We start from the raw sequence: 72,089 nt of genomic DNA, 5'->3' as shown, positions 1-72,089 counted from the left end.
GGGATACAAAAATGAATAAGGTATATACAGCCCTGTCTTCATTGAAATTACCCTATATCCTACTATATCCACTAAGGATAGACATGGGGGGTCCCTGCTATATACTTTCATGGTACCCCGTACTTCTCCTCTCCTACACCTCCTCTTATTATTTTGTAATTGCTTATAACTTTTGGTTAACCATCACTAGATTGGAAGATCTGTGGGGACATGAACCATGCCCTAATCTTCATTTCCATTGCTTTGCATATCAAATATCTGAATTAACAGCAAATTACTGTTAGCTCGGCTCTGAAACACTCCCAGAGCACCTACTCTGTGCAAGGCACTGTAGGGAGATAAAGTTCCAGGCCCATCATGCCACCAAGATCTCTGATTCTTAGGTCTGCATTCCCACTTGCAGAGCTAACAAAGCCCATGCTGATACTGTCTTGATTCTGCTGGTAGTTGTAACTCATTGTTGCTCTTTCCACCAACTCAGCTTATGCTGGAAAAGAGTTTCTTCTTTTTCGGTGTTTTTAAGAGTTCCTTCAGCTTTAGAGACCCTACTTATGTCCCCAGGAACCACACCAAGTTGTGAACAGCACCAACTGTACACACAAAAGAGTGCCTTGTGTCAGTGAATGATCAGACTTCACAGGAGGTACTTTCTGGCTTCCTCCTAGACCTCTGGGAGTTTCCTGCTTCCCTTGGGTGCTATCTCTCTAGCTTCACCTTCTTCCCCCAATTAATACTACGAAAGCCTAGTTGAATTTCCTGTCTCCAAATGAACAAAACAACTGGAAACTCAGCTTTATTTAGCTTTGCTTAAGAAATTAGATTGGCTTGAAGCAGTGAGAGTCATTATTTGAAGCACTGAGAAAGTCATTTTCATGTACTGATGATGAGCATCAAAATTGGTACAACCTGGGGCGGGGGGGCAACCAGGCAGTATGTGTCAAGAGTTCTTTAAGAACTTACATCCTTTGACACAATAACCCTGTTCCTAGAAATCCTTCCTAAGGACAACTAAAAATGCATCAAAAATTTGGTTGTAGTTCCCCAAAATGTAAGCAGGAGAAATTGCTCAGGAGAAATTTGTCTCTATCAGACTTGCTTAAAAGTTGTTTATAATTTTCAGATGAGAGTTATTATTACAAGATATTTAGGTCTAAAATTTAGCCATTTGGAGGATTTGAGAGGGAGAGAAAAGCTCTCAATTCTCTAAACGTGGAAGAGTATTGAAAGATGTGAACAAAATTTCAAAGACTAAGCTCTACCTGTGACTTGCAAGATCACTTAATCTCCCTTTCTTCATCTACAAAATGGAGTACTATCTGCCCTATCACACTGGACAGACACATAAGGAAGGGATCCAACTTTCCTTTTTGTCTGTACTAGTGAGCGCTCCATACTAAAAGGAATTATCTTTACTGGCTTCCCTTTGCCTTTAGAATGACAAAATCCTTACCACAGCCACAAAGGTCCCAATAGTCTAGCCCAGCCTACCTCTCTAGCCTCATCTTGGGCACAACCTCCTTATTGGTCATTGTTCCAGCCACACTTTTTCCCAGGGTTTTCACATAAGCCCTTCCTTCTGGCTAAAATCCCATACTCCTTTTCCCTACTGAACTGTAGAATCAGAGCTTAAATGTCACTTTCATCAGGTCATCTTCCCAGACTACCCCCCAGCATGAATAGGTTCTCCCCATTAATTAAATCCTCTTGCAGTGCCCTCTGCAGATCCTTTGTAAGGCTTATCACAATGGTCCTTAAATACATGTTTACCCCATTACTTATTTGGTTGCCTCTCCCTTTCAAAACCCCATGAGTGCAGTTCTGTTTCTGACTTGTTCGTGACTATATTTTCAGGGCTTAGCAGAGTGCCCAGAATAGAGATCCGAAATAATTTGTTAAATGAGCAAACCCTTATTATCTTAGAGCGCCAGGAACAGAGATCTAATGCCTTCATTTTACAGCTGACAAAACTAAGGCCCAGAGAAGATAAGACTTTTCAAGGATCACATGGCCAGTAGGGAGACAAGGTACTTTCAGAGTTCACCAATAAATATTATCATTTATATTCAGAGTTCATTCAATAAATATTATTATTATTTAAAGATTTTATTTATTTGACAAGGAGAGAAAGAGAGCAAGAGAGTGCACAAGTAGGAGAAGAGGCAGGCAGAGGGAGAGGGAGAAGCAGATTCCCCACTGAGCAGGAGCCCAATGTGGGGCTTGATCCCAGGACCCCGGGATCATGACCTGAGCCAAAGGCAGACGCTTAACCAACTGAGCCATCCATGCACCCCAATAAATATTATTTTTAAAGATTTATTTACTTCTTTGAGAGAGAGAGAGTGCACATACACAAGGGGTCAGGCAGAGGGAAGGAGGAAAAAAAAAAAAAAAAAACTCAAGCCGACCCCCTGCTGAGCATGGAGACAGAGCAGGGCTTGATCCCACCACCAAGATCACCACTCCAAGATCATAACCTGAACCAAAACCAAGAGTTGAATGCTTAACCAACTGCGCCACCCTGGTGCCCCTCAATAAATATTTTCTAAGAACCTACTATGTTCTAGGCACTGTCCTAGGTGCTGGAGTTAGAATGATGACCAAGACAGCCCCTGACTTACTGAAATTTACATTGTGGTAGAAGAGATGGCCAATAAGCAGATAAACAAATAGCACTTATCACCATCTCAGACACTATAAATCTACAGAGAAAGAGGTGCTCTGAAGACAAAATCACATAACCAGTGAGGACTCAAACCCATGTTTTCTGCTTCAAAGTGCAAGGCTCTTTCCACTACACCACGCTGCTTGCCCTGAGTAAACAAACAAAACCATAATTTATGAGGCTCCCTCAGATGCCTGTGTGTGTGCTTGGTGGGGTGAAATCCTGATGCTGTCCATGAAAAAGGGCCAACAACATCAGAAGCAGCAGCTGACTGGCTTGCCTGCGAAAGCAGGTGTCACAGCATTAGCCAGCCTGGCCTCTGCTGCCTTGAAACTTCACATCTGGCACCCAAAGAGAGGGAGTGTGTTTAAATAAGACAGCTATTGACCAAGTGGCTAGAGGAGGTTTGGAGTTGGCTGGTCTCTGGGAATGATGCAAACCACAAGGGGACAGTACTCAGGAGGTGAACAGAGAAAACAGATGGGCTCAAACTCCAAGCGTGACTACTGCCTGAGCACCCCATACATCATTGGCGGAGGCAGAGGGAGGCCTCTTTCCTGCTGGAGATCTGTTTATTTTTTCATTTATAAAGGCGCCCTCTGATGTCTGTACTTGGGGAAATAGAATACACACTCTGACCACTGGCTTTCCTCTAAACTGTCTCAAGTAGAAATGTGGTTGAAATGAAGAGTCCAGGATGTACAGCATGACACGGCAGCCCACCTGAAAGGTAGGGGTACTGGAGATCACAAGGAAACTTGGGACAGGTGAGCAGAATCATGGGGAAGCCCACCAAAACACTGGGTTCATTAGCACCTCCTCCTTGCTTTGTCATTAGTTTTGATAGTTCAAATGTGTTGACTATAACATAAAGTGGACATGCTAATAAAAGACAACTTAAAATAAATGATGACAACTCATTTTTCTCACGTAGGTTAAAGCCCAAAGCACTGCTTTGAAAAAAATCATCATTATCATTTATTTACTGACCAAACACTGTAAACTGGGTACTTCATTACAATCTCTACTCCTCACAACAATCTTGAGGTAACGATTACCTTCATCTTCCAGACGAGCAAAGTGAGGCTCAGAGAAGTTAAGTGACTTTGTAGATGTCACACAAGTCATCAACAGGAACTGAGCTCCAGTCTGTTCAACTTTATTTTTATGTATGTATGTACGTATGTATGTATGTATGCATGCTCGCTCACTCTATGCCCAGCATGGAGCCCAGTGAGGGGCCTGAACTCACAATCCTGAAATCAAGACCTGAGATCAACAGTTGGATGCTTAACAGACTGAGCCACCCAGGTGCCCCTAGTATGTCCAATTTTAAAGTCCAAGTACTTCCTACAAAACCAGTAAGTCGGGGCGCCTGGGTGGCTCAGTGGGTTAAGGCCTCTGCCTTTGGCTCGGGTCATGATCCCGGGGTCCTGGGGTCGAGCCCCGCGTCGGGCTCTCTGCTCCGTGGAGAGACTGCTTCCTCCTCTCTCTCTGCCTGCCTCTCTGCCTACTTGTGATCTCTGTCTGTCAAATAAATAAATAAAATGTTTAAAAAAAAAAAAAAAACAGTAAGTGATAACCACTTGCCTGATAGCAAAAAGCAAATGTCTCCAGCTACCCCGCTGCTTCTATAAGCTGGGAAGCCATATAACTCATATTGTGAGCTATGCACAGTTCTAAATAAGGGTAAGGGGGCTTCATGTAGCTGCATTCAGGATAGCTGTTCCCTTACTTTAGGGGTGAGCTTTGGGGTTTGCAGCAAAAAACTCACTGCTAGAAGTAAAAGCATATTACTGACCAGTCCCAAGTATAATGGCTGTTCAGTGAATGACTGATATGCACTCTAATTGTGATATGTAATACTGCTTACTGTGCTCTAAACCACTGGAAAAGAACTCAGGTCAAGAATGGACAGTGATAGGCCACCAGTCTGATCCTGGGGTAGACCCAGTTCTACCATGCGCTAGCTGGGCAGCCTCTCTGCCACTCCATTTCCTAATTCACAAAATGGGCTGCTATCTACATCTCATAAAATTATCAGCATTAAATAACATAAAGTATTGGAAGCACTTGGCATGGAATAAATGTATAGTAAATATGACTTGGGATGAATTTAGCTGACCATTCTGGAACTATGGGTCATTTTTGCCCAAAGAATTCCAGGGAGATGCAGTAAGTTCCAGGTCTAAATCAGAGTTTGTGTTTGTGCGTCAGAGAATGGCCTACATGTATCCTTAGTGGAACCGTGGAACCAATCCCATCTCCATGGTTTAACCAGGACCATGGCTCAGGCAAGAGCCAGAGGATTTCCAAGCATGAGATGACCCAGCAAAAGGCTAATCATTCCAATATGAAGCTACTCCCGATTCCTGTCCTGAGTTTCCATGGAAATTAAGAAGTCATTTGCCTAGGGGCACCTGGGTGGCTCCATGGGTTAAAGCCTCTGCCTTCAGCTCAGGTCATGATCCCAGGGTCCTGGGATCGAGCCCCGCATCGGGCTTTCTGCTCGGTGGGGTGCCTGCTTCCTCCTCTCTCTCTGACTGCCTCTCTGCCTACTCGTGATCTGGGTCTGCCAAACCAATCAATCAATCAATCAATCAATCTTAAAAAAAAAAAAGTCATTTGCCTAAAAGTGAACTAAATCCAACTCCCTATTATTTTCTTCTGCTTGCTTTATTTCAAGATGCAGGTGCAACTTGGCTCTGACTTATGACCTCCTCCATACAGGTAATTCTCTCTTCAAGCTACAAAAGGTGATTTTTCTAATGTACAATTCAGAAAAGTTAAAATTCTTCAATGGCTTCCTATTGTCTATAGAGTGACCCTGAACTATTTAGCAAGGACCTCTGTGATCTGGCCTCCGCTCACTAATTTGACCTCATAGCCTACTATACCACCTCTCCTTAAGCCACTTATAATCTCTAAACACTCCATGCTTTCCTTATGCCTGTGTGCCTACATGTCCTGTTCCTTCTGCCTGGGATGCGCTTTACTTCCCATATGGCAAACTCCTATTCTCAAAAACCTGAGTTTAAGCACTTTGTCCTCTGAATCCTTAATCCCTAAGGCAGTCACAAACAGCCCACACCAAGTCGTGGGCACATACCCCCTTTACACAGAGGACGGACAGGCTGCAAGTCAAAAAGCCCAAGCATTCAAATTCTGGCTCTCCAGACCAACCAGAGGAGAGAGAGCCTGTCTCTAGCCTAATGTATAGTCCACAGGCGTGGTATTCCTAATATAAGGATAGAACCAGGATATCATAGCCAAGAGTCAGTGTGGCAAAATCATCCCTATCTAGGATCAATGATTTTCAAGGTGCAATTCATTTTATTCCTTTTGTCCACTCCCACACCTCTATGACCAGGAGTCAGCTTCCCAGACAGGTTTGCTAATCACAGTCATTCAAGTATTTCAGTTCCTCTAATTTTTCGTTATAAATTTATTACTAATGGCCCATCGTGGGGTACCTGGCTGGTTTAGTTGGTGGAGCATTCAACTCCTCATCTGAGCGTTGTAAGCTTGAGCCCCATGTTAGGTGTAGAGATTACTTTAAAATAAAATCTTTAAAAGAAGAAAAAAGAGGGGCACCTCAGCTCAGCTGACTAAGGCGTCTGACTCAATTTCATCTCAGGTCATGATCTCAGGGTTGTGGGACTGAGTCTCACACTGGGCCTTGTGCTCAGCGCAGTCTACTGGAAATTGTCTCTCCCTCTGCCCATTCCCAGGCTCATGGGCATAGTCTCTCTCTCTAAATGAATACATAAAATCTTTAAAAAAGAAGAAAGACACTTCTCACCTCTGCCACTTATTGGGCAAATCATGTAACTAAGACTCCCTAACTTCATTTGTAAATGAAAGTGTTGTAAGGATTAGAGAAAGTGGATTTAGATACCTTGCACAAATTTTGCCCCTTGGTAAGCACTCTTAAGTATATTAGTATTATTCTTATTATATTAGTATTATTAGTAGTATTAATAATTATCAAGTATTATATTAGTATCATAGCACATTATAATTACTTGTCTACATCTCTCCCTCCACTACACAGTAAATTCCTTGAGGGCAAAAAATTTACCTTTGTATCCCTAGCATCTAGCACAACAGTGCTGGGCACATAGTAAACTTTTAACAAAAGTCTATGAAATGCACAAACATGCACATGTTTGCCTTTCCAATGATGGTCTGTCCCAGGAAGGCAAAGAACTTGTCATGGGCTTCTCTTCTTTCACAGCAGCCATCATGGTTGTTGTGCAAATCCGTAAGCATTTTCAAAGTACACTATGAGTGGGCCAATACATTCTTCTTATTGGGGTAGAAAAGTCACACAATGTGAAGTCTGAAGACCTAGGTTCTAGCCCCCCTTGACTCCCTTGCTGAGAGATGCTGGGCATATTAGCTAAGCAAACTAGGCTTGTTTTCTGCAAAATGAGGAAGAGAAAAACTGCAGGTTATCATAAGGATGAAACAAGATAGAGTCTCCATATATAGGTAGAATATAACTAAGAGATATAATGGAAACACACTCATAACAGGCTTTATGGTTTGCAGGAAAATGGTTCAGCTTCCTGTACATCCCACTCCCGGAGAGAACAAAACAATACCATGATTATGCTGTTTTTATATGTTCTTCACAAATCTTTTGGAAAAACCTGTTTGTTTGTCTGTTTGTTTTTAAGTAATCTCTACACCCAATGTGGGGCTTGAACTGACTACTCCAAGATCAAGAGTCCCATGCTCTTCCAACTTAGCCAGCCAGGGGCCCCAAACCTGGTTTTGATATTCAAAATGGAAAACACTGCCTTGTCCTACCCCAGTGCAATCAGTGAGCAACAAATGTTCAGGGGCTACTTCCCTACCTGTGAACCTGCAGCATGGCTTCACTAGGATAAAAAGTGCCAAATTTCCTCTTGATTTTCTTACAAGATTAAGTCAAAGACAAGGCCACAAATTGGACAATCTTTTTTCAAAGGAAAACAGTGTTCTTAATTTAAACCAAGACCAACTAAATGCATTGCTTAGAGAACTATGTTCTATTTAGAAGAGTTTCCTGGTGATCTTAAATTAATCAGAAAACTTTATTCTAGCCTCTCTTTAAATTCTTCAACATTTATTAGTCTACTTATCTAACTTGGTAATTTACTAAGCATGATATACTGAGCATAATGGAATCTTTGTTTATAGATTCAAGACCACTTGGCAGCGATACTGGAGAGAGGACTCGAGCAGCAGATGAGTGATTGAGTTAGATAAACATTAAGATCGCCTTCACATCTCACAATCTGGGAAGTGAACAGCTAGTTGTACTTTCACTTATGAAAGCGAACATCAATCATTACTGGCCAGTATCAAAGTGTGAACTAATATAGAGCCAAGAGCAAGAGAGAATATTGGTTAAGACTAGAGGCACTGAAGCCAAATTGTCAAGATTTATATCTTATCTCTGTGTCACTTGCTAACTCTGTGACTGAACAAGCTGCTTAACTTTTCTGCCTCAGTTTCCTCATGTATAAAAGTGGAATAAAAGTACCTATTTCATAGGGTTGTATGAGCATTAAGAGTTAATACTTCTTGGGGTGCCTGGGTGGCTCAGTGGGTTAAGTCTCTGCCTTTGGTTCAGGTCATGATCTCAGGATCCTGAGATCGAGCCCCATATTGGGCTCTCTGCTCAGCGGGGAGCCTGCTTCCCCCCCTTCTCTCTCTGCCTGCCTCTCTGCCTACTTATGGTCTCTGTCTATCAAATAAATAAATAAAATCTTTAAAAAAAAAGTTAGTACTAGTACTTCTTAACACACTTGAACAGTGCCTGACACATAGTAGGTACTCAAAAGTGTGAGTTATTCTGTATGTTTAATATATGTCCAAATACTGGGAGCTGCCTGTGGAGTATTGCATTAAAGACTTAAAACCTTTTAAGGTAGGTCGTAGCTCACTGTAAAGGAGTAGGGGCACCTGGGTGGTTCAGTCAGTTGAATGTCCAACTCTTGATTTCAGTTCAGGTCATGATCTCAGGGTCATGAGATCGAGTCCCACATTGGGATCCATACCCAATATGGAGTCCGTTTGAGAGTCTTTCTCTCCCTCTTCCCCGGGCCCCACTTCCCACCCCTGAAGTGCTCCCTCTAAAATAAGTAATAAAATCTTCCTAAAAATAAATAAAGATGAGGGGCACCTGGGTGGCTCAGAGGGTTATGCCTCTGCCTTCAGCTCAGGTCATGTCCTTGGGGTCCTGAGATCAAGCCCATCAGGCTCTCTGCTCAGCAAGGAGCCTGCTTCCCCCTCTCTCTGCCTGCCTCTCTGCCTACTTGTGATCTCTCTCTGTGTGTTAAATAAATGAAAATCTTAAAAAAAAAAAAAAAGTAAAAAATAAAGATGAGAAAACAAGTTCTTGGAGGATGAGTACCTTACCTAAAGTCAGTGCCTTAGAGTTTGAATCCAGACTCCTCTGCCTCCCAACTTGTTTGGCTTCCATCAAAGAACTCTGCTTCCTCCATATGCCAAAATTGAGCACACACAAAACTGAGGTGAATTTACACTAATCCAAAATATATCCCATAAACTGCCTTTGGGAACAATCCTTGATACCTGCTCCCTTCTCATTCTTGGGGCATCTGGGTAGCTCAGTCAGTGAAGCATCTACCTTCAGCTCAGGTCATGATCCCAGAGTCCCAGGATCGAGCCCCATGTTGGGCTCCCTGCTCAGCAAGGAGTCTGCTTCTCCCTCTCCCTCTGCCCCTACCCCTGGCTCCTTCTCTCTCTTGCTCACTCTCTCTGCCAAATAAATAAATACAATCTTTACAAAAAAAAAATCCTCATTCTTTTTTTTTTTAAACTTATTTATTTGGCAGACAGATCACAAGTAGGCAGAGAGGCAGGCAGAGAGAGAGGGGAGGAAGCAGGCTCCCTGCTGAGTAGAGAGTCCGATGCGGGGCTCGATCCCAGGACCCCGGGATCATGACTTGAGCCAAAGGCAGAGGCTTTAACCCACTGAGCCACCCAGGCACCCCAAAAATCCTCATTCTTAAGATAGGACAGAAATAACTCCACTAAATGTTCATTTAATTATGGATTACTTATACCATGACCATGAAAATGATGAGTGACATTCAAACAACTAAATAAAATCCGCTAAAATGGTGAACCTTCCTTAGCCTGTGTCTTGAGTTAAATCCTGCTGTTCTTACAAAGGACTATGAAATGTTGCCCATTATGATTATCCTGGTTCTTTCCTGAGTTATTAAGCTCCTTGTCTACCACTCCTCTAAGTGTCATCTCCACTACTACACAATGCTACTTAGTGTGCATGTCTTGCCATTCCAAAACAGTAACCTCTGAGCTCCTACAATCTCAAAAGTATCTTATCCAGGAGTAAACATAATTAGCATTCAACAGCTGTTTAACACTTTGGGTTTGAATGATCCAAAGCAGCTATTAAACAACGTCGTTTTTCCATTCTTCAAGAGCAGTCCAGTAAAAGATGTGAAAGAACATGAAGGAAGCCTGAAAGACCAAAAGAAGGAAGTCAAAGAAGGACTAGCTATGAGGAACTGTTGAGTATTAAAGAAAAAAAAAAAAAAAAAAGAGGGGGAGAAGCCAAAGTGAAGCCTTAAGAAACAAGGAGTCTGGCAAGAGCAAATCAGAATTAAGAGGGAATGGTGTGGGGGAGCCAGACAATATTTAGAGTTTGAAATGAAAGGGCAATTCTAGAATTAAGGTGGGTTTGGATCCGAAGTCTTACCAAGTTTCTCTGGCTAAAGAGCCTGGGTGGCAATTTGTGGGTGGCCCACACTTAAGAACACATACACACACACAAAACTGGACACAGATACAAGTGGTGAGAAGTGTCATGCAGCAGGGAGTGGCAAGAGTCAATCCTAAATGCAGTCATTTGGGTACAATGTGCCCTTCAGAGAGGGCATGGTGACAGCATGGGCTAATTTGTAGAGCCGCCAGGGCAATAACTCAGAAAGCAATACTGTCTTCTCACAACAAAACGAGGCAGCCCCAGAATGTTTCATGGTGGTAAAAAGCTGCATTACAGCACACTGAGATCCCGGAACCAATGAAAGGAGACCAGTTTACCAAAACGAGTCTTGACAGAGTACGTTTCTGGCAAATACATTATTATGCACTCATTCTACTCTTGTCCTGGAGAAACTATTTAGTTTCCTTATATGGCCCTTCTCTTCAGCACTCTCCTGTAAAATAACTAATGTCTTCTTAGAGAAACAAAGATAGAAAAGAAATAGAACTGTTCCACTCGCCCCCCACCCCACCCCTCCCTTTTCAGGGAGCTGCATAGAGGCAGAGATCCTTGAGAGTGTCAGAGAACTACCCAGTTTTTGAAATCAGTTTTTAAAAAACTGAAATTATTTCTGCCAGAGAAATCTGTGTTGATGGAGGAAGAGAAGGGAAATACTGCAATTGTCTACACTGGCTGCCAGAATGAAGCAGCCTCGTTTTAACGGTGACATTTTTCTCTAATCCCACTAAAACTTTAATTTTAATAGTACCAGAACTAAGATACAATATGCATGCATGGGTAGAAAGACTCACTATATGACATACCAACTCAAAGAAAATGCCAGCTGCCCTCTTAGATGACGATCAACTTCTAATGTTACTCCTCTTCTTAAAATTCTTCAGTTGGCCCTTAGTCTTCAAATAAAATCCCAACTCCTCAGCAGGACCCCAACCTCATTTCTCAATACATTTCCCTCTTACTCCCAAAGTCTGCCATCCATTTCCACCCAAAGTCATGCTCCTCTGCCTAGAAAATCTTTTTCATTCCTTTTTGCTTGGTCAAATCCTACTTACCCTTCAAATATCTGCTTAGCTTTCTCTCTTCTAGAAAGAATGTCCACCCTCCTGAGGTCTCAGAGAAGCCTGTGCTTATTTGTCACTGCATTCTACCACAGGACATTATAATGTCATTTTACTGGCTTGTCTCTTCCACTAGATCCTGTGGACAAGCATAGGACTCTACTATACCACTGTGCCCAGCTCAGAGGCCTGACATATAGTAGACACACATAAATGTTTTCATGAATAGTATATATAGCTAAGGAATCTCACTTTCTTTCAAAAGAAAGGTATCTACTCTGGAAACTGTTTCATAAAATAGGGCAATTATCGGGGCGCCTGGGTGGCTCAGTGGGTTAAGCCGCTGCCTTCAGCTCAGGTCAGAATCTCAGGGTCCTGGGATCGAGCCCCACATCAGGCTCTCTGCTCAGCAGGGAGCCTGCTTCCTCCTCTCTCTCTCTCTGCCTGCCTGTCTGCCTACTTGTGATCTTTCTCTGTCAAAAAAATAAATCTTTAAAAAAATAAAATAAAATAGGGCAATTATCACCATCTCCCTTTGATCACATTTACAGCCAGAATGATGACCCTGAAAGAGTCTAACCTCTGGTTCATATCCTTGACAACATTTCAGAAAGCTGGTAGCTGCTGCCATCATTTCTCACATCAGGAAGGAAGCCACCATTTGGAAAGCACCTATGTGTTACCACATTTTTTTTTTAAGATTTTATTTATTTATTTGACACAGAGAGAGAGACAGCAAGAGAGGGAACACAAGCAGGGGTAGTGGGAGAGGAAGAAGCAGGCTTCCTGCTGAGCAGGGAGCCCCATGCGGGACTCGACGCAGGACTCGATCCCAAGACCCTGCGATCATGACCTGAGCTGAAGGCAGACGCTGAACAACTAAGCCACCCAGGTGTCCCGTGCTACCTACCACCTGTATACCAAATTTATGCTACTTAAATACGTATTTTTTCAGTATTGACAAATCCAGAGTTCCTCATTTTAGCTCTATTTTGACAAAGAACCTGAGGCTTAGAAATGTGCCCAAGGTCACATGGCTAGCAAGTGATGAAGCCAAACAAATATAGTGTGCAAGATCAGGACTACATTTTCTCCGAAACGAACTAAAAATTGAGTCTGGCTGAAACTAAGAGTTCCCATGGGGCTGAAAAAATGATGAAGGCAGCAAATAACTTGTTCATCTCAGACTACGGGGTGTGCAATTTTAACAATATAAACTGGAAACCAGCCTTGTCTCCATTCAGAGTTGAGGTGACTGCACACTGCGGCTGTCCTGTTGAATAACCGCCCCAGCAGACATTCAGTTTGAAGCACTGTTTTAACACAGCTTCTCAAATTTATTTAACTCCTGTGGAGAGCACAGTAGAGTTTTGCATAAAAAGGAAAAACAAAGGCCACCACTTCACTCCTTCCTAAGCCTTGTAGACAGGTCAGAGGTTAGGCAGCAGACTGGATATGGTGATCACAGGATTTGCATCATCATTTCAAAGGGGGAACTCCGACCACCACCAAGAATTTTCCAATTCAAAATTCAGTTTTATGAGAGATCCCAGCATTAAAAAAAAACAAAAACAAAAACAAAAAAAGCTAGACTGTTTTTTCTTTAATTTTCCATTCTTATTTAGAAAAAGGACTAGAGGCAATGACAAAAATAACCACCTAAAAGAGACCACTCTCCAGAGGTTTTTTTGGTAAAGATAAGTTGAGGCTTTCCATCCTTTTACATTTTAAAAAGAAAGGGCTATGGAATATGTCAAGCTTTACTCTGCTTGCTACACAAAGCCTCTGCCTTCTCAAGTCCTAGACGCAATGCCAGGACTCATCTCCCAAACTTCTGGTCTCAATCAAGTCCACACGGTGCCTGGCCGGGAAGCCCCGGGTGACGGCTGCTAAAGACGTTCACGTTAATCCAAGGTCAGTCGAAGTCCTAACCTTAAACAGCAGACGGCTGACTGCATCACGACATACGCAGGCTAAGTCAGACATCCCTCGTCTGTCAGTCGTGAGCCACGCCAGCAGCCGAGCCTGCGTTCCTTTGCCAGGAACTCACTGTGCAGGATTCACTACACCACCACCTCCATCCACCGAGCTCACTATCCAGCCATAATGGAAAGTGCTCAAAAGTTATCACAGGATTAGATGATTTTCCATAAGTAACAAATGAAAATGTTTTACTTGCTGTTTAGTCCTAACAACTCAGTTTCTCCATCTTTTCTTGGCTAGCTTGTATTTTTAGGCAAATGGGAGGGTTAAAAATACAGATGAGCAACATCTGTATAAAAATGTGTGCTTTATCTCTTCCTCATTACATTCCTGGAAAATTGCTGTTTCTGAACATTCAGGTTCCTCGAGAAGGAGAAATTTTTCTTGACTATTGTACCCTGCACGTGGAAAGGGATTTCTCTTTTCAGCCTCCATTTCATTGGCTGGCATTCACTCTCCAGGTACTGAGATTGGGAGCGGGGAGGAGACAAAGCTCAAAAGCAGTGTAAAGCGCGCCGTGTGTCAGCAACATGGCGAGGCCTCCACTGCCATCAGGGCGGACACTAAGTCATTTCTGGCGGAGTCGAATACATCATTATATTTTTATTTGTGCTCTGCCTCAGGCTTTTCCCTACCTACTAATTGCGAGTGAAGGTCCAGAGAGCTTTTGTGAAAGGGGGAGAACACAAGCAATGTGCTGGTCTGTAGCCAGGAGTCCGTGTACTTTCTAACAGAGGAAGAGAGGATTAGAGGATTACAGGGAGATTTTTGTTTCAGCCTTTAGTCCAACCAAGATTTAAAGACTTACAGAAAATGGCTTCACACAGAAGTACAGTAGTGGGGAAGGGATTATAGAGGGAGTGGTAAACACGTCCTGTAAAATTCAGGGATAAATGAAGACCCACACAAGTCCACTGAATGCAAAGGAACACGGAGGAATATTTCCTGAGCCGTAAGTGCTCAGGGCACAGGGTGTGTAGGGCCCAATGAATTAGCAACTAAATGGCTTCAGTGATAATTCCGAAACCTGTTCCAATTTATTTTTGGAGTGGATTCTTCTCCAGAACAGGTCAAAAATTGTGCTTAAGAAAATGTCCTTAGAACATAACAGCTTCTTAAATATTCTTTTGCCTCTTGCTTCCAGGTGCTTTCCCTTTGGTTAAAAACCAGAAACAGTATAAACCTCACAGGATGGAAGAAGTCTTTTGATATAGCCAAGGTCAGGCACAGGATGAACTTACACAGTAAGTGAGAGTCTCTCTGTCTTGGTCTTCTCCTCTGACCACTCCACGTCTCTGACTTAACAGAGATGGCAGTTCACTTCCTCTGGAAGAAGCCAGTAATGGATACTTGTCTGTTGGCTTTGCCCAGAGCAGCAGTCCCTTTCTTTGGGCCCTTTCGTTCTTCTTTGGGTTCTTTTTTCACAGTCATAGTGGAGGGTCTGTGTACGGAGGAGGTCTTCATCTTAAGCTCCTCTTCACTATCTGTGCAGGATTCACTCTCGTAGACTTTTTCAGTCACTGGCAGAATAAGGAAAAAATGGGATAGGAATGGGTCGAGTCATTTAAAACACTACAATTAAGAGAATGAGATGTTGGGTGCCTGGGTGGCTCAGTGGGTTGGGCCTCTGCCTTCAGCTCGGATCGTGGTCTCAGGGTCCTGGGATCGAGCCCCACATTGGGCTCTCTGCTCAGCGGGGAGCCTGCTTCCCTCTCTGCCTGCCTCTGCCTACTTGTAATCTCTGTCAAATAAATAAATTAATCTTTAAAAAAAAAAAAGAAAGAGGGAATGAGATGTCTTGTTCCCTCTGGTTCCCTCAGATCTTCTGATCAAGGCAGGTGTGCTCACCTAGTCCTGAAGCTTTCTTCCACTGGGAGATCACATCTGGCCACAGGTGGGAAGTCTGTATCCTGAGCTCACACAGACTCTAGCTGGGGCTCAGAATCAACATTCAACATTACTGTGTCATGCTACGTCCTATGCCTTTTAATGGGCCCTTATCATTTGATTACCCGAATTCTGCATTTGGGTCCTTAGTCTATGCTAGCTAACTTCCTAAACTCTGCACTGGAACTGTCTGTATCTCAAACACCTACTTCTACCTCCGTGCTTTGACTAACTTCTTCATCCTCACTTCCCTGACCCAACAGTGCCTACCTATTTCCATTGTTGGTTTCCCTAGCCCTAATCTCTGCTCTATTTGCCAGTCCCCATCCTGTCCAACAAGGCTCACAGTTAGACCCTCCTGGCTAGCTCTATCCTGGTATCATTCACTCTGCATATCCTAAGTACAAAGAAATGTAGATTATTGAGCTGTTCAGTTCTTAGTTCCGAATGACTCAAGACTTAGTAGTGGTCTCCATCATGACGATAACTGCCTCAAGTGACAAACTTTATCGTTTTAAGTAAGGACAGTGATAAAATGAGAAACAAAGTTACCAATTCTCTTAACTTCCTATCAGCCGAAGGCATATTTTGCCTTCTCTTATACCAATAATATTCACTGATCTCTTCCCAATGGAAACTTTGAAAAGTGAGCAGTCAGTACAAAGCAGCTGAAGAAAGCACAGGCACAGGCACTAACTTCTGACAACGATGTCACAGAGCTGATGAGCGTCTCTTCAGTATTACTGAGGCGCACAAACCAAACACGAGAAACAGCACAATGCCACCCTCCTGTGACTAGAGAGAGCTGCAGCAGCTGTATAACCAGCTGTATGACTGTCTAAATTCTTTCTCAGCCTTCCTGGTTGCAGCAGGAGGATGAAGAGAAATAGTAAAGGAAAACCTCTCCTCTTCGCTGAACACAGTAACCTAATACGATAATAAATGTACAAGCGATTGAAGTGAAAGGTATTTTTCCCAATAAAGAACAATAATAGTTTTTATTTTTTAAAGATTTAATTTATTTATTTGACAACAGAGATCACAAGTAGGCAGAGAGGCAGGTGGGGGTGGGGTGCGGGGGGAAGCAGGCTCCCCGCTAAGCAGAGAGCCTGATGTGGGCCTTGATCCCAGGACCCTGAGATCATAACCTAAGCCGAAGGCAGAGGCTTAACCCACTGAGCCACCCAGGTGCACCAAGAACAATAATAGTTTTAAGCACTTAATTACTGATTGTTCTTTCTAATAAAATATATTAGTCAAACTGTTCCAGAGGCAGTGGCTTTGGAATCAAACAGATCTGCATTCTACCATCTAGTCTGCCACTGACATGTTCTCAAACTTTTGGTGTGCATCAGGATCCCCTGCAGGGCTTGTTCAAACAGATTGCTGGGCTCAATTTCCAGTTTCAGATTCAGTAAATCAGGAATAGACCTGAGAATTTGCTTTTCTAACATGTTCCCAGGGAATGCTAGTCTCCTGACCACACTCTGACAATCAGTGCTCTTTCCTCCCCTGTAAAATGGGGACAACACCACCTCACAGAAGGTACAGATGCATCTAGTAATCTCAGGCAAGTACCCGCCCATGCTATTTTTCTCCCCTTACGATGGGAAAGCCATGCTGGAGGTCAACTGGCTGTGGCCAGTGGAGCATCCCTTCTCCACAGCCATTTAATGCCATTGAGGTTGCATAATTAATGGTTCCTCCTCAAGAACTCCTAGGATTTGTCATTACTTTCAAGAGCCTAGAATTCACTTTGCTGATTCCTGTCAACTTAAAGCCTAAAAACACTGATAAGCTTTAAACATATATATTAAGTGTTCTCAAAGGCCTTACTACTCAATTGCGCTCCACAGACGAGTGCATGAGACTCTCCCATGAGTTTACTAGAAATGCAGAATGTCAGGTCCTGCCTGAGGGCTTAATGAATCACAATTTGATTTTTAGCAAGGTCCTCAGGTAATGCATATACTCAGTCAAGTTTGAGAAAATGTTACTCTAAGATACTTAGGGAATTCCCATGGCATACCTATTAGTTCAGCAATTATGATCCCTGAATACCACCACCATCTCATAGGCAAATTGAAAAGCATTATGTAACTGGATTATTGGAACAAACTTATGAGCTCCTATTTACTCAATATCTCAAATTAGGAAAGTCTTAAGAGTCACATGCAGATCTAAAAAAGAAACAACTTACTATTAGTTGGTGGTATAAGACTTGCTCCTTCATAAGCTATATTTTGTATTCAAATGGCAGGTCTATAATATTGAACTCCAACATCAATTAGCTCATTATTTCATTACTTATTACTGAAACCACTGGTTGTCTCATTGCCAATTCTGTGCAATGCACTGCTTGAGGGAGTTAAAAACCAGTCAGGGCAACACCAACAAAATTTCTTAAGCAGCACACTTGGTATACCTCAAGAGCTGTAAGAAGGATTTCTATATTCAAAGCTGTTATTTCAAATTACAGGACAAAGGAGATTTCAATATAAAAAATACAGAACCTTTATTTTAACTGAGTAACATGCAACTGTTCTGACCCACCAAGTTTACATGGGCAACATCAGAATTATTATTCTCTACTCAAATAATGTTTTGCTCTTAGAAATCCACCTCATCTAGAAGTCTACCCCAAACTTATCTCAGGGGCTCAACTCCCCAGTTTCTGCAGCAAAGTCAAAGAAAGAGAAAGACCAGTTTTTAAAACCCCCATACCAACTCTGATCCAGCACAGGATTGGGCAAACCCCCTGTGCTGGTACACTGGAAGAGTCCAAAAAGAGAAAGGAAAACACAACTCCTTTGTTGGTAACAAGAGCCAAGATTCATTAGGTTGAGCTTGGACTAAAAACCTTAAAAAAAAAAAAAAAAGTGCTATGAGAGCAGTTTTCACTGCTGCATCCAAGGCTCTTAATAGTCCTGTCTGGAGACAGGAGTACAAAAAACCCACATCCCATACCTGGCCCAAACGTGAGTGCTGTGTTTTGAACAAAGCAATAGGTAATTAGCCACAAACTCCCAGTGAATGCTCACAATGATATATCTGACATTTTCTTTTGGGGTAGAAGGAGGAAAAAACTAGTGGTAATGCTTTTGTCCTCTTGAATTTAAAAGAAAAAAAAAAAGAATAAGAACTTCAACAGTAAATATATATATCATCAATAGTCAAACCAAAATGCTTTACAGTACACTATTAAAAGACTGAAAGCAAACAAAACAAAACAGAACAAAAAACAAAAAACCAACCCTTCTCAATGTCTGAAATTCATAGGCTCACAAAAAATTCTGGCACTGAAAAGACAAATTTCCACATGTAAGGAATTTTATTCCCCGATCATATGCTACAATTAAAATGGCACAGGCCTTTTCAGAAGAGTGGGAGGTGAGGAACAATGAGATGGAGTTCACACTAGTTCTAACAACCACATATCATAGAAAAAGTGGATTCTTCATAGATGATCAATCTTTTTTTTTTTTTTTTAGATTTTTTTTTTTTAATTTATTTATTTGACAGACAGAGATCACAGGTAGGCAGAGAGGCAAGGCAGAGAGATGAAGGGAAGCAGGCTCCCTGCCGAGCAGAGAGCCCGATGCAGGGCTCGATCCCAGGACCCTGGGATCATGACCTGAGCTGAAGGCAGAGGCTTTAACCCACTGAGCCACCCAGGCGCCCGATGATCAATCTTTTTAAGATCAAAGTTTGAACCAGAAAAGGAAAATCAAGAAAGGGAAAAAAATACTTCTTTAAGAGAGCAAGTGCCAGGGGCGCCTGGGTGGCTCAGTGGGTTAAGCCGCTGCCTTCGGCTCAGGTCATGATCTCAGGGTCCTTGGATCGATCGAGTCCTGCATGGGGCTCTCTGCTCAGCAGGGAGCTTGCTTCCCTCTCTCTGCCTGCCTCTCTGCCTACTTGTGATCTCTCTCTGTCAAATAAATAAATAAAATCTTAAAAAAAAAAAAGAGAGAGAGAGCAAGTGCCGCAGGAAGGGAGAAACTACAATTACAGGCTATCCAACTAACAAGGGGTTTACAAATCTAAGCCCACAACTCTTTCTAAACACAAAAGGGCAGCACCAGGACTACAGCATCCCCTCCGGCTTCAAGCGTGAAAGCCCCACAGAAGCGTGGGTCAACTGTGGAAGGGGAGGGCAAGGTTAAACAATGGCTGAAGGAATCAACCTATAACTCAAAACCTAAATTCTCATTCCCCTCTAGGTCACCATAGAAAGCACGTGCTTTTATCTAACATGACTTACCAACAGGCAACATAAAGGAAGTGATGTGGATTAGTCAAACCCCTCTGTAGAACAAATGGGACAAAATACCAAGAAGATTCTTACACTCTCTTCAGAGTCTAAGCATCTGTGGGGGCTTCTTTTCCACTGTTTAAATGTATAAAACAACCCCTATAAAAAACTAAAAGTTTCTCAATGTCTGAAACATTTTAAGTTAGTATTATGGTTTCCACCTTGAAAGTGTGTTGTTGTTGTTGTTGTTTTTAAGATTTATTTATTTATTTGAGAGAAACACAGACATGGAGAGTGAGCAAGTGCAAGCAGGGGAAAGGGCAGAAGGGAAAGAATCTCAAGCAGACTCTCCACTAAACAGGGAACCTGAAGCCAGGCTTGATCTTATGACCCTGAGATCATGACCTGAGCCAAAATCAAGAGTCAGATGCTCAACCAACTGAGCCACCCAGGTACCCCGAAAGTGTTTTTAAATATTACCTCATCCTGTATCTTAACAAAGCCACATACAGGCAAAAATGGGTATTTTACATCCATTCCATAGATCAAGAAACTCCCCACCAGAGGTGATGTGACTTTCATCCAAGATCTCAAAGCACGTTCCTACAGCATATGGCCCAAACAAGCACCCATGATCTGACTTTTATTGTACTCTCCTCTACACTCTCCTCTACACTCTGCTACTCCAAGTGTGTGCCAGACAAGCAGCCCAGTCTCACTTGGGGGTAAGTCACGTGCACACTCAAGTGTGAGGTGCCCTGCTCTGTAAGTGATTATGAAGCCTCTCTATGGTAATAATTGCAATTCTAGATTTGGAGCCAAAAATGCTTCTTACCTATGCAGCCTTCCTCATCTACAAAGGTTTTCGATTTTAGCACCCGCTTTCGTTTTCTTTTTTCTCCACTTGAGCTCTAAAAGATCAAGAAAGATTAGAGGTTACAACAATGAATCTACAGAGAAAAGTAACAAAAATTTCTATAACAATCGCCCTCCAATATTCCTAATGACAAAAGGTTGAAGGAGGAACTCTACCCGTTTCCTTTTAGGGACCAGTCCTACCACACAGACAAGTTATGTTCTTGTATATGCAAGCTGTTTATGAGATAAAAAGCACATTCAGCCAAGAACTGTGTTCATTCAGTCAACAAACTTTTGTGGAGTAGTGCGGGCACCATGGTTAAAAAGACCAATAGGACAAGGACCTTAGTCAAGATGAGAGACAAGGAAAACAGACCACTGCAATCCAATGTGGTAATAAGGCCTTTAACGAGGGGCTGTGGCAGACATTGTGGGAGCACAAAGGGAAGGCCCCTAAACCAGATGAGAAGTTTCCATGGCATCCCCACTTGCTGGGGATACTTGCTATTTTATATTTTAAAGGTTTACTTATTTATTTGAGAGAGAGAGAGAGAGAGAGCAAAAGAGCATGAGATGGAGGGAAGGGCAGAGGGAGAGGGAGAAGCAGATTCCCTGCTGAGCAGGGAGCCTGATGTTGGGCTCAAGCCCAGGACCCTGGACCCAGATGCTCAACCAACTGAGCCATCCCGGTGCCCCAATACTTGTTTTTTTTAGACTTGACACTGCAACACTGCTCCCATCTAATTTAGTCTCACACAGGTATTACTAATACCAATGTCCTTTTATCTCCACTGGTCTTTCAACCATTTTCTCCTTAGCTAATGAAAAAATTAGTGCAAAATTTAAATGACAGTCTTAATATAATGAATTAAGGAAAACTAAAGTCATAAAAGGAAAAAAAACTTGTTAGCACCCTTCTCCTCAACTCTTCATTATTTACACAGATAGATGTAGACAAGGTGCAGCTGAAGATCATTCAAAACTGTATTTCCCCATTTGTTGCCAGCTTTTCTCACCTTGCCCTTTTCCAGAAGAGTTTCTGAAGAGCAACAAATGTGTATAATTGTTTGTTCTACTCTATTTTTCCACAGTTTGCTCTGATGCAGGCAACACCTTATTTTGTGCAATTCCAACAGAAGTTGGGTAGCACAGCAGCCTTGATGCCAGAGGTCAGAAAAACAAAACTACTCCCAGGCCTGACCTCTGCAACCTTCCTAAGACTTTGCACCTATCACTGAACTCTCGCTTCAGGTGAGGAGAGGGAATGCCCAGTCTGTAGTAACTACAGGAGAGCAGAATGAGACAAAAGCCATCTACTAGTATCTGTGAACTGTACAGCAGCAACCGATTCAGCACAGGAGTTTCAGGTCCTTGGGAGATAGAGGACAGATGGAAAGGCAACCCTCCCAGTAAAGCTTTACCTTGACAGGAGGTGGTTCTGGTTCAGTCTTCTGCACTGGTTCAGGAGGTGGAGAAGGAGGAGGAGGAGGTGGGGATGGTGACTCAGCTTCATAATCCCCAGGAGAGTCTAGTATGACTGAAATAATGAAACAAGCTTAGATAAAAGAATTGTGGCACTATCTCGTACAACGCCCTCTTCAGTGGCTTTTTAAACTTTCGTGTCCAACACAGGACATTTTGCAAGCAGTAATTCATGACAACCACAGGCTCTGCAGTTAAATATCTTTAAAATATATATTTTCTTGGGGTGCCTAGGTGGCTCAGTTGGTTGAGTGTCCAACTCTTGGTTTCAGTTCAGGTCCTGATCTGAGGGTTGTGGGATCAAGCCCTGTATCAGGCTCTGTGCTCAGTGGGGAGTCTGCTTACAGATCTCTCTCCCTCTGCCCCTTCCCCTGATCACTCTCTGCCACCTTCTCTCTCTGGAATAGATAGATAAATCTTTTAAAAAATACACATTTTCTTAATTTTATACAAAGAAAAAGCAAAGAATTTTTTAAAAGATTTTATTTATTTATTTGACAGAGAGAGACAGTGAGAGAAGGAACACAAGAAGGGGGAGTAGGAGAGGGAGAAGCAGGCTTCCCACTGAGCAGGGAGCCAATGCGGGGCTTGATCTCAGGACCCTGGGATCATGACCTGAGCTGAAGGCAGACACTTAATGACGGAGCCACCCAGCTGCCCCAAGAATTAAGAATTATTAAAGCTGGAATATACCTTAGAGATCATCTTAGCTAAACTTTTTATTTGACAGGAAAGTCAGGATATAAAGTTGTTTTATAAATATCTACTGATCAGGGATGCCTGGGTGGCTCAGTGGGTTAAAGCCTCTGCCTTCAGCTCAGGTCATGATCCCAGAGTCCTGGGATCGAGCCCTGCATCGGGCTCCCTGCTCAGCGGGGAGCCTGCTTCCCCCGCCCCCTCTGCCTGCCTCTCTCTCTACTTGTGATCTCTCTGTGTCAAAATAAATAAATTAAAAATCTTTAAAAAAAAATCTACTGCTCATCCACCACGTGTCACGTATTCATTCCACTTATAATTGTTTCCTTTATCCTCACAACAACGCTAAGAGACAAATATTATTTTTTTGGACAAATATTATTATTCACGCATTACAGTTGAGTAAAAAGAGACTCATGGAGGTTAATGAGCTTGCCAAGGTCATGGAGCTCACAACTGAAACAGGAAGCTTTCAACCCCAGTCAGTCTGATGCCATAGCCTTACGATTCCAACTATCCTGTGTTGCCTCAGCATTCAGGGCAGACATTTTCTTTTAAGATTAAGTGGATATAATTCTCAGATTATAGCAAATGTTCCATGCCAGAATTTTTGTGACTGTGATGTAAGCATTATTTGCAGTCACCTATAGATGTTTGTTAGACTGAAATTTTCCAGCTGACCTTAAGAGCATAAACTTTGAAGGAAAAACTACCTTGAAACAGTCACAATTATAGCTCTAACAACTAAGACTTGCTCAGTATTGTACAGGGCCGCTATTTCTAGTGATTGCCCATTGATGAGGTTTGTTTCACTACAGTGAGATTAGCAGGAAAGAACACTTTTGGGAAAGCAATATTGCTCTGGAAGTGGAATCACCCAAGAAGAGAGCATCACCAGAGGGATCTCATCATTCCTGAACAGTCCCAGAAACAATGGTCTTGTATAAGGCTCATGAGGGAGGAAGTGAAAATCCTCAGCTGACCTATTGCTTAATCATCACAAAGAAATTGCTGGTAAAAAGACTGGATAGCTGCTTAGCCTCACCTGCTCCCTGAACCTCCTGGCTGTATTCAAATTCTTAGCACAAGTCTTGGAACTGAAATTCTCCCAACTGATTAGGTCAGTGTTAAAAATTATGACAGTGGAGGGTTGAAGGCCAAATGACCTAAAGAGGTGAAGCAAAACGAGAGCCAGAATGAAACAATAAATTACACACTTCAGTATGAAATGGGCCCCAAAACTTTATAAGTCTGGGAAACAAGAGTCAGAAACATGAGGAAAGTAGTCCAGCCAGTAACCCAGCTCTGGGAGGCTAGAACGTAACAGGAGCTCAAGTAAGCAAAAAAACCACAGAACCAGGCTCCCATTTTTCTGAAGGTATAGCAACTAAGAAAGCTGTGTCACGTGTTTTTCACAGGCAGGGGGAAACTTTACACAGCAAGAAAGCCAAACAAAAGGAATTTTGAGTACTCACAGTAATAAATTTAGGAGTTTTAATCCTATTTCCACTTCGGCAACCATGAAAACATTTAATCCTAGTGCCATCCTCTAAGACCCCTCTCATTGCACTGTATGGTTGTTTACCTAGATCCCCCCCACCCCACACCCCGACTCTAACCTCCAGAGAGGCAGAGACATCACAATTTCCCTGGCACTGAACACAAATAACAGTATTTTTTTTTTAATTTATTTATTTGACAGAGAGAGATCACAGTAGACAGAGAGGCAGGCAGAGAGAGAGGAGGAAGCAGGCTCCCTGCTGAGCAGAGAGCCCGATGCCGGGTTCGATCCCAGGACCCTGAGATCATGACCTGACCAAAGGCAGAGGCTTTAACCCACTGAGCCACCCAGGTGCCCCAACAGTATTTTTTTTAATAAAGGAAAACAATCATTTTCTGAACTACATTTGGGCTGAGCGGCTTCTAGGTCAAGGAAGAGTGAGCATATGCCTCCCTCTCCCTTCCACATTCCCCCAAAGAGAATGATCACAATGATGACAAAGGAATGAAATGCTGTAAACCTGCCCCTCCACCCCCACCATACCAGGGAAGAGAAAAGAAAAGGGAGCAAGCCAAGAACTTGTAATGAATAAGAATTTTCAACAAATCCCCCAAAGATGGAAGGCAGATGGGAGAAAGTTGACAAGAGAAGCATCAGTCAAGTAGATGAGTCAGACAGGAGAGGTTACTATCTATTACAAAACTTCTATTTTATCTGGTTTTTCAAATTGTGTATCACTTTACTTAAAAAAATGTTTTAAGGAAAATATTTTAAGAAAGGAAGGATAGAGAAAACAACTAGAATTTTCTGGACTTTATAAACATTAATCATTCATTCTTATAATAATCCCACAAAATCCCTATTCCTATTATTTGTTTTATTATTATTTTTTAAAGATTTTATTTATTTATTTGACAGACAGAGATCACAAGTAGGCAGAGAGGCAGAGGGGGGGCGGAGCAGGCTCCCTGCTGAGCAGAGAGCCTGATGCGGGGCTCGATCCCAGGACTCTGGGATCATGACCTGAGCCGAAGGCAGAGGCTTTAACCCACTGAGCCAACCAGGCGCCCTTCCTATTATTTGTTTTAAAAAAATCTGCCCACATTCATATGCTAGAATCCATGTCTGCCTACTTTAGTCTTTACTATCAAGGCAAGCATTCTCCCTTGATTTATTTTTAGTGACATAAGCATAAGCAACATTTCATACATTGGTGTATTTTATTTTCTAAAATTATTTTTATTTATTTATTTGACAGAGAGAGACACAGGTAGAGAAGGAACATAGCAGAGGGAGTGAGAGAAGGAGAAGCAGGCTCCCCGCGGAGCAGGGAGCCCAATGCAGGGCTTGATCCCAGGACTCTGGGATCATGACATGAGCCGAAGGCAGATGCTTAACAACTGAGCCACCCAGGTGCCCTTTACACTGGTATATTTTAAATCTATCTGTAATGACTTTGCAGGTCTTCAGATAAAAGACACTCAAACAGTGAAATGTAACACTTATCCCAGGAAAACAACCTTTGTTGGTGCAGAATAAGAACTGTGGTAAAACTAATTTCAGGGATCCAGCGATGTAACCACTGTTTAATCACAGAGTTCTATGGCAGAGACAGGTAATTAGAAATTCTGGAAATCATTCATAGCTTCCTAGGAAACTTTTTAAACTACCTATCTTAATCTAAAAAGAGGAGGGTGTCATTTGCTTAACATTCTCCATTCCATAAGCAATTTGCAAAAACTGAAAATGTTAGCAAAAACTCAAACATATCAATTAAAACTATTTCTTCCTAGCAATGTAGACATTACTCTTAATGTGATATCTTTCTGGGTCTGGCCTTTTCTTGCTTTACAGAGTATGCAGAACTGCTGAATGTGCTCAAGACTCTGCCAGGAAGAGAAACAAAGGAACAGTCCCTTGAGTAGAGATTTAAAGATATGAAGTTGAACAGAATTTTCTGAGAAGAGACTTACTACTGTTAAACACTTATTGAACACCTCTATAAAAAAATGTAGGGTGAATAGTAAGAAAAGCTGCTATGTTAAGCACTGTCCTGGCACTATTGATATGTCTTATTTGATGTTCATAAAAAACCTACACAGTGTGTGATAACATCCCCAATTTAGAGATGGAGAAACAAAGAAGTGGAGAAATTAAATAATCTGCCTAAAGTCACACAGTAAGTGGCAGAGGTAAGATTTATATTCATATCTGTTTGACTCCAAAGTCCCTGCCATTTCCTCCACTCCTGTTGCTCATCTGCTAATTTCCAGCAAAAGGCAGCATCCTGAATAACCTATATTGGTAATAAAATGGTAATAGGTTAGAGATGCTGTGAAGGTTTAAATTAAAGCTCACTGGCTTTGAGACAAAGAAAACATTCAGGAATAAAAAGGAAAAGGTTTATAAATTTAGTCAGATGCTAAAAATTATTTTTACTAGGTAAAAAATCTGAGAGCCTCTCATCTATATTATCCATTACTATAGGTTGTCCTCTTTTCACATTTCTTCTCACTTCTTTCCAACTAATAACCCCACTCATATTTCTAATCACCCGCAAGTATTGTTTTTGTGGGATAAGGATCAGAACTAGAGAATATTTCAAAAGTATGTAACGTGCTCCATCAACCACAGTAATTCCTTGACTTAGAGCGGACTCCTTCACTAGACTATCGAGTTTACCTTTTCAAAGTACACTAGGCTAATGGCTTGAAAGCCTCTTTCAGAATCTTCCCCAAGTCCTTTCCTGGTTGGAAATACTGAAGACTATTCCAATTAGCACATATTCCTGTCATATCCCAATTATTTTCCCAAGTGTCTGCATGGAGTTGCCTCTATTTCTCAATTCTTTACTGGTCAGAATGTTCCTTAATGGTTCTTGTTTCATCTACATGCTTGGGTATCCTCCTTTCAGTAGTCTTGGTCAAAACATTTTGATAAATGACATGGAATGAGGATACAGCAACTACTCCTCTAGGATGCTCACAATGCCCTATCCCTACCCACTCCAGAGTCATTAAAAAAACCACAGCTCTGGTGGGCACTATACCTCTCATGGGGTATCAGAGGCCACAAATTCCAACGTAAGCCTAGCTGTTAGGATCTAAATCCATGGAAGAGTCAAAGATGTGCCTCTACCATAGACAGGTTTAATTTCCTTCTACAATTTCCTGGGTCTGTTCATTTATTTTACATTACAATCATCTGTTTACATAATTTGCTTTTTCACTCAATTGTACATGTACAGTTGCTGAGTTGTTTTGGGGGAACCTCTGTTGTCATTTTTCAGTTCTTCTTATAGCAGTTTCAGGTAAGAGTCTACCAAGTTTGTTTTGTCCTTCAACAGCAGAATAGATTCCTTTTTCTTTGTTATTCTCCTTTAATCTCTTCTAGCATCAGTCTGTCTTTATATCTTCACTTGATGCTGAATTCCTTTGGACTATATCTCCCTAGCCCCCTCAAAATGTTTTTTACTCAGTATGGCAAAAATTCATGGAGAACTGATTTAGAAAATTTAAGCTTTTCACCACTATTCTCAAAACAGGGTAGAAGTCATCTGGTATATGAGTTCAACCAAGGCGTCTTTCTCTTTAACAGCCTCCTCTTTTCTCTACACCTTCATTTACACATTTACACTCTTTGGGAAGAGATTTTGCCTCTTAGAGTATCTGATATTTTTGAAGAGGCACATTAAATTTTGCCCTTGGAGCGCCTGGATGGCCCAGTGGGTTAAAAAAAAAAAAAAGAATCTTGCCCTTATTCTGTTGATCTCACAACAGTGCCCACAGCCTAAAACTGAAAGGGTCTATGGCATCATTCCCTTTCAACAATGACACTATAGATTCTTAATCTTGGCATGGCTTTATTTACGTGGTGTGGAATACCACCATGCCACCAACAGCCTTGATGCCTACAATATTACCCGTTTTAAAAGAGTCACATGAAGGTAGCCAAAGGAATATCACCACTTATAAAAAGAGAAGCTCTTTGATAATATATATAATAATAACCCTTATTCTTTTTCTTTTATGTTTATTTTGGCACATTACCAGAAAATGATGGTTCTCGTCAAAAGGTTAAAGCAGATTTTAGTGGTGCTATGTCTCTTAACACTAGGATTGCTATTGTCATTGTGACCTGTAATAAATTACTTTTTAATTCCTTAAGCATAGTAAGAATTGGCCCATGTTACTGTCAAATATCTGTGTTCCCCCAAAATTCATATGCTGAAGCTCTAATCCCTAATGTGATGGTATCTGGAGGTGAGGCCTCTGGGAGGTAGTTAATGGAATGAGATTATTGTCCTTATACAAAACACAAGAGAGACGATTTCTCTCTCTACCACGCGAGGATAAGAAGGTATCCTACAAATTAGGAAGAGAGCTCCCACCAGGAACCACGCACATCAGGCAGTGCCTTAATTTTGGACTTCTCAGTCTTCACAACTGTGAGAAACAAATCTGTCTTGTTTAAGCCATCGAGTGTATGATATTTTTGTTACAGCAGCCTGAGACAATCCCACTAGCCAAAAATTAACAGCAATGCCCACCTTCATCTTCACTGCTATCAGACTCAGGAAGTTTGATTCGTCTCCTCTTTTTCTTCATATTTTCAGTTTCTTTTGTCTCATCATCAGATAACTCTACTCGCTTCCCCCTGTTGGCATCCAGGAATAATTTAAGCATGTTACACAAAATAAAAATGAAAGTATTTATATGCTACTATCAGTCTTGTTTCATAACTCATGATCTTAATTCCAGAGGATAGAAGAGTCAAAGTAGACCAGTAAAGGTTCTTTTTTAAGGATACTCTGCTAACTAACCACAACTAAGTCACTCCATGGGGTGACTAGAATTAAACATTTTTCTAGCTCTCTATATTGATCATTGGAAGCTACTTACCAGCTCATCAAGAATCATTACAAATTCCTACAAATTCCTTCTTACTTTTCCTATTGGCTTTTCAATGATTCAACGAGCACTGAATGAGCAGCTACTAAGTAGAGGCTCTTTGCTAAACACTGAGGATGAAAGGTGAAAAAAAAATACTATTTTCAAGAAGCTCTGGCAGGAGAAATAGATATAAACACCACCAAATACAAGATAATATGACAGGTATGACTGCACAATTAAAATGTTATGGGACAAGACTCTTACTTGAAAACTGAAAGCTAAGTGGAAGTTTATCAGATAAAAAAAGGCAGACAAAGATATTAAAGACAATAAAACAAATATTTCAAAGAGGAAATATGGGCAAAGGCACAGACATAAGACCTTAATGTGATTCTAATGACATAATAAAAAAACCTAGACTCCATATCTTGTCATTAGTTAGCTCCTCTGGATACTCTACCACACTACTCAAATATGTATGAGATATAGTTTTTAATCTTCATTAACTTATTTCTTATATAACTTTAAATATCAACTTATTTTTCTACCTCAAGCTAAAAAAAAAATTAAACCCCAAATGAGTAGAGAAAATTAATAAAGAGCAGAAATCAATGAAATAAAATAGAAAAAATTAACAAAGCCAAAGGTTATTATTTTGGGGCAAAAGATTAATAAAATTAATAAACTCTTTTATAAGCCTGATTTAAAAAAGGACAAAACTACATACTACCAATATTAGGAATGAAAGAATAAATGAATCTGTAGTGATAAGTATAGATTCTATAGATACTCAAAGAATAAGACTATTATCAGGAATTTTATGCCAATAAACTCAACAACTTAGATGAAATAAATTCCTTTAAAAATATAACCAAAACTGGGGCACCTGCAGAGCTCTGTCAGTTAAGTGTCTGCCTTTGACTTGATCCTGGGATCAAGTCCTGCATCAGGGAGTCTGCTTCTCCCTCTGCCTGGCCCCACTTCTGTCAAATGAATAACATCTTTAAAAAAAAAATTTTTTTTTAATATATATTATATATATAAAACAAAAACTGACCCAACGAGAACAAGAAAATTTAAATAGCTCTATTTAAAGAAACCAAATTAATAAAATAAACCTTTCCACAAAGAAAACTCTGGGTTTGGATTTGCTGGTGAATTTTATCAAACCTCTAAGGAAAAAAAAAATAATAATACATGTATTACACAAACTCTCTGAGAAAACAGAAGGAAACAACTCCTGACTAATTTTATGAAGTTAGCATAACTCAGATACTAAAATCTGAAAAAGACGTTAACAGAAAAGAAAATGGCTGATCTACAGCCCTCACAGATGCAGCAGCAAAAAAATCCTTATAATACTAGCCAACAGAATCTAACAATTTATAAAAAGGATAACATCTTATGACCAAAGTGAGGTTCATCCCAAGAATACAAGGTTAGTTTAACATTTAAAAACCAAGGTAAATTCACCATATTAACAGAAACATCAAATGATCATCTCAATAAATGCAGAAAAAGCATCTGTCAAAATTCAGCACACATTCATAAAAAACCTCCAGAAACTAGGAACAGAAGAAGATTGCCTCCATCTAGTAAAGGGCATCTACTAAAAACATACAGTTAATATCATACTTGGTAATGAAATATTGAATGCATTCCTGGCTATAACCATCAACAATGAGTATCTTACGGGTGGGCTAGGGACATTTTAACCCACACACATCACATATTCTTGGGGATAAGGCCCACTGGACAGAGCCCTGACCCTCTGAAACTTCAGCATTTTGTTGATGTTTTCTACTAGAGTAGCCCCAGCCTTGCCACAAAAGTCAAGTATTTCTGGGCCTATCAGTGCTGACAGTGTCTTTAGAATTTCTTTCAACAGACTAATACCTACCAACTATGAGGTAGTGTCTCAAATTCCTGGATCCATTTTTAACAGCTTGTATGCTTTTTATTTTCTTTTCTAATTACATTTTACCACTTGAAAAATAAACTCATTGATATAAAAAGAAAACAAAGAACTTTTTCTCTTAAATTTGACTGGAAACAGCAACCCCACACTTGGCAATCTGAAGTGAAAACAGACACACAGACACAATCAGGCACACTTATGCCATGTCCACAAACTTCAAATGAAGTAAAGAATGAAGTAAAGAAAAAGATAATCAATTTAGATCGATGGGGCCCAAAAAACTGGCTTTGGGCTCTAAATCATCTAAACTGGCTGACTGCACAGTTCTCTTTCACTAGATAAGCTACTGAACTTCTCTCTCTCTTCATTTCGGTTATACAGCTGTATCCCTAAGGCATTAAGTAGGATTTAGTACTCAACTAAAAACTGCCTGCTGTCAATAAGCCCAAACAGACCTTCTCACCCCCAGCAGAGACACTCTTCCCCCACAGGCAACAAAATTTTCCTACCTTTTTTTTTCCTTCTGCTGCATCTTAACAGGCTCTGCTTTTTTGCTGGATTTCTTCAGGCCTGTAGGGGCTGCCAGCTTTGGTTCAGTGACAGACACTGGAGGTTGCTCCACTATTTTTTCTTCTTTCACTGCTTGTTCTGAATCCAAATTGACTTTAAGTTTATCTACAAATACAGCATAGCAGATGATATATAACCTCATCATACAATATTCATCTATCATTCCTCTGACAGTCTACTAAGTGCCAAATAATTTATTAGGAGCAGGGGCTAAAGGGATAAAAAAAAAAACAGTCCCTGTCCTAACAGAACTCAGGGTCTAGTCAGAGAACACGTCTCCTTTCCAACTACCACTCTAGCTCTGTTTTCATTTCTGCCTCTTGCTAATCCCTCATGATATCACAGCCCACAGGCCAAATAATAGTAAAAGCATGGCTTACAAAAAGCAAATACAACTCTATGAGCTAATATCTTTCTCATTTATTAGATGGGAAAATTAAGAGTCTGAGGGATAAAAGATATTTCCCAAGAGTACACAGCTTACAAACAGTGACAACAGAAATTTGTACCAAGATCCTATTTTCTATTATATTCTATCTACTTAAATATGGATACTCTTATCATCTCACTACTACTATCTTAATGATATAATTAAAGGGTTTTTAAAATTTAATTATTTTTGTAATCTTTACACCAAATGTGGGGCTCGAACTCACAATCCCAAGATCAAGAGTCGCATGCCCTTCCCACTGAGCCAGCCAGATGCCCCTTAATGATATAATTAAAAGACTACTTTGGAATCAGAAAAGTTTGAGTCATACTGTTTTACTCTGGGTAAGTTACCTAAAAGTCAGTCTTCTCTAGGAAAACTGAAGTAATATTTATGAGACTATTGAAAGGACTAAAAGGGATTAGTATGTGAGATTTTATGACTTACCCAAGGTAACATTGATAGCAAAAGTTAAGAGTCAAGATATGAACCCAAGTCAGTTTGTTTAACTCCTCAAAATCCTTACCTCTTTCCTTATACCAATTTGAAAAACACAAAAACTACTATGCTGTGCAAAGAACTAAGAAATGCAAGCAAGATGGGCCAAGCCATCTGATAAATTATAGAAGAATATCCTTCGTGCTATATATAGTAATTTTTTTTTTTTTTTTTTTCAAGAGAAGTCACAAAATACTCTCAGAAAGCTGTAAACAGCCTGAGGCTCTTCAATAAGTGGCTTTGGTTACATGCTGTAAAACAGCTCAAGCCAGCTATAATGTAGAAAAAAACAACTGATATCTTAGCCTTGGCCATTACACACAGCTTAGGATAAGAATTTGTAAGTAAAGTATATTATGTGAAAGAACAGATGACAGATAAAAGTATAATATGCAATCCGTTTATGTTTCATTTTCTGAAGACTTCACTGAGAATTCTGAATGGTGGAATCCACTAGAGAATTGCGGCGCTCTCTCCTGCCTTTTTAAACTGTTCTCAAGTATCAGTACTGCTCAAACTTTTCCACCGAATTGTATAGGAGAGTAAACATGCTTCTCCAGGGGGTCTGGAGTCAGTAACTGACCCTCAAAAAGTGAGATCTCTGAAGTTGCATGTATATCCTTAAAGCTTATGCAAATCTTGCATTTTGTTACAGAATTTATATCATATTGACAGCAACTGTTTTATAATTATTAAAAAGAAAAAGTATTTCCTACCTCCCTCCTGGGGTAAGAAAAGAGAGGCTATTGCATAGAGTCTACCAATTTCAGGAAACTGAACTTAATTAAAATACCAGTGACCAAACAGACTTCAGCATCCAGAGTTTTTTACTCTGTCTTGATTTCACAGTATTTGAGGAACTCCTAATTCATTTACATGTGCAGCTACAATTGGCCAATTACCTGGTAAAGAGGCAGTTCACTGCAACATTTTCAGACTACTGTTAAGGAAAATTTAATCACATTTTTTTCCTTTTTATCTGAATGATCAAGTCATTTGTATCATTGACTATTAAAAACATCTCCTGTTTTTTTTTTAAAGATTTTATTTATTTATTTGACAGAGATCACAAGTAGGCAGAGAAGTAGGCAGAGAGAGAGGAGGAAGCAGGCTCCCCGCTGAGCAGAGAGCCTGATGCAGGGCTAGATCCCAGGACCCTGGAATCATGACCTGAGCTGAAGGCAGAGGCTTTAACCCACTGAGCCACCCAGGTGCCCCCAAAGCATCTCCTTTTTATACTCAAGAAAATATGAAACACCTTAATAGGATACAGATGACTTCTTAATTCTGTCACCAATGCTGTAATTTTTTTTCACATATAAAGCATTAAGGTTCTTGTTAAGGAGGTAATTCACATACCAGAAAATTCACCCATTTAAAGTGTAAAATTCGGGGAGCCTGGGTGGCTCAGTGGGTTAAAGCCTCTGCTTTCAGCTCAGGTCATGATCCCAGGGTCCTGGGATCGAGCCCCACATCGGGCTCTCTGCTCAGCAGGGAGTCTGTTTCCCCCACCACCTCTTCCTGCCTCTCTGCCTACTTGTGATCTCTGTCAAATAAATAAATAAAATCTTTAAAGTGTAAAATTCCTTGGTTTTTATCTGTGCAAACATCACCGCTACCTAATTTTAGAACATTTTCATCACCCCAAAAAAGGAACCCTGTACCCGTTAGCAGTCACTCCCCAATCCCAACCCAGCCCACAACACTAATCTACTAATATTCTACATTCTGTCTTGATAGATTTGCCTATTCTGGACATCTTGCATAAACAGAATTACATAATATGTGGCCTTTCCGGTCTAACTTCTTTCATTTCCCATGTTTCAAGTTTCATCCATGTTATAGTATAGGTTGACTCCTTTTTTATGGCTCAATAATATTCTATTGTGGGACGCCTGGGTGGCTCAGTCAATTGAGTATCTGACTTCAGCTCAGGTTGTCATCTTGGGATCCTGAGATCAAACCCTGCATTGGCCTCCCTGCTCAGCAGGGAGTCTGCTTCTCCCTTTCCCTTGGCCTCTCCCTGACTTGTGGTCTATCTCTCTCCTTCTAATAAATAAATAAAATCTTTAAAAAAAATGATAGTAAATTCCATTGTATGGTTATACCACACTTTGTTTATCCATTCATCAGATGATGGACCTTTGGGTTGTTTCCACTTTTTGACTATTATGAATAATGCTACTATGAACATTTGTGTACAAGTTTTTTTGTGGACATATAGTTTTAATTCACTTGAGTAGATATGTAGGAGTAGATAGAAGTGTTGGATAATTGTTTAACTTTTTGAAATACTGCCATACTGTCTCTAGAACAAGCACATCATTTTCTATTCTCCACAGCAATGTATGAGGGTAATTGTTACACTTGCTATGTTCAGCATTAGGTTTTGTTTTTTTTTTAAGATTTCATTTATTTATTTGACAGACAGAGATCACAAGTAGGCAGAGAGGCAGACAGAGAGAAAGGAGGGGAAGCAGGCTCCCTGCTGAGCAGAGAGTCCAATGTGGGGCTCAATCCCAGGACCCTGAGATCATGACCTGAGCCGAAGGCAGAGGCTTTAACCCACTGAGCCACCCAGGCGCCCCCAGCATTAAGTTTTAAATGCTTCAAGTCTCCACAACTCTTTTCATCCAACACTCTTCATTTTCATTGCAATGATCTTGTCATGTGTCAAATACAATAAAAATATTCATCATTTTACTCTAAACATTCTTCTTTAAAAAAACATCTGTTAAATAAATCAACTTTAGAAGCCATTCTTTTTATTAGGTAAATATTTAATTCTTTTATTTTATCCAGTTTCCCCACTCCCTATCTGCCTTCTGTCTGCCTAGCAATTATAATTAACTATTTTATTCTTTATTTGTCTGTCTCTCCTGGTAGTATGTAAGGACCATGAGGGCAGTGATCTCACTTGTCTACATTTTCTCCATTGTATCACCATGCATAATAGTTCCAAGTACACAGTAGTTGCTCAATAACTATTTCCTAAATAAACACATCAATAAATAAGTGTATACTTCTGTATAGCTTGATTTTTTTTTGACTAACAAATATTCATAGTTTATGTATTTTAGAAATAATAAAAATGCTTAAATTCACTGGTTACAAATGCACCAAAACCAACAAATAAAACAAAACAAATAAAAATGTGGACCCAAAAGTCACCAAGAAACCACACAACCTGATTTGGTTCAGTGGACCAGTACCAGCCATGCAAGCCAGTGACATTAGCACCATCTATTTTCACAGAAGTAGGGAGCCCTCCCTGTGCACTCTGCCCGCAACAACACAACGTGCTTCCCAATAATGTGAAAGTATCAAATTTTCCATCTATTTTCAGAACACAAAAACTTTTTGTGATAGCTTTTTGGCAAATAAACACTATCACCCCAAAGCCTCCTCCAACCACTAATTTGACCATCATGGGAAAGCAGAATTCTGACTAATTTTGCTTGCATAGGCATGTAACAAAATGCCTTCCCACAAGATCTTTGTAAAACTGATGCTCCAAGAAAGTGTGCCATAATTATCCTGCGGCTCCTAAATTCTTTCTGGTATTATGCCACATACCCTCAGGGGATGTGTACTTGGTATGAGAAGTATGAAAATATGTGACTACTGACTCTTTCCATATGAAAGAATTCTTATTTTAAAAAATTTTTTAAATAAAGGCGATTCTATTTTCTCAAAAAGTATTATTTTTAAGTGGCCACTACCCTGGGTCCTTCTAATTCATACTGAGGTCTAGTTCATTATCATGAGTAATCTGTAAAAAATAACTACAGAAGGTCAAAGATTTGTTTTTGCAACCCCCTGGGAGACAGGGGTAATAATTAATAATGGTCACATGAGACAAACCTGACCCCAGCACCTAGGATATTAAGCTCAACACTGTACTGTATAACCAAGCAGCCTCCTTCTATTTTGTCACCCATTTTCAAGAGTCCTGTGAAACAAATAATAAATTCTCTTTCCAAGGCAGGAAGTAAAAACAGGAGTAGTAAACTATCCCACAAAAGATCTAAACTGAACCCAGCTCACCCATAAAATCCACTGGTCCAGTTGGGTTACTTCCATTCAATATTTGGTCAGTAGACTGAAAATTTGTGTTAGGATGCAGGAAGGCTGCACAATATACCAGATGGGTAAAAACTGAAAAAGGTGGCTTTCACCTCAAATATGTTATTATATGAACATTCATGTATTAATCAAAGGAAGGTAAAAACATGCTTACTCATTGCAGCTTTTCCAAAAAAATTGCTCATCACATTCCCTTTCCCTGATGCCTTGTTGCCTGCAGAAGATACCTAAAAGCAAAAAACACACATGATTTTTTTTCTAGTGTCTAAGGCTGTTCTTCGAGTAGCAGTCTTAATCTCTTCAATAGCAGGGCACACCGCTGTGATGGCACAGTCTCTATATAATCATGCCAAAATGTGTCGGCATTAGATACAAGAACAAATCCAGACCAGAGTACCTCATGTTTATCTCCAAAGCTTACTTGCTCATAGTTCTTATAGACATACTATCCATGAATGTGTTTAAACTTCAGAGAATATTTAAAAACTACTTAGTTTAATAGAATTAAAACAGATCAGAGGCAGTATGGTACACAAGAAGTGGAGGGAGAACCTTCAAACTGTTACATTTATAATAATCAGAAGTGGATTTGAACACTGGTTGCACCACTGAATAGCAATCTGATATCCAGGCAAATCCGTCAATAAGTCTAGCACTCAGCTTCACCACATGCAAAATGGAGATCTCTCCCTCACTGAACTGTTAGGAGGATTTAAGCAGAGATCAAACTATTGGCACACAGTAGTTCCATAATGTTAGTGTTTTCCTTCTAATCCCCTCTCCTTTCCCAAAGTGGAAGTTGTAAAATCACAATGAAGGTAATAACAATAAAAACAATAATTGTGCCTTTTGGAGTATTTTTAAATACTGTTTTAATGAGACTTTTCTCAAATCAATGCACTTAAGTTACTTCAGATGAGTGAATAACAAAAAACTAAGGGAAGCAGCTAAAGAAAAAAACAAAAATTCATAAGACAGAACGAGAATGTTAAATATACTAAGAAGAAAGGCATAGAAGGCAAGGGTCAGAATATAAGATATTCCCAAAATGACGTATTGCTAATATAAAATTCCTTAAACTTTGTAATTTTCAGGTGTTCTCACATGCATTATTTGGCTTGCACAACCATCTTGTAATGTGTACAGGGCCATTTTACAGAAGAATCCAAGGCTTGGTGAGAAGCATTATCGAAAGAAAAAGGACTATTTTAGATGAGAATATCAAGAATTAAAGGATTCAAACTAAAGGAGAAAAACTAGAACATATTATATACATCAGAACCTTATGTGATTAAACTGCTACCACTGGAACTATAATGCTTTTCCAGTTACCCATTCTGAGCTATAAAGACATATCTTTATTTTTTTTTTTTAAAGATTTTGTTTATTTATTTGACAGAGATCACAAGTAGGCAGAGAGGCAGGCAGAGAGAGAGGAGGAAGCAGGCTCCCTGCTGAGCAGAGAGCCCGATGCAGGGCTCCATCCCAGGACCCTAGGATCATGACCTGAGCTGAAGGCAGAGGCTTTAACCCACTGAGCCACCCAGGCGCCCCAATAAAGACATATCTTTAAAGACTTACATTTGTTACCTCTTTAGTCTCTGTTTTGGTTTCCTTGTTGGCATCTTGAGTTTTAGAAGCAGCTTTAGAGGCAAACATACCCATTATCCCTTTGGGCTGCTGGAAAATCTGTTTGGAGGTAGGTGGACTGTGACCATTGGTTGTTAACTCATTATTGGCTGGTGTCTCACTTGATACTTGAAGATTGGACTGCTCAAACTTTTCAGAGGACGAGGATTCAACAGCAGCTCTGGGGACTGCAGCTGCACATTGTATGGCACTAAACCTGAGGTCACAAATATTACATTAATTTCAAAGTCTTGCTCCTTCCATACATTACATTCTAAGTCTAATAGTATTAAATTAGAACATTTTACAACTAACATAGATATTAGAAATTATATTGTGCAAAACTCTCATTTAGATACAAAACAACTATTGGAGAGACACCGAGGGACTTGCCCTAGATTATATATATAGTCAGTAATAGAACTGGGACTGGAATCTGATGTCTTCCTCCATACCATATTGAATATCTTTACTTTTTTGAATAAAGCTTTTAAATTCAAAACAATAAGAATACACCAGAAAATAACAAAAGATTAGTAATTTCACCATCCTTGGGAAATCAAAGGGTTATCTCTTGTTTTTAAAGACCTTCAACTTATAGGACTACATATGCAATGAATATTGACTGAACCAAAATTATGAGCTTTAAATATTAACAAATTTCCTGGCAACTCTCCTGGCCAGAGTGGATCATGCTTTGAAACAAGGAAGAAGCTGGGAACAGAGCCACTGGCTCCTATGACTGGTGGTCCTTCACTGTCATTTGTTCATAATTTCTAATAATACCAACTAACAGCACCAGACAAGTATGCCCCAAACCAAGTGAAGAAACTTGGCACAGTAAGCATGGCATATCAAAGGGAACATTCATCTCTTTTTCTTTCTTTTTTTTTTTTTTTTAAGATTTATTTATTCATTTGACAGAGATCACAAGTAGGCAGAGAGGCAGGCAGAGAGAGAGAGAGAGAGAGAGAGGAGGAAACAGGTTCTCTGCTGAGCAGAGAGCAAGATGTGGGGCTCGATCACAGGACCCTGAAATCATGACCCAAGCCGAAGGCAGAGGCTTTAACCCACTGAGCCAGCGAGGCGCCCCCATCTCTTTTTCCATAATCATCATAGATGCGCCTGTTTCACACAAATCACAGTTGTGCTTATAGCAAAGTTCCCCCACTTTTCTAAAAAAGAACACCATTTGATTTCCCCCAGTCTTTAGCTTACTGGGGGTTGGTGAGAGCTCCTTGGATGTAGGGAAGGGCATTACTGATCTTTTGTATTTTAGGTACGCAGTACAAGACCTGGCACACAGAAATACTAGTGAAAGAATGATAACTGAAGTCCCTGGAAATGAGACTTCTGGTTTCTCTCTCTTCTTCAATGTATCACCTCAACTTGGGGTGGGAGAAGATGGAGGTTAAGAAAGAAACAATGTGGTGAGAGTAATCACCTAGGAGATCGACCAGGCACAACTTCAAGATTAACTGCTAGAGTAACTAGCGTAAGAAAAAAGTCTCTGATAAATTATTTAATTTCAGAAGTAACTTTAGACTGAACAGTCCCAAAGGTAGAGTGTATAGCTTCAAAAATCTTCGACTGATTTACTATGGTCCACTTCAGAAAACCCCACACTACCACAAATATTTTGTGCATCAGAGTTAATAACAGACGGAAATCATTTCCTTTCACCCACTGGTCTTCCTCTCTAGCCTTGCAGTGCTTCTATGTACAAGGAAAAGAGCAATGTCTTCTTTCATTGTCAACATCTAAAGTTGGCCCTGAGACAACTCTTTCTCCATTTGGTCTACATTCCACACCTTAGGGTCAGGACCAGAAATTGGCAATAAGGAAGAGACCAAGTTAGGCTGGGAACATGTCCGAAGAGAGAAGAATCTGCTCAGTCCTAAAATTTCAACTTTCTTCCTGTCATAGCACTTCTTAAAACACACGAAACAATGAGTCAGATCTCAGTTGGCCCATAATTCTCAGGACCAAATACAAACTTTTTTATTGGAGTAAATTCTTCACATTTCTACCCAAGATACTTTAAGTATTTAAGTAAAGTTTCATTAAAGTGCTTCCTATTGCCACATTTCTACTTGCCATGTTTACTTTAGCAGTCTCTGAGCAAATTTCATTTTGAACTTTTGAGTCACCTTTATTCCTGTTTGCTTATTAGATACAACAGAAGAACTGATTTTTAGAGCTTCACATGCCATAACTATATTTTAATACAGGTTATTTTTGGAATTTAAAATATAATTTACATAAACACATCTGGGTATTCATCTTTTCTTGTGATCCTTCCCTAAAAACACCACTTATAAATATAAATGATTACTCTTTAGCTATGTAATTACATTTATTTATTTAATAAATATTTGTATGCTTATTATACTTAAGGTTTTGAGCTGTAGAATAAAAGAACTATTATCTACCATTAATTCACTCCACAATTACTTATTGAATGCTTACCATTTGCTAGGTACCATTTTGGTACAAAATAGACACAATCCCTATTCTCATGGAACTTCCAGAAACTACTGGCAAGTCTATATCTATTTCTCCTCAAGGACCTGGTTCTATCAGTTATCCCATCTTCCCCAGTAGCCTCAACCATTTCTTCTTTCATGGCTCTTTCCTAACAGTATAAGTTCAAGGCACTCTCAACTTTAAAAATGTGTAGATCCTCCCTTAGTCTCAATTCCTCCTTAGCTACCTCTCTTTTTCCTCCATTTTACAGTCAAATTTCCTGGAAGGAGTTGTTCATATTTGCTGTCTCACTTTCTCATGCTCCCATTTCCTCAGCTGACCAGAATCTAGTCAATCCACTGAAAACTCTCTTACTAAGGTCATCACTAAATCCAATGGACACTTTTCAGTTCCTGTTTTACTCAGCTTCTCAGCAAGGTATGACATTGTCAATCTGTCCCTCCTTGAAACTCTTTCCTTAGCTTTTAGAACCCCATATACTCGTGATTTTCCTCTCATCCCTGGTTGCTCCGATTTAGGCTCTGCTTCTCTTGCCCATCCCTTGAAAAATGGCTATCATTTAAATAGTGCTTACTATGTGCCAAGCACCATTTGAAGTGTTTTATATATATTCATTCATTTATTCCTTGACAAACCTTTGAGGTTAGAACCATTGTCAGCGTTGTTCTACCGAGGAGGAAACTGAGACACGGAGGTTAAGTAATTTGCTCAAGGATATACAGCTAGTAATTGTGGCCTAGAGTTTGACTTTCTGCCCTCTTTCATTCTATACATTCTCTCTGCATGACTGTATCTACTGCTGTGGTTCAGTTAATTAGCTATTTTCTCTGACGCCAAAATTTCTAATTTCAAGCCAGATTTCTCTCCTTGACTCTACACTACTGCATGGACATCTCCACTTGGGGCTCCCCATAGTTTTCACAAACTCAACATGTCCAAACCCAATTTAACATTTTTCATTCTCTCCCCAAGTCTACGCCTTCCCATATATTCCCTTTCTTAGTGAAGACATCACCCATCCAGACACATGGCCATCATCCTTAACACCATGAACACTGCCCCCATACACACACACACACACACCTGGTCCTCAAGCATTACAAAATCCAGGTTTTGAGAGCATGACTCTTTTAACTCTCATACTGCTTCACCTCCAACACCAGTACTATACTTCAGGTAACTCTTCTCCACCCTGAATCACTACATTTCTTCTCACTGATGGCTTTGTCTCCCAATTATTCATTCCCTTCTGATCTATGTTCATCATTGCAGCCAAGGGATCTTTTTTTTTTTTTTAAGATTTTATTTATTCACTCATTTAAAGAGCGAGAGCACATGCACATGCACGAACACAGTGAGGTGGAGAGGGAGCGAGAATCTCAAGCAGACTCCCTGCTGAGCACAGTGGCCAACACAGGGTTTAATCCCATGACCCTGAGGTCACGACCTGAGCCAAGAGTCAGATGCTTAACCAACTGAGCCACCCCGGTGCCCCCAAGTCATATTTCTGTAATGCAATTTTGATCATTTCACCCATCTGCTTCAACATCTTCAGTAGCTCCCTAGTGCCCTCAGAATAAAGTCTAAACTCCTTAACCTAGTGGTCAAAGCATATAATCTGACACTGACTTCTGTCTTATATCTCATAATATTACCTCTCACTCTAAGTTCCTGCCATAGAAAACGACTAGGTCTCACAGCACCAGGTTTTCTCGCAGCTCTGTCTTTACTTTCCTACTTCTCCTTTGATTGGCTACTACAACTCAAGTCTTCAGGCCTCAGCTTAGCTGCCACACCTCCAGGAAGCCTTCTTTCTTTTGCCTCCTCACTCACAAGTTGGGAATGAGTGCTTCCCCATACATTCTCCCACAGTATTACTCCTATTAGAGCACTGTCACACTATATTATAATTCTTCCCTTAGGAGTATCAATTCCATAAGCAGGGCCATATTCTGGGCCATATTCACTCCCTAGTGTATGGCATAGCATCTTTGTGGAATGAATTAAAATTATCTCACTTTGTACCTGTCAAAGTAGTCAGTGCTTAATATGTATGGGGAACTGACTTGAACCTTCAATACAACCCCACAAAGTGGGCATTATTACATCTAATTTAAAAATGAAAAAGCCAAAGCTCAAAAGAATTTAAATGATTTGTCCAAAACCAACAGGCTATTAAGCAGCAAAGCCACAACACAAACCTGTGCATTAGTCCACGACCTCACTGAAGATGATATAAAGGATACAAAAGATGAATAAGATCTGAGCCTGGCTGTGGAAGATCAAATGCTTTTGGATGGAAGAGAGAGGGATAACAAATCAGAAATAGTTCTTGAAGGACATCTGAACTGGTTCTTGAAAAATGGGTAGGATTTAGACAAGCAGAGACTGGGGTAAGGGAGTAATGAGGGGGCACAACAAACATTTCGGGTGGTGGTGACAGGATAAATACATGAGAAATAAATTTATGGGGAGTCCACTGGGATTTTCAATATGGGTTGTGGCTGCTATTTTTCACCTTATGATGTACTAATAAAACCAGGCATGTGTCTTACTGCAAGATAAATGGGGTTTTACTAGACTTGGCATTCACTCTTAAGAGGCAGCCACTGTGTAAACATCTTACAAAATCAATTCGTAAAGAAGCCCACAAGGAACATTAAGGAGCTCACTTGCTGCAGTTCTGCAAGTTGCTTTTAAGGATGTCATAGTCCGTATTGAACAGAGGCCCACTGTCCTTTAGCATGGCTTTCTGGATGCTGTACACATGGATGCTGGCAGTCACCGCTAGCTTGGACTTCACTGCTACAAGTCAACAGGAAAAGCAGTCTGTTAATACACAAACTTCATAGCATGTAGGGACTTTAACAAGAAACCTTTCTGCATTAAAACCATTTGCAATCTGTGGTGGTTCAAAAGCTCTAAAAGGCCAAAGAGTCACATACACAGTATAACATCAACTCTTCTGTAACTGGAACATCATGACAAGGTAGGTGGTGGTGAGTCAGTTCTAAGTTCAACACCTGTGAGGGTATCACTCATCCAGTGGACTTTAAGTAAACATTAATGAAAGATTGATGATGACTATGACGTTCCTTTTTTTTTCTTCAGTCACGGAAGAATCTTACACTCTAGCATATAATTAAAGTAATTTCTATCTGAGAAGACTCAATTATGCAATTCAATTTTTGTGTAGAGAAAGCAACTCTATAACAAAAATATTAAAAATTACTAACCAGGTAAGTCTGCAGCAAAAAACCATAAAACAACATCACAAGAACAAATGTTAGGTTCCACCAAGAACGGGACTATGACTGAGTCTCCAGCACCTAGCACAAAGCTTGATAGAGTAAATATTCATTATGTATCTACTGAATGGCTAAATCTCACTTTGGCCAAAACTATGGGAAATTCAGAAAGACAAAAGTGGACATCTCCTCCATCCTGAATATCTCGGAGTTATTTTGTAAGAAAATGACACCACTGGCAGGAGTCTTTGTATACAAAGTACAACAGTACAGGTTTTGTCTTGAGACATATGTCCAGATCATGTGGACCCTGTTATAAAATTCCTCTGAACTGGATTTTTAAATAATAGAACCAGAGCATTAATAGTCTTGAAATGGAAAGATAAATTTAATTTATAAGTTATATTAAGTCTTTCTGACTTTAGAAAAGCATTCTTTAATTTTCTTCCTAAAAACTGTTATGGAACACAACACAGTATTTAGAGACTATTGTCTCTTCCAGTTGATAAGGTGTTCCATATGGTATTCATGATAGCTTTTTGCATGAATGACATGAGTCTTGAAATCCTGTAATAAAAGTGTGTTGTAAATGACAGCAGCTATAGGTCTTAAAAATGGGAAGTTAGTTAGAGGTAGTATCCTATTTTAACATGTTTCAGAAACTACTAATAAAAAAATATTCAGCTTTTCAGTTAAATAGCTAAATATATTGCATGCAGATGCTAGGGGCAGATTTTTTACTGTACCTACACTGACGGCGTAAGAGGAAAATCTTGGTGAGTTGCTAAAACACTTACCTTCCAATTTATCTTCTCTCACTACTGCAACCTTGTGGCACTGCAAGGAAATAACACGTCATTAGTGTTTAAAGTAGTAATACAACTTGCAATTTTACAGTTTCTTTGCTGATAATTCAATTACACTTGAATGTGAAATTAGGAACATCAGATAACCCTAAAACTCTGTGTACAAGGGTGTCTGGGTGGCTCAGTAGGTTGAGTATCTAACTTGGTTTCAGCTCAGGACATAATCTCAAAGTCATGGGATCCAGCAGGGCCTCAGAATCTGCTTGCTCCTCTCCCTCTCCTTCTGCTTCTCCCCCCCCCAAATAAACAAAACAAACAAATAAATAAATAAAATCTTTTAAAAAAATTTATGTACAGGGCTGCCTGGGTAACTCAATAGGTTAAGTGTCTGCCTTCAGGTCAGTTCATGATCCCAAAGTCCCAGGATAGAGCCCGGTGCTGGGTTCCCTGCTCAAGGAAGAATCTGCTTCTTTCTCTCCCTCTATTCCTCCACCCCACTCATGCTCTCTCTCTCTCTCTCTCTCAAATAAATAAATAAAATCTTTTTAAGAAAATCTGTATACAGTTTAATAAAGTCAGACTCATTTTAACTTGTTTATTTTTTTTTTAATTTATTTTTTTTTTAAAGATTTTATTTATTTATTTGACAGAGATCACAAGTAGACAGAGAGGCAGGCAGAGAGAGAGAGAGAGAGGGAAGCAGGCTCCCTGCTGAGCAGAGAGCCCGATGCGGGACTCGATCCCAGGACCCTGAGATCATGACCTGAGCCGAAGGCAGCGGCTTAACCCACTGAGCCACCCAGGCGCCCCTTAACTTGTTTATTTTAAAATTTCTCCTTCTGGGTAAGAAAGTGATAGAATATACATATCAATACAATCAAAAACCGAACAAAAGGCAGCCCCCAGCTCACAGAGGAGAGTGAGTGCGCAGCCAGGCCAAAGCCCCACTATCTGTGGGGCCCATGCAGTGATCATGGTGGCGTGGGCAAGGTGTGGCATTCATTGCACACTACCAATACTTCGAGCTGAAACCCCTCTCCAGTAAGGACCCAGTCTCAAACAGGCTTGGGGCACAGAAATTGGCGGGTTAGCCAAGACTTTCACTGAACAAGGGAAGCTCATTTTGGACAATGTCATGACTCAGCTTGGCCCCTCATGAGCTGAAAAATCTCACCCATTATAGCTGGCTATTGGAAAGTTTTCCAAGGTACTTTCACAGGCAGAAGCCCTGGATAGTTTATCAGATAGAGTGATTAATCTCAACATGACCTTTGAGGTCATGAAGCAACATCCATTGCTTCCTCAATTCATCCATCTAGTCACCAAGTCTACAACATCAAATTCGACTCTCCCAATACTATGGGCCTTGGTGATCTGACTGGAGAGCCTCTCATCCAGTGTGAGAGTAACAGACGAGAGAGATGGTCCTCAAGAGATCAAAGGCTTACAAAGCCCAAACAGAGCTGGTCCTGGAATATTATCTACCAGACAAGAGGGGTGTTAGAAACATTCTCCAGAACAGAAACCAACAAGATCTGGCCCTATGTGTATGCCTTCCTACAAACAAAAAGTTCAACAAATAAACCAGAAAATATCAGTTACTTCATGAGGAAAACTGCATTTACCTAATCAGATGAGCAGAAGCTCCTCATCCATGCATTTAGAAGCTCCTTGTCCTAAGACCGGAATCTAGGAGTTCTTTGAACATTACATTAGTTTCATTTCTACTGATTTTATCTGGAAATTAAGTATATGCCAAATGAGTCAGATATGAAGACTCATCTTTTGAAATCACCTAGTGTGTTTTATAGTTATCTTCTACTATAGTGCAACTGAAAAACATCAGAAATGTCTAAACTTTAAAAAAAAAAATCTATTTGAGCATAATTAAAAGAGCAATTGGTAGTAACCTAATATTTGCTCAGAAGAATAAGTGGCTGATAAAGTTTCCTTATTTTCTGGAAAAGAAACAAATTCCATGTCAGTTGGGGGAAAGTATCTCATCAGAGGCTTTTGCGTAGATTGATGTCAAAAAAGACATCTTTAGCACTACCGTATATGGCTCTGTGAGATACTATGTCTATAAAATTCCAGGAAAAAAACCAACTGGATTTACGGATTAGTTGCATGATGCAAATTCACTACTGCCTTTACCTAAGACACTTATTTCTTTCTTAAAGACTTTTTTTTTTCTTTTGAGAGAGAGAGAGAGAGAGTGTGTGTGTGTGTGTGTGTGTGTGTGTGCAAGTAAGCAATAGAGCAGAGAGGCAGGGCAAAGGGAGAAAATCCCCAAGCAGACTCCCTGCTAAGCAGAGCCCAGATCAGGGCTTGACCTCACAAACCATGAGATCACGACCTGAGACCAAGAGTCAGACACTTAACTAAGCCACCCAGCACCCCTACACTAAGACATTTATAAACTAGCCATGTAAGCTGAATTTATTTTGTTGTTAAACATACCTTCAGTTTACTCAGAATTTTCAATTTGTTATAAAAGTGTATTAATTAGCTCATAGGAAAATTTATTTCCCCAAGATTTTTCTTTTGAGAATACACATGCACTGAGGGATATGATTTATGTTAGAAATTGACATAAGTTCTTGCAGAAACACCCAAGTCGAATTTTCAACAGAATATGTAATTAAAGTCTTAATGTTTTCATATGTTATTCAGCTTAGAAACATGTGCTTTAAGATCTAGTTAGTTTTGTTTTTTTTAAAATATTATTTATTTATTTATTTGATAGAGGCATAGCAAGAGAGGGAGAGTGGGAGAGGGAGAAGCAGGCTTCCCATTGAGCAGGGAGCCCAATGCAGGGCTCGATCCCAGGACTGTAGACAGGCGCTTAACAACTGAGCCACCAAAGCACCTCAGGATCTGGTTAGTTTTGTTTTTTAATCAAAATGTAAGCTCTGCCTTGATGAGTAACAAATTAAAGTCCAAAAAAAAAAAAAAAAAGAAAAGAAAAGAAAAGAAAAGAAACCCATAACACTAGTAAAGCAAGCATACTTTATCATCAGGAAATAGAAAAAGATCAGGTATCCTTGGGGAAAATTACCTTGATATATATAACAATCATAATTAGTAAAAAAAAAAATTAAAAGTATTTATACGCCAAGTTAAAAAAGGCCAGGAAAATAACTGAGTTTGCTGAATGAGCTCTTTATTCCTAATCAAAGTTAACACCTCTAATGATGACCGCCATAGTTATGTTCACTTATCTGACAGGAAAAACCTTTATTGGCAAGTATAATCTGAATAGCCATATTAAAACAAAAATATTTAATTCCTCAGTGGGCAACAAGGATGCTTGCTGATGTCCTGTGGCCTGGTAGAAAGAATGGAGCAACATGAGAGCTAGAGGAGAAACATAATTCTTCAATGGCATACTTACTTTACTTGGTGCTAAATCAAATGAAAGAAGTCCTTGTAAAAGCTGTTATTAACTGCCTTTGAAAATTTAGCCCATTTTACTCAGGGCACTTAAAATATGAATGCCTAGCATGTGGTTCTTCTGTATTTTGTGTGTGGGCAGGGAGGACTTCTTTTCCTTTCTTTTGATTTTTTAAAAATTCAAGGTTGATCTTTCAAAATGGACCAAGGTTTTTAAGAAGGATTATAGTAAACATTTCATTCTTTACAAAATTTTCTATAAATGTTTATTACATGCTTCCTAAAAATGTGTGCACTAGTAAACATGAATTATCAATAGGTTATCTGGCATACATTAGTATTATTGTATTAAAATAAAACTAAATTTTATAACTGTGAAAACAAACAAAAAAGCAAACACAGCATCTCAAATAGTGTGAGTAAAAGCGAACTTATTAGTGATATAATAAGAATTAATATATAATCATATGGAACCAAATAAAAATTGGATCTGTCGCTCAGATCTGGAATACCTTCTAAATCAAGCAAAGATTTAAATGTAAAGAATGAAACCATACATATACCATAAGAAAATATGGATGAATTCTTCTATAAATGGATAAACATAAACTGATACAATCTGAGAATAAGGAAAGGTTTCCTAACTATGAACAGTAAGAGTTCACTTAAATTATCCATAAAACTAACAAATATACAACTTCAAATGACAAAAATAAACTTTACGCACAAAGTACAAAGACAAAAATATCTGCAACTCACATCACAAAGAGTATTAGTATATAGCTTCCAAAATGGAGAAAGACACTTCTTTAGAAAAACAGGAAAGGAAAAGAAATGCAACTGACCCTGAAACAGATGACAACACGCATTGCATGGAGAAGGGGTCTCTCACACATCACTCATGGGAATGAAAAATGGAGAGGTATTGGCAATTACCCAATGTAGTACATATACACCTTAGGAATCCTAGGAAAATGTAACCCTAAATGTGGCAAACTATACAAACCATATATTCACTACAACACTATCTGTAATGGTGAAATACTGTAAATGACTCAAAAAACTATCAAAAAGGGACTGCTGGGACATTGGGGACAGTATGTGCTATGGTGAGTGCTGTGAAGTATGTAAACCTGGCAATTCACAGACCTATACCCCTGGGTCTAATAATACATTATATGTTAATAAAAAAATAAAAAATTTATTAAAAAAAAAAAAGGGACTGCTGAAAAAACTAAAGTAGATCGATGTAGGATCAGGTGAGGGGTGCCTGGGTGGCTCAGTGGGTTAAAGCCTCTGCCTTTGGCTCAGGTCATGATCCCAGGGTCCTGGGATGGAGCCCTGCATCGGGCTCTCTGCTCAGCAGGGAGCCTGCTTCCTCCTCTTTCCCTACCTGCCTCTCTGTCTACTTGTGATCTCTGCCAAATAAATAAATAAATAAAATCTTAAAAAAAAAATGTAGGATCAGGTGGCTGTAATAAGGAATGAAGAATATTTCTGTAACTGTTACGGAGTAATGTTGAGGATCTACAGCTAAGTGAAAGAGCAAAATGTAAAAGGGTATGAAAACTTTTGTCTAAAAAAAGGGGGTAATATGAATATATATTTGAATATATAAAAAATACATTCAAACAATGGAAAGAGAAGCAAAATCTTTTAAAATAGTTACCTGTAAGGAAAAGCGGGGAACCTAAAAATTGAAAGTGGGTAAAGATTTTAATTTAACGAGATACTGAGCTGGTGGTTTAACCACAGAGAAGAGTTATTGCAAGTAACTAAAATACAGGCTGATTGTGCATCCCTAGTAGGATATATCCTACAGACAAAAGGAACTACAAAGAAATCTTAAACTGTTTTCAGTAATCATATTACTAATAAAAATAGTAATTTTGCTTTTCTAAATCTTATGTTTGACTAAAGCAAATATTTATTTATGAAAAATGTTAAGAACTACCAAAATTTACAACGTAAGAGAAAAAAGCAGTATAAAATCAACCAAGTTAAAAAGAAAAAACATAGCTGTAAATTAGAACTAGGAATATTAGTATGTTTTCATAATGCATTTTCTCTTTTAAAAAAACAAGTCATTCCAAAAAAATGTCATATTCTGTAAAACTACACAATAAAAATTACAGAGTTAATGAGAAAAGGAACAGTAGGAATTATTCACTCAAACTTGTGCAACTTTGTAAGTAAGGCCCTAAAAACAAAAATTGGTAGCTTCAGGAGAAAATTGGAACAGCCCACACAGCTCAGTGTGGCTAAATGTTGCCTCAAGGGATATTGAAAATGCATAAAAATGACACAGTTGAAATGCCACCTTGCTGATGCTGAACAACATAGACCAGGGTAGAGCTCTGCTTCAGTGGGTTCCTTTTAAGATGGACACAGAAGTAAGTTCGGTATCCACAAACTCAGAGCTTGGCTGGGGTAAGCCCTCTGAACTTTATAGCAGTTAAAGAAAAAAAATGAAAATATGGCTATTTAATGAGAGAAAGTCGTTCTTTATAGAAAAATTCAAGCCAACACATGCAGAAAGAATGACAGAACATAACCATTTTGTAACACCTAGTGAATTAATAATCTAGGCAACAATAAAAATCAATCTCGGCAACAATCATTAGATGTACAGCTAATGGGGAACTTCATAAAGCATGGACTAGGCTGTCAACCTTCAAAACCACAAAAAGAAAATTAACAAAACACTCCCTTGAAATTTTCAAATAATTCTCTGGGTTGAGATTAGGAGGAGGCTTTCACTTTGTTTTTGTTTTTTTTTTAATAATATTTTGTACAATAATGATCACTAAAAAAAAATTTATATTTTTAAAAATCCATCAAAACCAGTGTTTTTTTCTTTCTAAAAACACTTAAAACTTTAAAAAGATATCAGAAGAAATAATAACAAAACCTGACATTATGCTTAATCATCAGCCTTTCCTTAGGAGGGCTTTCTTTAAGGAAGAAAGCATGGGTAAGCACCCACATTTGATCTGTAATTCCACAGGGTTCTGCAAAGCTGCCCTGTGAGGCTGTTTAGAGGGTGAGCACAAGGCTCCAAAATTCTCAAAACCACTTCAGCAACAGCAACTCTACTCTTAATATATTTTATATGTTAGGATTCTAAAATTTCATTTGAAAAATCATTCTGCTGCTTAACAAAAGCAGGATTCAAATGCCCACTTAAATTGAGAAACAGAATGCCTTCTACAAGCAAGCCACAGCATAGAAGTTCTTTAACTCATTATGAGTTACACATCATTTTGAAAGATTGGTTTCAAAAAAATGGCCCGAGGAACACTATTTATTTATTTATAGATTTTATTTATTTACTTGACAGAGAGATGGAGAGAGAGCACAAGTAGGCAAAGTGGCAGGCAGAGGGAGAGGGAGAAGCAGGCTCCCCACTGAACAGGAAGCTTGATGCGGGGCTCGATCCCAGGACCCTGGGATCATGACCTGAGCTGAAGGCAGCTGCTTAACCAACTGAGCTACCCAGGTGCCCTTGAGGAACACAATTTAAATGTACTTTTGGGGATTCATCCCCAAACCCCCCAAACCCTGAAGACCACCCGAGGATTTGAAATTAAGAACCTCGTCACGTGGGTTAGAATAAAAATCTACAACTCTACCTTAAAACATAAATTCTTGGGGCACCTGGGTGGCTCAGTGGGTTAAAGCCTCTGCCTTCAGCTCAGGTCATGATCCCAGGGTCCTGGGATCGAGCCCCAAGTCAGGCTCTCTGCTCAGAGGGGAGCCTGCCTCCCTCTCTCTCTCTCTGCCTGCCTCTGCCTACTTGTGATCTCTGTCTGTCAAATAAATAAATAAAATCTGTAAAAAAAAAAAAAAAAAAAAACAAACAAACATAAATTCTTAACCTTGGACCCTATTCCAGAAGATCTGTGAACACTAAAAATTTTATGAATATGTCAACATATGTATTTTGCTTTCAGATTCTCAAACGAATCAGTGATCAAAAAAATTAAAACCACTGCTTTAAAGGAATGTAAAGAACATGACTAGATTGAAGGCATTGACTAATTAAAGAAAGAGACAGAGGGGGTTAGTTAATCCCAGAAACAAAAGGAAAGAAGACATTCAGATGTAAACTTGGGCAGTATCCATTCCAGAAAGGATTCTAGTAGCAGGTTTATTTCTGAGAGCTAATGAATCAGGTCTGCTTAATTTTGTGTTTCTGATATATAATGACATCTGATTCTGCCTACACTTAAAAATGTCTTGATTATCATCTAGTTTGCCAAACAGCTTACCAATAAGGAAAGAAAATGCTGGTCATACAATATAAGGATTGGATCCTCATAGCAGTTGTTTCACCTTGTAAATTATTAAAATGCCATTCCATTTTAAATCTCACATGCTTGGGACTCTTGCTACAAGATAAATCCAATCAGTATTTTGATAAATCAGGCTTTTCTGAACTTAGGACTCCAAGGGAAAGTCAAAAGGGAAGAGAAAAACATGTATTACTGGATCACTGAGAAGGAACCCTAATCCTTACGCTAAATTCTATGGAGGTCTATTGGTGGTAGTGGTAGGAGCAAAAGAGCCTTCAGTGTAGAGGTTTGGGGAAGTGAGAACAGAAGATGTGTGCCTTACTTCTGGGAGGAAGTCAGAGAGGAGAAATTATCAAAGTTCCCAAGGATCAGTCCAGCACAGGGAAAGGAATGAGTTATCTCAGCAGAGCTTCTGGTGCCCATTCAGGCATGGGAGTAATGGGATGATCCTTGTGCCCCTAAGAGGGACATGGAAGTAGCTCAGAGAAAATCACTAGGCCCGAGAAAGCTTTGTGGTCAGGATGATGAAAACACAGCAGTGACCTGTGTTGATGGATGACAAGATGCAAGATAGGACTATAAAAAGATACATGAGAACAAGGATGTTCCTGGCCTCTGCCTCTGCCTCTGCACTGCATTAGCTCAGCCCCTTGCCAACATCCCCATCCTTCAGCCACTAAGCCGACCAAAATTAAAGCTCAAACTGAAATCAAACTCAGCTAAAAAATAAGTAAAACTGGACTTCCTGAACACCTGAGTTTGTGGACTGACATCTGAACAGTCTGGAAATTAACCATCCCTGTTCCCAATATACTTTATAAAGGAAGAAAGGAATAACAGAGCAGTCTCCTAATGTCTTATTGACTAAGAAAACTGCATAATCATGATATTGTCTTTGTATCGCATCCGAGATATTACCCAAGCTTCTCAGGGTTTTAGGTTTAGGCTAAAAATACAAATAGTATCAGGAATACGCAAAAAAAAAAAAAAATCTTGCAGTTGTCTTTTAAAACTTCCATAATACTGCATCCTGTTTTTTTCCCATGTTATGTTATATAACACTGTTTATGGCTCAAACATATTTCAGTTCATTGTAAGATTCCGACAACTTACAGAATGTCCATTCTGAATGAGACTGCCAGACACTAAATACGTGACATGCAGCTGGGCTCCCGAATTCTCCTTTCGCTTCCTTTCAACATAATCATACAGCATCCTGTTCCAAACAAAAGGTACAAGTCATTATTTGTAAGAGTTTTTACCTCATTGACTCTTAATTCATGATGTAAAAGTCAGATATATTAAATCTGACAGTCTATCAAATTTTTTACAGAATATTTTTGCTCCCATGGACAGAAAGTTAAAAAAAAGACTTTTTTTTTTTTTTAAGATTTTATTTATTTATTTGACAGAGAGAGATCACAAGTAGACAGAGAGAGAGAGAGGGGGAAGCAGGCTCCCTGCTGAGCAGAGAGCCCAATGTAGGGCTCGATCCCAGGACCCTGAGATCATGAACTGAGCCAAAGACAGAGACTTAACCCACTGAGCCACCCAGGCGCCCCGTAAAAAAAGACAGACTTTAGACAGGACATACAGGTTGGGGTCAACTTGTATTGAGTTGGCACAGTGACCAAACAATTGAAATAAAAGAAATCTAGTAACAAGCCAAAAGGCACCAAACCTGCTTTAAAACAGTGGCAGTAACATACAATGGATACAATGAGTCAAGGAACAGTTCAGTCACTATGAGCTCCTGGATAAGTTAATTAATTTTTCTAGGCCTCTTAATCCTGAGGTATAAAACCAGGAGCTATATGAGATCAGTGATTCTCTTAACCTGGGACTCATATGGCCATTTATAACCCTCCACCACCCAAACTGTAAGCAAAATGCATGTGTGTTTTTTGGGGGGAGACAGTTTAGGGTTTTTAACAGATTCTCTGAGGGATTACTCTAAAACATTAAGAACCACTATGTAGATAATTATAAGTGTTTAGTTCTGAAATTCCAATTTTATTAAGGGGCACCTGGGTGACTCAGTCAGTTAAGCGGCAGCCTTTGGCACAGGTCATGATTTCAGAGTTCTGGGATCGAGCCTGACCTTGGCTCCTTGCTCAGTGGGGAGCCTGCTTCCCCCTTGCCTCCCACTCCCCCTGCTTGTGCTTGCTCTCTCCCTCTCTGTCAACTAAATAAATTAAAAAAAAAAAAAAAATCTTAAAAAAAAAAAAAGATGCCCACATGATCAGGACCCCACCACTGAGGCTTCCCAGCCGAAGCACAGACACTATGGAACAGAGATAAACCATTCTCACTGTGCCCTGCCCAAATTCCAAACCAAAAGAATCTATGAACATAGTAAAATGGTTGTTTCAAGCTGTTAAATTTGGGGATAATTTGTTTCATAGCAAGAGTAATTGGAAAAGTGATCAACTTGATAAACATGTTCCCCACCTTCATGGAGTTTACATTCTAGTGCAGGCAGGCAGCCCTAGAAAATGTCAGATAGTAATAATTATAAAATTCTGGATCAACTGGATATCCACATGCAAAGAAATGAAACTGGACCCTCTCTTTACACCATATACGAAATGACTCCTGGAAGAAATAGTGCCTATTTGCATATTTTAGGGCTTCATTTAAAATTAGTTGAGTTGTGGTGCCTGGGTGGCTCAGTCAGTTAAGCGTCCAGATCTTGATTTTGACTCTGGTCATGATCTTAGGAGTCTGGGACTGAGCCCAGCATTGGATGCTGCACTGGGCATGGAGCCTGCTTGATATTCTCTCTCCCTCCCTCTTTCTCTGACCCCTCTCTAAAAAAATTAAAAATAAAAATAAATAAAATAAAATTAGCTTGAGCCAACACCCTAATTTGAAAACTACAGTGTATTCTTATTGTGAGGCCCCAAGTATTTTTTAAGATGTTAACAAGCACATGCTACGTAGAAACCTTGAATATAGTGATAATTACTGTTGTAAGAGCTAAAACTACAAAACTCTTAGAATAAAACATAGAAGTAAATCTTCATGACCTTAGATTGAGCAAAGCCTTCTCAGATACCATATACAGAGCACAAGTAACAAAAGATAAAAGAAACAGTGGCACCTGCCTTGCTCAACTGGAAGAGCAGGTGATTCTTGATCTTGGGGTTTGTGAGCTCAAGCCCCACACTGGGCATAAAGCTTACTTAAAAATGGTATTTTAGGGACCCCTGGGTGGCCCAGTCTGTTAAGCATCTGCCTTCGGCTCAGGTCATGATCCCAGGGTCCCGGGATCAAGTCCCACACTGGGCTCCTTGCTCAGCAGGAAGCCTGCTTCTCCCTCTGCTTGCCTCTCCCTCTGCCTGCTGCTCCCCAACTTGTGCTCTCTCTCTGACAAATAAATAAATAAAATCTTTAAAAGATAAAAAAATAAATAAATAAATATAGTATTTTAAAAAAAGATAAAAGAAATAAATTGGGCTTCATCAACAATAAAAACTTTGCTGTTTCAGAAAGTACCATCAAGGGGCACCTGGGTGGCTCAGTGGGTTAAGCCTCTGCCTTTGGCTCAGGTCATGATCTCAGGGTCCTGGGATCGAGCCCCACATTGGGCTCTCTGCTCAGCAGGGAGCCTGCTTCCCCCTCTCTCTCTGCCTGCCTCTCTGCCTACTTGTGATCTCTGTCTGTCAAATAAATAAATAAAATTAAAAAAAAAAAAAAAGTACCACCAAGAAAGTGCAAAGATGGGGTGCCTGGATGGCTCAGTGGGTTAAGCCTCTGCCTTCGGCTCAGGTCATGATCTCAGGGTCCTGGGACTGAACCCTGCCTCGGGTTCTTTGCTCAGCAGGGAGCCTGCTTCCTACTTTGTCTCTGCCTACTTGTGATCTCTCTCTCTGTTAAATAAATTTTTAAAAATCTTAAAAAAAAAAAAGAGAGAGAAAGTGCAAAGACAACCCACAGAACAGGATAAAATTTTTGCAAATCATTTATCTGATCAGGTGCTCACTTCGGCAGCACATATGTATTTGATCAGGGTCTTGTATCCATAAAGCGGTCTTTACAACTTAACAATAAGAAGACAACCCAGTAAAAAAATAGAGAAAGGATCTGAATAGGTATAGATACACAAATAGCTAAAAAGCACAGGAAAAGATGATCAACATCATTGGTCATTGTAGAAAAGCAAATCAAATCAAAACCATAATAATACCACTTTATACCACTAGGAGATGGCTAAAATAAAAGACAGATGATAAAGAGTTGGCAAGAATGTGGAGAAACTGGAATCCCCATACCTTACTGGTGGGATTTTTAAATTAGTGCAGCCACTTTAAAATACAGCTTGGCAGTTCCTCAAAATGTTATATATGACCCAGAAATAGGTATATATCTAAGAGAACTGAATACGTATGTCCACATAAAAACTTGTATACAAATGTTCACAGTAGCATTATTTATAGTACCCAAAATGTGGAAACAACCCAAATGTCCATCAATTGATGATGAGAAATAAAATATACTATTTAAGTATGTTATGGGTTGAATTGTGTCCCTGCTCTCCCCAACCCCCAAAAGGTATGTTGAAGTCCTAACCACCAGTGCCTCAGAGTGTGACCTTCCTTGGAAAGAGGATCTTTGCAGATGTAATCAGGTAAGATGAGGTCATATTAGAATAGGGTGGGCTCCTAATCCAATATGACTGGTATCCTTATAGGACAGCCAGGTGAAGATATGGCATACAGGAAGAATGCCATGTGACAACAAACATAGACACTGGTGCTATGAAGCTATAGGCCAAAGAATGTGAAAGATTGCCAGCAAATCTAGGAAGACTGCCAGAATTTAGGAAGGAATGAAGGATTCTTCTCTACGGATTTCAGAGAGAGCATGGCCCTGCCAACACCTTAATGTTGGAATTCTAGCCTCTAGATCTGCAAGACAATAAATTTCTGTTGTTTTAAGCCACCTAGTTCATAGCATTCTATTATGGCAGCCCTAGGGAAATAACCTGCCATATGATGGAATATTATTCAGCCACGAAAAGGAATTAAGTATTGATACATGCTACAGCATGGACAAACCTTGAAAACATTATGCTAAATGAAAGAAACCAGACACATGAGATTATATATTACAGGATTCCATTCACACAAAATGACCAGGATAGGTAAATCTATAGAAGGAGAGTTTACTAGTGGTTGCCTAATGCCAGGAGGGTGGGGGAGGGAAGAGAAAGGAGTGGAGAGAAAATGCTAAGTGACTCCTACTGGATACAGGGTTTCTTTTGGGGGTGATTAAAATGTTCTATAATTAATTATAGTGATGGCTGCATAACTCTGTAAATATACTAAAAATTACTGAATTATATATTTTCAATGGGTGAACTACATGGTATATGAATTATATCTTAATAAAGCCATTTTTCAAAAAAAATTAGGACCGCAATTAACAGTGATATGACAGAGAATTAGGATGGGGTGGGGTTACCTGAAATAGAGCATTAGGGAAGGGTTGTTGTAAAAAGTAATGTGTGACATTTCAACTAAAACTTAAAGGATGAGGACAGCTGGGAGAAGAGCATTCCAAACAGAGGGAAGGGTTCAAATGTCCTAAGGTAGAAATAAGTCTGGCAAAGTTAATGAACAAAAGGACAAATATGGCTACAGTGTAAGTGAGGTAGAGACTGGTATGGGATGAAGTTCATTGAGAGACAGGGGCTAGTCAGTATGTTAATTCTATAAAAATTCAGGTAATCAAGGTAACTATGATAAAATTTACAGGTAACTTTATTTCATCTCCAGTCCTCAATATGCACCTTTAAGCCCCAACAGGTTTATATAGTAATAGTTATTTCATTAACATCTATAACTGTAACAATTAGTCTTATACGTGTCCCATTCTAAAAGTTACCTGAAACTCTTGGGTTTGGGTCAGCACCGGCATTAGCAACAGAAATCTCAGATAGTCAAAATCAGTACAAATTCATCCGTAGGCCAAGAGTTTCAGGTCTTGAATGCATGAACTTCCCAGTCAAAGCCTGATTCAAGGTCTGTCAAACAGCAGTCCACATAAAGCCAAATCAACGCATTCTAGGTATCAGGAATTTGCTAAGATTCATGGAACATTCCCTGACTCAAAGAAAGTTCCCATGACTCAAAAAAGGGGGGGAAAAATCAGACCACCTTTAGGAATAAAGTAAATGGGTGTTTAACTTAATATATGAGGCCCCAGTCTGTTCACCAATTCCTCCCCTTGGGACAAAGACAACATTTTTAAGAAATATTGGTGTTAATTCAAAAGCCGGCTTTTCCCCTCTTGGCCTCAAGCTGAACAAGTTTCAGCAAGCAAAGGTGATACAGCGAATTCAAGAAGGGCAATGCTGTGCCATTCTGAACACTCCCTTTTTATTTTCACTTAAATAGTTCTCCCCAGTCTTATACTGTCACGCAGCTTTGTGTCAAACACCTGTTGACCTCATTATGAAAGTACTTCAATAACATACATATGTGGGCCTAAGGAGCACATGTGAAAATGTAACAAAGATGTAAGATAAGAGGTATATAAAATCTGAGATGTAAACAAAATTGGCCTACTTATAAATCTGAAGTAACAAAGTGATGTTAACCAGAAGCCAAGGTTACAAATAAATCCAGTAAATGTATCACCACACATTTGTATATAAGTCCACCTATTTCCTAATTAATAGACAAATCTAGTGTAAGGTAGTAAAAATAGTATTCTCTCCTATTTTCCAAGAGAGGAAAAAAATTCTAACTTCAAGGCTACCAGTAAAGCTTAAAACAAAACAAACAATTCTAATGTGAGCGAAATTCGTAGTAAATTGGACTTACTGTTTGGCCTGGTTAACATGAACCCCTAGTGTGTAGCTCAGCCATTTGTAGGTCACCTGCAAGAAGAAGAAATTGTTTAACATTAGATGATCCCAGAGTACAGGTCAGCCCCAAGAGCTCCTAAAGATTCCTACTATGAGATGATTATGCCACACTAGTTCTTCCAAGAACCATCCATCTGGGCCAGTAGGAGGACTGAGATCTTCATCTTACAAATACTACAAAGTTTGTTTCACAGGCTAATTAACCAGAAAGTCTAAAAAGAAAGGCTGAATATACAAAGAAAAAGCTCTCATTTCCCTCACATTTTTTTGGTTTACTGGTGCCCTTTATTCACATTCTGTCCTTTTTTGTAGCCACCACTAATAACGATTAAAACTCATCCAGAAAGTGGATTACTTTGAAGTGTAAGACTCATAAACTTCTCAGAAAAGTCACAGCCATACAAACATTAACAGGCACAGATGGTGCAGGGGCCAGGGAATGAAAGAAGTTGGTGAATACTGTATCTGGGGTTAGATTACAATCTGCTGGCATCAAGACTTGACCTTCCTTCCATCTTTCCTTGAACTCTCCTGTCATTTGTCACTTCCTGGTATGCTCCTCACCTCTTGAAGTCTTCCAATTCTAAATGCTGAGTTTCCAATAATTAAGACTTACATAGGTGAGGCAAAGCGTTAGCAAAAGAGACTAACCTAGGTTGGAAAACTGCCTATCCCTTACTAACTATAAATACATAAGTTATTTGGCCCCTCTGCTTCAACTTTCTTTAGGGATCTTTCCACGCCCTCTGGGTGAGACGCTGTAATGATTAAATGTAATAATATATATCCCAAGCTCACAGTAAGCACTCAGTTATCACGGTTTGCAAAGTCCATTCACATTCCTTATCTCACTGGATCTTTCATTCCTCCCTGGGAAGCGGGTCAAGCCTAATACCAAATTTCCTAGGGGAGGAAACCGACTGTTCAAAGGTTAAACAAGTGGTCACCGAACCCAGTTAGGACACAATTTTCTCAACAGTAAACCTAGGACCTGAAACTCCAACCACCTTATGAGACAGGTGTAGAAACGCCTTAGAAATATTATCTAGGGGCGCTTGGGTGGCTCAGTGGGTTAAAGCCTCTGCCTTCAGCTCAGGTCATGATCCCAGGGTCCTGGATCAAGCCCCACATCAGGCTCTCTGCTCAGCAGGGAAACTGCTTCCCGCCCCACCTCCCCACCCCCGTCTGCCTCTCTGCCTACTTGTGATCTCTGTCAAATAAATAAATAAAATCTTAAAAAAAAAAAAAAAGAAATAGAAATATCATCTATCAGTGCCCTTCCCTCCACGCCTGTCCTTCTTGGCCCCCGCTGCTTGGCAGTCCACCCAAGGGACGCGGACTTGCGCGAGCCAGAGAAATTCCCCCCCACAAGTCCTCGCTCGTCCTGGGACACGAGATGCGGGGACTTGTCTCCCCTCCGCCAGTCCCCACCAGGCCAACAGCAGAGGGGTCAAGACCCCCACCACCCTCGTCGGGCCCAGAACTCCTCGTATGCCCACATCCCCCAGTCCTAGCTCCTCACGATCTTGTTCTGGTCCGTGACGAACTCGTCTATGTTTTCCAGATAAAGCTGGTCCGCCATGGTGCTACGGAGCTGCGAGCCCCGCCACCACAAACGCAGCTCCCGCCGGCGGGAAACGTCTTTCTCTCTCCCGGGTCCCGGGTCGTTTCCCACAGCAACGGAGGCGACGCGCTACGGCGGCCGCCGGGGGGTCAAACTAGTCTCGGAGACGGCGCAGACTCAAGAAGGCGGAGCTAATAAGTTGGAGCTGACGGAAGTGAGGCGCTTGCAGTGTGCTGGTGATGTGGGGCCTTGTGTTTGGAGCCGTGGTTTCAAATCTCTCGGTCTACAACCTAATGACTAACCCAGGACAAAATACCTCATCTCTGGGAGCCACAACCTTACCACCTGTAAATTGATAAAATAATCCTTGCCCTTTCATACCTTTATTCAACAAAGGTGTGTCAAGTACCTAGTCCAGACATTTCTTAGACACTGGGGACACAGCAGTGAATGATAAAGACAGAAATAAACCAGTAAATTTAGTAGAGTGATGCCACCTAGGATAAAATGCTGCCTGTTATAATTCCTCAGAACTGAGAAATTATGGATAGTTTTCCAGAAGGGATGGGCAAAGAGAAATATTTCAGATAGAAGCAGGACAATTTGCTGGGAAGAAAAAAGAGTTGATTGTACCTAAAATGTTGGGAGAAGAGTCCAATGAAGAGAGGTGAGACTTGGGAGAAGGTAATTCATGCTGCACCTATGAGGCTTTTTGAAGGAGCACAATAATTTTACTATCAGGAAAAGGTTTCATGTTGGGGGATTTCAACGAAAATTTCTCCTAACTAAAGTACCATCAGCTAAAGTAAAGTAACATCAGCTAAAGTAAATTGATTTCAGCATAAGCCAGTGTAGTTCAGTAGGGTGGCATGGTGGAAAATGGAGCAAGCTCTAGAGTTAGACCCTGGATTTGAATCCCGGTTTTGATCATTGTTGTGTGATCTTAAGTAAGTCATTTAATCACTGCAAACTTGCTACCCGATCTATAATACAGAAGAAATAATAGTACTCACTTAAAAGTTTTGTTGCAACATGTACTCATTCAGGACAGCAAAAGCCTGCTAAGGGCCAGGCACTGTTCTGGGTGCTGGAGATATAGCCATGATCAATAATACACAAGAGCCTCTTCACATGTAGCTTACATTCTCATAAAGATATTTGAGGGATGGTAATGGCTTAAAATAGGATAGCGGTAGTGGAAGTTGAGAGAACTGAGTGACTTTGGTTTTTCTTTTAGAGTCAGCAAAACCTGCTGATGAATCAGATGAATGGAATGTAGGAAAGACAGGAATGAAGGAAAATACCTAGATTTGGAATCTAAATCTTTAGGTAAATGGTGATGCATTTGACTACTGAGCTGTGGAAGACAGAGAAGAGCAGATGAGAAAATCAAAGAATTCTATTTGGCCACAGTTGTAATTGAGAAAACATATATAAAACCCTCACATCATGCCTGCACACAATAAAATCAATAATAGATGGGTTATATTACTATACACCAGGCTATGCCATACCAGGCGCCTTGAGAGTGAGCTTCTATCTAGCTCCTATAGCAACCCTGCAAATGGATTGTGTTTGTCCATGTTTTATGGATTAGATTGCTGAGTTTTAACAGAGGAGAGATGAATTTTCCAGGCCATGAGGTTGGGTAGTAGTTCTGGGATTGGAATTCAAGTTTCTTGTCATTGTTCCATTGGGATGGGAAATAAGTCAAGATAATTGACCAAAGTCTTGACATCACGCCCAAAAAAGTGAGCAGATGATAATACCATATAGGATACCTGCCCCACCATGGGCCAGATATACTAGTATTAAAAGGTTGCATGACTTCTAGAAGCCAGATCAGTGGTTAACCTTGGGAGGCCTACCCAGCTTCAACATTCCTACCCCAGGGGAGAGGAGCTGAATGGAACACATGTGGGCTTTGGAAATCTATTTTTCTTTTAAAAAGCAAGCAAACAAACAAAAACCTGGGCTTGAATCCCAGCTTTACCACTTTCTGCGTAGCCTTAGGCAAATCACTGAACTTCTCTAGCCCTCCATTTCATGATCTTTAAAAGCAGGGCCAATAAAACACAGTGGTATATTGATAAATGCTTAACAATCAAATTTAAAAAGCCCTGATTTGTAGGGGTTGACAACGTCTGTGGTGTATATACTCCCATCATGGCAGATTTCAAGCTCCTGATATTGATGTTACTAAACGAAGAGTTAGGTAAATACACACAGTATCACACCATTACTTCCACAATACATGTAGAATAAACAAATAACCTCAAGAGCACATATGGCAGTAAAATGTAGAAAAATAATTAGGAAGTGATGATATTTGAATATTTGTTGCCTTTTTTTTTAAGATTTTTAAAAAAATTTATTTATTTGACAGACAGAGATCACAAGTAGGCAGAGAGGCAGGCAGAGAGAGAGGAGGAAGCAGGCTCCCTGCTGAGCAGAGAGTCAGATGTGGGGCTCCATCCCAGGACCCTGGGATCATGACCTGAGCCAAGGGCAGAGGCTTAACCCACTGAGCTACCCAGGCGCCCCTGTTGTCTTTGTTTTTAACATGATTTAGTTGTAATTTTATATAATTTAATTTTTAGCAACAGCTCTTGTGAACAATTAATAAAAGGAAACCTAGTTTGGAATAGACTTGGGTGGTCAGCAGGGGGAGCTCTCAAGCTCTACCATTCCTTGTCAATAGCGGACCTAACAGGGCGTGTTCTGTGCCTGGGCCATTAGCGATGTAAAATTAACTCATCTTCTTATTCCAGGCATCTGCAACGTTTGTCCTATTTGAAATGTAACCGGCAAATCTCCAAAGGGGAAAAGTACCACCATTTCTACCTCTATCTTAATGCTACTTCTTTCAAAAAAAAAAAAAAAAAAAGGATAATTCAGTCCCTTTTCCTTGAAGATGAAGCTTCACATCAATGTCAAAAACAAGAACAGTTCTCCAGGAATCAGAACAATCAACCAAAGTATTTCCTAAGCAAATGAAGCCAGACAAAACTTGGGGATGGTAGTGTCAGCTGATACCAGAAGTGGGAGCCACAGGATCGAGATTCTCCAGTCTTCATGCTTCAAAAGACGTTGGCGTTAGAAATAGAAGACTGACCCTCCTATTTCCTCCTTTTCATCCCCACTTCATCCCAAAAATGACTGGTATCAGAAAATCCAATGATTGTGATTGTGACAGGGCATGGGATGGGAAATCTACACTGGACCCAACATATGGGAGAAAATGAGGAGTGGTCAACCTCAATGCAGGCAAGACCACCAGATTGAGAGTAGGAGAAAGGGGCCAGGCCTCTGACCAGGAAAGGGGCCCTGTGGGAGCAGCTCAGGAGCCTCACTAGCTTCCTTGGCTACAGGGCTGCCACAAGTCTCTGGGGGATAGCATCTCAGACAGGAGAACAGATCAGGTCAGAAGGAATACAAGATTAAGAATTACGATTTAGGGACCACATAAATGTCCACAGGTCATTCCAGAGACCTGGGGACCCAGAACTTATTAACACCAAGGTATTTAGCATTAGCTCATTCATACATTCATTTAACAAGTGTTATTCAAGGCCTCCTGTCTATCAGGCCCTCTGTGACTATTGAAAACACAGCATGGTCTTCATCTCTGGGAGTTTAATCTGTGGGGAGTAAACAGCTGCCCTGTGCGGGAAGCACAGGTTGCCATGGAAACCTGGCAAAGGCAACTAATTCAACCTGGGGATTAGAAGAAATGTAAGGAAAACTGGATTTAGGTATCCAAGAGTAGATGGCATGTATCCTTTCACTTTAGATGAAATATATAAGAAATGAAATCAGAGAGCTGTTAGTGTTACAGCTTCTAACACGCACAACAAGCTGATATAAAAAGAGTTATTTTGTGAGAACCTACGTACCTTGCACAGACTGTCTTGTGGAATGTACAGCTATCAAGGCCAGGACACGTCAACCTTCTTCACAGCTGGGGAGCCAAGAGCCCAGGGAAGCCTAAAATAACACGCTGTTCTAACACACCTTATCAGTTCTACAAAAGTCAGTATAAAATCCCAGTTACCAAAACAAAGTGGGTGAGCCAAGAGGGCACTCAGACACTGGTTCCCCTGTTTCCCACCCACTGCCACCCCACTGCACCCCCAAGCTCACACACTGCACCTCAGCCTGTTTATTTCTCAGCTCAATCACCAAAAGGTTCACTTCGCTACCTTTGTTGCCTCAGTCACACAGAAAAAGAAGGTCCCTTCACCCTCCCATCTTGCAATTGCTTTGTATATGATTTTCTTTTCCCCATCCCTTTGGGGGCTGGAAGGATGCTTTGGAGGAGTGTGTGTCCATATTTTTGCTGTAAGCATCTTTGTTGCAAGCATTTTGGCAACATAACTAATTAGCCTAAAGGCAATTTTGTCATAAAAGATAAAATCACAAAAATATAAAAAATGGACCTTCATTAAAAAGGACATAATTGGGGTGCCTGGGTGGCTCAGTCATTAATTGTCTGCCTTGGGCTCAGGTCATGATCCCAGGGTCCTGGGATGGAGCCCCATGTCGGGCTCCCTGCTCAGTGGGAAGGGAGCTTCTCCCTCTCCCACTCCCCCTGCTTGTGTTTCCTCTCTCGCTTTATCTCTCTCTGTCAAATAATAAATAAAATATTTTTTTAAAAAGTTCTCATCACCAGGAAAAACATTTTTTTAAAAAAAGGATATAATTAAAAATGAATAACAAAATTAAAAGGATCTTATGGCAAAATATGAAATATTTGAATACATTCAAAATGCATAGTGTAGATTCATGGCCGTGCTGTGTAAATAACTTGATTTTATTTTGTGGATTATACCTAAGCATTTGTCTTCAAAGTCTTTCATTCACAATATTATATATATATTTTTTGCTTGTTGATTCATCTCACTGAACATCAAATGTTTTTTGCTAAAATTTCTTCCTTCATGAAGAGCGGTATCAGTTTCCAAAGAGTAGGATGCGTATCTGTAATTGAACTTTGTGTTGCATTGTGAAAGCCTTCTACACTGTTGTTTGTTCTTGGCATATTGCCAAATGTCCTTTGATAGATATTACAAAATTCTATGGGAATGTGGGTTCAAAACTCTGTGCCACTGTATAGTCCATTACAAGGGCTGAGATTCATACAATGTAAAAACGGGAGTACTGCATTAATGGAGAAATGAGACCAAACTCAACCAGTGGATGAAACCAACAAACTGTCAAACCAAACAATCAACTACTTACCTTTTTCTTTTGTGACAATATTGCCTTACAGCCAATTAGTTATGTGACAAAGATGCTTGTGGCAAAATTACCTAAAACCAGAGGGGTGATGGCAAAAGTGAAGATAATTGGAAATTGGTTATGGGAAGTTTTGTCCTAAGCACACCATTTCTGAATTATTAAGTTGGGGACAGGAAGGGGTAAGTGAGGGAGGCTTGGCATTCAGAGCTAGAAAGAAACATGATCTTTCTCTAGAGACCCCTGCTCTCTGGCCCCCAGCACTGCTGGTTAGGGAAACTTCCTGAGGAAATGTCACGTGACCTCAGCTTTGGTATGGAGTAAAGGAGGGTGCAAAGACCATTCTAGACCCAGTGGAGATAGTAGCTGCTCTCTTTGCCTCATTGTCTCATGGTTGGGAGTGAGGGTGGTCACTCCCAGGTATCACTGCTTCTTTCTCTGCGACTATTCGGTTTGGCTTTGCCTTAATCATAGTTTCTACTTCCTCGTGGTTTAAACACAGCCATAAGTTAGCAGAGCTCATCTACACCACTACCTTCAAATTTTCCCACATCGTTACAGATGCTCTTAACAATTCTCCATTCTGTAATTCCTAAATTGTTGAGCCTGGTTTGCTGAGCTTATCCTAGGAGCTGGTCTTTTAAATCTCAGGTTATCAGGGCACCTGGGTGGTTCAGCTGGTTAAGTGTCTGACTCTTGATTTTGGCTTAGGTCATGACCTCGAGGTCATGAGATGGAGCCCAACACTGGGCTTTGTGCTGGGTGTGGAACTTGCTTAAGATTCTCCCTTTGGGGATGCCTAGGTGGCTCAGTTGGTTAAGCAGCTGCCTTCGGCTCAGGTCATGATCCCAGCATCCTGGGATCGAGTCCCACATCGGGCTCCTTGCTCGGCAGGGAGCCTGCTTCTCCCTCTCCCTCTGCCTGCCACTCTGTCTGCCTGTGCTTGCTCTCTCTCCCTCTCTCTCTCTGACAAATGAATAAATAAAATCTTTAAAAAAAAAAAAGATTCTCCCTTTGACCTTCCCCCCTAAACAAACAAACAAACAAAACAAACAAATAAATCTATCTCAGAGTATCGTTATCTTTTTCAGGATACTGGGCAGCCATGGACAGTTTTCTTGGACAGGGGCTCCTTTACTCATTCCTAAGTCACTCATTGAATGAATTCCTTCTGTGAGCCCACTATATATATGAATACAGTAGAATACAAGATGCTCAGAAACAGAGTTAGGCTAGGGATCCACAACGTCTAGATGGGCCTTCAGAGGGGAGTAGATCACCCAGGGACAGAGCAGAAGGCAGAATCCTAGGGAACATCAGCAGATAAGAACACACAAAAAAGAAGAAGAAGCCTAAAAACCAAACAGAGAGAAGAGGAGCACTGGGAGGGCTCAATGTGGAAACAAAAGACGTGATTTTGAAGGAGGGAGTTTGCAACAGTGTCAAATGCTTCCCTGAAACGGTGTTAGGTAGGGGTTGAGAGGAAAGCATTGGATTTGGCAGTCAGGAGGCATCCCAATGACATGGGCCCCAGAAGCAAGAGGCACAAAAGCCAGATGACAGTGAGTTAGGAAGGAGAAAAAGTAAGAAAATGAACTAAAGGTGGAGGGTAAGGACAACTCTGGCCAACTTACCATGTGGAAATGGAGAGATGGTTGGGAGTGAGGGTGGTCATGAACTTCACAACATATCTACCCAAGAAATAGGGGTGGGAGGTGATGGAGGACATTTGTCTTAGAAAAAAGTATGACAGGCGTTCTGGGGTCTTTTCCATCTGGACTGTCCTCAGTAGGAATCCCCCAGAAACTTCAGACCAGACTCTGCAGGAGGGCATATGGTAGATCCTCAGTTCCCACGGAATAGAAATTCCTTGAAGCTTTTTCATCCCTGAATTCCCAGCACCCAGAGTGGCCACAGCTGGCCCAGGGGAGGCCTTTAGCAAATATGCATTGACTGGTAACTGAATGGCCGAATGAATCAATGGATGGATAAAAGTGAATTAAATATTGTTCTATTTTGTAATCCTCTTATGTTGATCCACAAAATATTGTTTGTGGAAGGTGTTGTCTACCTTCCCTTCCACCACTCAAACTATTACATAACCTGTTATCACAGTGAGCATTGCTGATAAACTAACTGGGGAAATCCAGCTTCCTTCAGAGGCCCAGTGAACAGAAATGATGTAGGTTGGGGGGGAGGCGCTTTTATGGGCATAAGTTAGGACCAAGCATAGGTCCTAAACATGCTTGAGAGCTGCAAAGAGTACTGCTGCTGGAGACCCCAAAGGGAGGCTTCATACATTCCTATATATATAAACTTCATACACAATGTTTTATCTAGTAATTTTTATCTAGTAAATACTCCATGGATTGACTAATTTGAATAATCCTACCTTTCAATATTTTCTGTTAAGACTCTGGAGTAAAAACAAAATTAAGAGGTAAACTTTACCCAAACAAATTATCCTCATTTCCCCTTTTTCTGTCCATGAGGAGATGACTCCATCACACCTTTGATTTCTCTGTACCTATTCAATTTCAGGACATCCTTTTCATTGGTCTGCTTTCCTTAACTTGTTTTTCTGCTTATTAAGGAAATTCACATTCATCTTCATCCTCTCCAGCCTAATCTCTGCTCCAGTCTTGCACCATGGACCATCATTAACACAAGTTCCAGGATAATATTTATTTTTCTTTTGTTAGAAAGGTGGGGGTGGGGGGATCAGAGGGAAAGGGGGAGAGAGAGAATCCCAAGCAGACTCCATGCCCAGCTCATTAGTCTTTCATTGTTACGTTAACTATTATGTTAGCTGTATCTCCTAGATACCCTTTATCAAATTTGCAGTGTTCTCTTCTGTTTATAGATTGTTGAGAGTTTTATTAGAAATGCTTGATCTGGGCACCTGGGTGGCTCAGTGGGTTAAGCCTCTGCCTTCGGCTCAGGTCATGATCTCAGGGTCCTGGGATCAAGTCCCGCGTCGGGCTCTCTGCTCATCGGGGAGCCTGCTTCCTCCTCTCTCTCTCTGCGTGCCTCTCTGCCTACTTGTGATCTCTGTCTGTCAAATAAATAAATAAAATATTAAAAAAAAAAAAAAAGAAAAAGAAATGCTTGATCTCACAACCAGATCATGAACTGAGTGGAAATCAAGAGTTGGGTGCTGGGGCGCCTGGGTGGCTCAGTGGGTTAAGCCTCTGCCTTCAGCTCAGGTCATGATCTCAGGGTCCTGAGATTGAGCCCTACATCAGGCTCTCTGCTCGGCAGGGAGCCTGCTTCCCCCTCTCTCTCTGCCTGCCTCTCTGCCTGCTTGTGATCCCTCTCTGTCAAATAAATAAATAAAATCTTAAAAAAAAAAAAGAGTTGGATGCTTAACCAACTTTGTCACCCAGGTACCTACCCCCGGGTTGATGTTTCTAAAACACAGATCTGATGATATTACCCACCACTTAAAGCAATAACCCAGGGGTGACTGGGTGGCTCAGTGGGTTAAGGCTTCTGCCTGCAGCTCAGGTCATGATCTCAGGATCCTGGGATCAAGCCCCGCATTGGGCTCTCTGCTCAGCGGGGAGCCTGCTTCTTCCTCTCCCTCTGCCTCCTCTCTGCCTATTTGTGATCTCTCTCTCTGTCAAATAAATAAATAAAATCTTAAAAAAAACAATAACCCAATTTTAGAATGCTTTCATCACCCTCAAAATATTCCCATGTGCCTTCATTCCCCACTTATACAATGAATCCCTGTTCCTATCCCTGACTCCAGGTAACCACTCATCTGTTCTCTGTCTTTATAATTTTGTCTTTTCATGTAGATGGGTTCTATAATGTTAGTTATTTGTGTATGGATTCTGTTATGGGCTGAATTGTGTTCCCCCTCCAAACCCAACCATATATTGAAGTCCTAACCCACAGTACCTCGGAATGGTTTCTAAAGAGGTAATTAAGTTTAAATGGGGTTATTATGGTGGACCATAATCCAGTAAGACTGGTATCTGTGTAAGAAGAGTAAATTCAGACAACAGACACAACTAGAGGAGAGACCAAGTAAAAACACAGGCTCAGCAGAACTGCCTCATGGAAGGAACCACTCTTCAGATGGGTACACTACAGATGGAAAAGTTAAAGTCCCAGATGTTTAGTGACTTTTTCCAAGCTCACACACCAGAAAATATCTGAACGTGGGACTTACATTGGGACTTTTTAACCCCCATTCAGTCTAGAATTCCTGATAGGCTCCGGGGTGGGGGGGAGGCTGGGTGCGGGGAAGGGCATTCAGTGTCCACACGGTGACAGAGTGGCTTGTGTCTGGTATCATTATGAAGCCAAAACTGGCTGGAGTTAATGACCAAACCAAAGTTTTATAAAAATTAATCTGGTAGCATAAAGTGTCACTCATTGGTGGACTTTGGTAATTCCACCCCTTAGCCCTTGTCCCCATTCCCAGAGTTTTGCAACAGCCTCCAACTTCCTTTGGTATCTCCTGCTCCAACCCTTTCTCCTTTCCCCACATCCTTCTCTAGCCACACTTTGGGCTCTGTGCCAGTACATCCCTGATGCTTACCAGAGCACAGATTCCATTCATGGATTTTATCCAGGAACTGGCTAGGCAGCTTCTGGGTATTGGGAAGAAAGACCTCCCTGTACCTCAGACACCCATTCATAAAACAAGGGGCCCAGAACTAAGGCCTTCCAGATCTGACCCTTTCAGAGGCTCAATCCCTAATAAAGGACTGGCAGGGGCACCTGAGTGGCTCAGTGGGTTAAGCCTCTATCTTCAGCTCAGGTCCTGATCTCAGGGTCCTGGGATGGAGCCCTGAATCGGGCTCTCTGCTTGGCGGGGAGCCTGCTTCCTCCTCTCTCTCTCTGCCTGCCTCTCTGCCTACTTGTGATCTCTGTCTGTCAAATAAATAAATAAAATCTTAAAAAAAAAAAAAAAGGACTGGCAGGTATGGACAGTCCATGAGCCGCAGATGGCAGAGTCGCTGTTCCTTCGTCATCTCCCATTAGGAGGCGCTGGTGCTCCTTCTCACAGGAAGAGTAACGCTGACTAGGATCTCAACACTAATTACAAAACACTAGGAAGGTCAATCTTTAAATTGAATTTATTGCCAATTTAAAGAACAGGGGATTTCACATTAAAAATCAGATTTCTGGTCTTATTTATTAATCCAAGCATCTAGCTGACATCTTCTGCCAAGGACATTTTGCCATTGGTTCAAGTACTTGCTCTGTAATTTTTCTTAAACCCTTTTCTTATAAATGAAATATTTCTTGGCCATGTATTCAACAGAAGGAAGAAAGAGCTAGATTGGGAGGACCACAAGTTTCAGAAAAAGAGGGGGAATGAACTGAGTTTTTGTGAAAATGAAGTAAGCACAGTGTTGTCTGTGTTGAAAGAATGCGACCTGAAATGCCATTATGAAAATAAAGCAATATAAGAACGAAGAAGACTGTGGAAAAGATGCGAGATGAAAAAGCAACAAAATGACTAAAACATCAACAAGATTTATTCTTTTTAATGCAGATAAATGTTGCTGCTATAAACTGTAATTAAGAGGGAATAGATTATAACCGAGAAAAATAGAACAGAATAAGTAAAACAGTAGCACCTTACAGAGGCTGTAGGTGCTTGAGATTCAGTCTAATTCAACCTCTTCTTCCAGGATCTTTCCCCTCTTCTATGGATGGGCTCGCTGATGCCCAGAGACATTAGGAACAAGGTCACAAAGGTAGGAAGTGGCAAAGCTGGGAATACAAATCATGTCTTTGGACTCTATTATCCTCTGCTTCTTCCATATATCCTAGGTCCACAGAGCTTGACAAACATTTATTGACTTGATGAAAGGAAGCATAGTACAAAGGGGGAACTTAAATTGTGATGGGAAGTCCTAGATTTTAGTCCTAGATGTGCCACTGACTGGCAAGTCACTTTCTCCCTTTGGATCTCAATATCCCCATTAAAGTATAGAGAAAGCTGAACTTGAGACTTAGAAGGTTAATTGGGAAGTGTGTCACAGTAGCCA

General features: G+C 40.3%; 1 protein-coding gene and 1 pseudogene across 1 annotated transcript; one reads left to right on the top strand and one right to left on the bottom strand.

Moving 5' to 3' along the window:
* Positions 1–13,069: 13,069 nt before the first annotated feature.
* Positions 13,070–60,941, bottom strand: LOC111159357 (DNA polymerase delta 3, accessory subunit). Its single transcript, XM_022521757.1, has 12 exons — positions 60,796–60,941; positions 59,230–59,285; positions 53,513–53,615; positions 44,703–44,742; positions 43,330–43,462; positions 38,123–38,387; positions 36,696–36,768; positions 31,467–31,632; positions 28,697–28,803; positions 21,890–22,005; positions 20,446–20,521; positions 13,070–14,991 (listed from the first exon to the last, which is right to left on the bottom strand). Exons 1-12 carry the CDS (start codon positions 60,853–60,855, stop codon positions 14,789–14,791), a joined length of 1,398 nt encoding a protein of 465 aa, XP_022377465.1. The 5' UTR covers positions 60,856–60,941; the 3' UTR covers positions 13,070–14,788.
* Positions 44,946–46,320, top strand: LOC111159259 (annotated as a pseudogene).
* Positions 60,942–72,089: the final 11,148 nt, after the last annotated feature.

Source organism: Enhydra lutris, unplaced genomic scaffold, assembly GCF_002288905.1.
Source record: "Enhydra lutris kenyoni isolate GAN:26980312 unplaced genomic scaffold, ASM228890v2 scaffoldscaffold68, whole genome shotgun sequence".
Lineage (NCBI taxonomy): Eukaryota > Metazoa > Chordata > Mammalia > Carnivora > Mustelidae > Enhydra > Enhydra lutris.
Note: the sequence above shows the minus strand (reverse complement) of the source record. Positions and strands in the feature narration are given on the sequence as shown.

Bases quoted from the DNA above. Each gene is read 5' to 3' on its own strand.
- LOC111159357 (XM_022521757.1), bottom strand. From the start codon at position 60,855: ATGGCGGACCAGCTTTATCTGGAAAACATAGACGAGTTCGTCACGGAC. The intron at 43,463-44,702 runs GTAAGTGTTTTA...GTTGACTTGTAG, and splicing joins GAGAGAAGATAAATTGGAAG to CAGTGAAGTCCAAGCTAGCG. The intron at 14,992-20,445 runs GTAAGAAGCATT...TTATTCTGCCAG, and splicing joins AGATGAGGAAGGCTGCATAG to TGACTGAAAAAGTCTACGAG.